Source organism: Pseudophryne corroboree, chromosome 8 (assembly GCF_028390025.1).
Source record: "Pseudophryne corroboree isolate aPseCor3 chromosome 8, aPseCor3.hap2, whole genome shotgun sequence".
In the NCBI taxonomy this organism is placed as follows: domain Eukaryota; kingdom Metazoa; phylum Chordata; class Amphibia; order Anura; family Myobatrachidae; genus Pseudophryne; species Pseudophryne corroboree.
In genome coordinates, this window is record NC_086451.1 from 160683250 (window position 1) to 160750543 (window position 67294).

The following is a 67294-nucleotide window of genomic DNA, read 5'->3' on the forward strand; positions in this document are numbered from 1 at the left end:
TCTTTATGTCAATAAAGACTGCTTTTTCAATCCAATATCTGAAAACAATCAATGTTTATCTTTGATGGCAATAGAAGTGGTATGATATTTGCTGCTTTTGAAAGGCAATATCTGATATGTCCCCTATCTGGGAACCATATATTAAATGGCTTTTCAGAAAAGGGAGATGGTAGAAGAGCTTTCAGTACTGGTAGGACCGATGCACATTTCCTATTCTAGCCTCCAAAAACAGATTCAGTTGCATTTTCCAGCGTGTTTTGGATGCGCCTTTGCAAATGTCTTACATCGACAAACTTATTTAGTACTATTTTGCAAATAGGGTTACATTGTTGCAACATTGTGTTCCCTAATTGCTTGATTTTTTAAATGCAACAATTGATAAAGACACCTGATAACTGCTCTGTGGAGTCTTATTTTGTGTCTACTTTTTATCTACATTTAATTCTCTACCTCTAATCAAGGCATTTTTAAGTGCTGGGAACTGCCAGGACGTGAGGCCTACCTAGACTTTAGATCTGAATTTGAATGTACTTGTGAACTAACTTAATTTCCTACTTCTAAATTCATTCCTAAATTCACTACTTACATGAATCCTGTAGTTGGGCATTTTGGGACTTCGATTGTGGGCATTGTTTTGTGTCCAGACCAGCAGCAGGTGGTGTGCATTTGCTGGAAAGGCATCGAAGACCTCCGATATGCTGCATCTCCTGATGTGTGTCTCCCTCAAGTGGCTGTCAGCAAATGCCTGCTAGACACCCCATTCCAAGCTGATTGTGACATCACGGTACATGCATCATAGAACAGGCATGCTAGAACATGGGTCTTCAACCTGCGACCCTCCAGCTGCTGTGGAACTACACATCCCAGCATGCCCTGCCTCAGTTTTAGCATACCTTAATAGCAAAACTGTGGCAGGGCATGCTGGGATGTGTAGTTTCACAGCAGCTGGAGGGCCACAGGATGAAGACCCATGTGCTAGAGCCAAGCCGCAGGTACATTGAATGCTAGCAAGCTGAATATTTAAATCCTTTTTGTTCCGCAGCATTCCAATGTGGAAGATTCCATGGAACCAGAGATCCTTCCATTGAGAAGGACATGCTGCCTGGATGACTACACTGTGCAAATTAAATCACGGAGCTAGTTGGTTTGTGGGTGGCTCTGGTGACTGGGTGGTTGGGTGGGTGGTGTGTCGGAGGTGGAGCACATGCAAATGATTGTGTATCATCCAGCTAGTGAGAGAGAAAACTCATGCAGGAGTGTGCCTGCTTGTCAGTGGGTTATGCACCTTGCCAGACGTCAAATCTACATAGAGCAGCTGGAGGGGACAAGAGCAGGTTTGCAAAATATAGATAGAAGAGCATATATGCTGGCACATTCTCCATGATTGTGTCAGCTTATGTTTTGGTGCACTGCACTTTCCTCCACTAAGTTTTAGCCATTTTTGTTAAGCTCAAGTGTAGTTGCTTCTCGGCCTTTTGGCTGTGATCTTGTATCGTGGTTGAAGGGTCTGCTGGAGGGAGGGATTGTTTTCTTCATTGGCGAAAGACCAAAGATATTCCAGGATGGAAGGCTTGGGAACACTATCCGTTTTTCAGTTGTGGAAGAGCACAGAGGTCGGATTGGACTACATTCTATAGTAAAGGATACCTTTCTATTTATTGCCCCTCCCCTTATATGTGTCTGTGTTACAATAAAGCTTCGGTCTTGTGATTCCCTCACCCTCTTACACTCCACACCCATAGCCTTATTAACTGTTGTATTATTGTATTGTTTAAATGTATAGTGCAGTTCATGATTTATAGTGTAGGCTGGCCTGTGCTGTAGTTCTTGAACTGTACTATACCGACAGCATTTGTATTGTGTTTTATCTGTGCTGCAACACAGTACTTATGTGTGTAATGTTTATGTATGTTTTTTTGCTTCTTTATGTCAATAAAGACTGCTTTTTCAATCCAATATCTGAAAACAATCAATGTTTATCTTTGATGGCAATAGAAGTGGTATGATATTTGCTGCTTTTGAAAGGCAATATCTGATATGTCCCCTATCTGGGAACCATATATTAAATGGCTTTTCAGAAAAGGAAGATGGTAGAAGAGCTTTCAGTACTTGTTTGACCGATGCACATTTCCTATTCTAGCCTCCAAAAACAGATTCAGTTGCATTTTCCAGTGTGTTTTAAATGCGCCTTTGCAAATGTCTTACATCGACAAACTTATTTAGTACTATTTTGCAAATAGGGTTACATTGTTGCAACATTGTGTTCCCTAATTGCTTGATTTTTTAAATGCAACAATTGATAAAGACACCTGATAACTGCTCTGTGGAGTCTTATTTTGCGTCTACTTCTTATCTACATTTAATTCCCTACCTCTAATCAAGGCATTTTTAAATGCTGGGGGCTGCCAGGACGTGAGGCCTACCTAGACTTTAGATCTGAATTTGAATGCACTTGTGAACTAACTTAATTTCCTACTTCTAAATTCATTCCTAAATTCACTACTTACATGAATCCTGTAGTTGGGCATTTTGGGACTTCGATTGTGGGCATTGTTTTGTGTCCAGACCAGCAGCAGGTGGTGTGCATTTGCTGGAAAGGCATCGAAGACCTCCGATATGCTGCATCTCCTGATGTGTGTCTACCTCAAGTGGCTGTCAGCAAATGCCTGCTAGATACCCCATTCCAAGCTGATTGTGACATCACGGAACATGCATCATAGAACAGGCATGCTAGAACATGGGTCTTCAACCTGCGACCCTCCAGCTGCTGTGGAACTACACATCCCAGCATGCCCTGCCTCAGTTTTAGCATACCTTAATAGCAAAACTGTGGCAGGGCATGCTGGGATGTGTAGTTTCACAGCAGCTGGAGGGCCACAGGATGAAGACCCATGTGCTAGAGCCAAGCCGCAGGTACATTGAATGCTAGCAAGCTGAATGTTTAAATCCTTTTTGTTCCGCAGCATTCCAATGCGGAAGATTCCATGGAACCAGAGATTATTCCATTGAGAAGGACATGCTGCCTGGATGACTGCACTGTGCAAATTAAGTCACGGAGCCAGTTGGCTTGTGGGTGGCTCTGGTGACTGGGTGGTTGGGTGGGCGGTGTGTCGGAGGTGGAGCACATGCAAATGAATGTGTATCATCCAGCTAGTGAGAGTGAAAACTCATGCAGGAGTGTGCCTGCTTGTCAGTGGGTTATGCACCTTGCCAGACGTCAAATCTACATGGAGCAGCTGGAGGGGACAAGAGCAGGTTTGCAAAATATAGATAGAAGAGCATATATGCTGGCGCATTCTCCATGATTGTGTCAGCTTATGTTTTGGTGCACTGCACTTTCCTCCATTAAGTTTTAGCTATTTTGGTTAAACGCAAGTGTAGTTGCTTCTCGCCCTTTTGGCTGTGATCTTGTATCGTGGTTAAAGAGTCTGCTGGAGGGATTGTTTTCTTCATTGGCGAGAGACTGAAGATATTCCAGGATGGAAGGCTTGGGAACACTATCCGTTTTTAAGTTGTGGAAGAGTTGAAAGACCGGATTGGACTACATTCTATAGTAAAGGATATCTTTGTATTTATTAATCCTCCCTTTATATGTGTCTGTCTTTCAATAAAGCTTCGGGCTTGTGATTCCCTCACCCTCTTACACTCCACACCCATAGCCTTATTAACTGTTGTATTATTGTATTGTTTAAATGTATAGTGCAGTTCATGATTTATAGTGTAGGCTGGCCTGTGCTGTAGTTCTTGAACTGTACTATACCGACAGCATTTGTATTGTGTTTTATCTGTGCTGCAACACAGTACTTATGTGTGTAATGTTTATGTATGTTTTTTTGCTTCTTTATGTCAATAAAGACTGCTTTTTCAATCCAATATCTGAAAACAATCAATGTTTATCTTTGATGGCAATAGAAGTGGTATGATATTTGCTGCTTTTGAAAGGCAATATCTGATATGTCCCCTATCTGGGAACCATATATTAAATGGCTTTTCAGAAAAGGGAGATGGTAGAAGAGCTTTCAGTACTGGTAGGACCGATGCACATTTCCTATTCTAGCCTCCAAAAACAGATTCAGTTGCATTTTCCAGCGTGTTTTGGATGCGCCTTTGCAAATGTCTTACATCGACAAACTTATTTAGTACTATTTTGCAAATAGGGTTACATTGTTGCAACATTGTGTTCCCTAATTGCTTGATTTTTTAAATGCAACAATTGATAAAGACACCTGATAACTGCTCTGTGGAGTCTTATTTTGTGTCTACTTTTTATCTACATTTAATTCTCTACCTCTAATCAAGGCATTTTTAAGTGCTGGGAACTGCCAGGACGTGAGGCCTACCTAGACTTTAGATCTGAATTTGAATGTACTTGTGAACTAACTTAATTTCCTACTTCTAAATTCATTCCTAAATTCACTACTTACATGAATCCTGTAGTTGGGCATTTTGGGACTTCGATTGTGGGCATTGTTTTGTGTCCAGACCAGCAGCAGGTGGTGTGCATTTGCTGGAAAGGCATCGAAGACCTCCGATATGCTGCATCTCCTGATGTGTGTCTCCCTCAAGTGGCTGTCAGCAAATGCCTGCTAGACACCCCATTCCAAGCTGATTGTGACATCACGGTACATGCATCATAGAACAGGCATGCTAGAACATGGGTCTTCAACCTGCGACCCTCCAGCTGCTGTGGAACTACACATCCCAGCATGCCCTGCCTCAGTTTTAGCATACCTTAATAGCAAAACTGTGGCAGGGCATGCTGGGATGTGTAGTTTCACAGCAGCTGGAGGGCCACAGGATGAAGACCCATGTGCTAGAGCCAAGCCGCAGGTACATTGAATGCTAGCAAGCTGAATATTTAAATCCTTTTTGTTCCGCAGCATTCCAATGTGGAAGATTCCATGGAACCAGAGATCCTTCCATTGAGAAGGACATGCTGCCTGGATGACTACACTGTGCAAATTAAATCACGGAGCTAGTTGGTTTGTGGGTGGCTCTGGTGACTGGGTGGTTGGGTGGGTGGTGTGTCGGAGGTGGAGCACATGCAAATGATTGTGTATCATCCAGCTAGTGAGAGAGAAAACTCATGCAGGAGTGTGCCTGCTTGTCAGTGGGTTATGCACCTTGCCAGACGTCAAATCTACATAGAGCAGCTGGAGGGGACAAGAGCAGGTTTGCAAAATATAGATAGAAGAGCATATATGCTGGCACATTCTCCATGATTGTGTCAGCTTATGTTTTGGTGCACTGCACTTTCCTCCACTAAGTTTTAGCCATTTTTGTTAAGCTCAAGTGTAGTTGCTTCTCGGCCTTTTGGCTGTGATCTTGTATCGTGGTTGAAGGGTCTGCTGGAGGGAGGGATTGTTTTCTTCATTGGCGAAAGACCAAAGATATTCCAGGATGGAAGGCTTGGGAACACTATCCGTTTTTCAGTTGTGGAAGAGCACAGAGGTCGGATTGGACTACATTCTATAGTAAAGGATACCTTTCTATTTATTGCCCCTCCCCTTATATGTGTCTGTGTTACAATAAAGCTTCGGTCTTGTGATTCCCTCACCCTCTTACACTCCACACCCATAGCCTTATTAACTGTTGTATTATTGTATTGTTTAAATGTATAGTGCAGTTCATGATTTATAGTGTAGGCTGGCCTGTGCTGTAGTTCTTGAACTGTACTATACCGACAGCATTTGTATTGTGTTTTATCTGTGCTGCAACACAGTACTTATGTGTGTAATGTTTATGTATGTTTTTTTGCTTCTTTATGTCAATAAAGACTGCTTTTTCAATCCAATATCTGAAAACAATCAATGTTTATCTTTGATGGCAATAGAAGTGGTATGATATTTGCTGCTTTTGAAAGGCAATATCTGATATGTCCCCTATCTGGGAACCATATATTAAATGGCTTTTCAGAAAAGGAAGATGGTAGAAGAGCTTTCAGTACTTGTTTGACCGATGCACATTTCCTATTCTAGCCTCCAAAAACAGATTCAGTTGCATTTTCCAGTGTGTTTTAAATGCGCCTTTGCAAATGTCTTACATCGACAAACTTATTTAGTACTATTTTGCAAATAGGGTTACATTGTTGCAACATTGTGTTCCCTAATTGCTTGATTTTTTAAATGCAACAATTGATAAAGACACCTGATAACTGCTCTGTGGAGTCTTATTTTGCGTCTACTTCTTATCTACATTTAATTCCCTACCTCTAATCAAGGCATTTTTAAATGCTGGGGGCTGCCAGGACGTGAGGCCTACCTAGACTTTAGATCTGAATTTGAATGCACTTGTGAACTAACTTAATTTCCTACTTCTAAATTCATTCCTAAATTCACTACTTACATGAATCCTGTAGTTGGGCATTTTGGGACTTCGATTGTGGGCATTGTTTTGTGTCCAGACCAGCAGCAGGTGGTGTGCATTTGCTGGAAAGGCATCGAAGACCTCCGATATGCTGCATCTCCTGATGTGTGTCTACCTCAAGTGGCTGTCAGCAAATGCCTGCTAGATACCCCATTCCAAGCTGATTGTGACATCACGGAACATGCATCATAGAACAGGCATGCTAGAACATGGGTCTTCAACCTGCGACCCTCCAGCTGCTGTGGAACTACACATCCCAGCATGCCCTGCCTCAGTTTTAGCATACCTTAATAGCAAAACTGTGGCAGGGCATGCTGGGATGTGTAGTTTCACAGCAGCTGGAGGGCCACAGGATGAAGACCCATGTGCTAGAGCCAAGCCGCAGGTACATTGAATGCTAGCAAGCTGAATGTTTAAATCCTTTTTGTTCCGCAGCATTCCAATGCGGAAGATTCCATGGAACCAGAGATTATTCCATTGAGAAGGACATGCTGCCTGGATGACTGCACTGTGCAAATTAAGTCACGGAGCCAGTTGGCTTGTGGGTGGCTCTGGTGACTGGGTGGTTGGGTGGGCGGTGTGTCGGAGGTGGAGCACATGCAAATGAATGTGTATCATCCAGCTAGTGAGAGTGAAAACTCATGCAGGAGTGTGCCTGCTTGTCAGTGGGTTATGCACCTTGCCAGACGTCAAATCTACATGGAGCAGCTGGAGGGGACAAGAGCAGGTTTGCAAAATATAGATAGAAGAGCATATATGCTGGCGCATTCTCCATGATTGTGTCAGCTTATGTTTTGGTGCACTGCACTTTCCTCCATTAAGTTTTAGCTATTTTGGTTAAACGCAAGTGTAGTTGCTTCTCGCCCTTTTGGCTGTGATCTTGTATCGTGGTTAAAGAGTCTGCTGGAGGGATTGTTTTCTTCATTGGCGAGAGACTGAAGATATTCCAGGATGGAAGGCTTGGGAACACTATCCGTTTTTAAGTTGTGGAAGAGTTGAAAGACCGGATTGGACTACATTCTATAGTAAAGGATATCTTTGTATTTATTAATCCTCCCTTTATATGTGTCTGTCTTTCAATAAAGCTTCGGGCTTGTGATTCCCTCACCCTCTTACACTCCACACCCATAGCCTTATTAACTGTTGTATTATTGTATTGTTTAAATGTATAGTGCAGTTCATGATTTATAGTGTAGGCTGGCCTGTGCTGTAGTTCTTGAACTGTACTATACCGACAGCATTTGTATTGTGTTTTATCTGTGCTGCAACACAGTACTTATGTGTGTAATGTTTATGTATGTTTTTTTGCTTCTTTATGTCAATAAAGACTGCTTTTTCAATCCAATATCTGAAAACAATCAATGTTTATCTTTGATGGCAATAGAAGTGGTATGATATTTGCTGCTTTTGAAAGGCAATATCTGATATGTCCCCTATCTGGGAACCATATATTAAATGGCTTTTCAGAAAAGGGAGATGGTAGAAGAGCTTTCAGTACTGGTAGGACCGATGCACATTTCCTATTCTAGCCTCCAAAAACAGATTCAGTTGCATTTTCCAGCGTGTTTTGGATGCGCCTTTGCAAATGTCTTACATCGACAAACTTATTTAGTACTATTTTGCAAATAGGGTTACATTGTTGCAACATTGTGTTCCCTAATTGCTTGATTTTTTAAATGCAACAATTGATAAAGACACCTGATAACTGCTCTGTGGAGTCTTATTTTGTGTCTACTTTTTATCTACATTTAATTCTCTACCTCTAATCAAGGCATTTTTAAGTGCTGGGAACTGCCAGGACGTGAGGCCTACCTAGACTTTAGATCTGAATTTGAATGTACTTGTGAACTAACTTAATTTCCTACTTCTAAATTCATTCCTAAATTCACTACTTACATGAATCCTGTAGTTGGGCATTTTGGGACTTCGATTGTGGGCATTGTTTTGTGTCCAGACCAGCAGCAGGTGGTGTGCATTTGCTGGAAAGGCATCGAAGACCTCCGATATGCTGCATCTCCTGATGTGTGTCTCCCTCAAGTGGCTGTCAGCAAATGCCTGCTAGACACCCCATTCCAAGCTGATTGTGACATCACGGTACATGCATCATAGAACAGGCATGCTAGAACATGGGTCTTCAACCTGCGACCCTCCAGCTGCTGTGGAACTACACATCCCAGCATGCCCTGCCTCAGTTTTAGCATACCTTAATAGCAAAACTGTGGCAGGGCATGCTGGGATGTGTAGTTTCACAGCAGCTGGAGGGCCACAGGATGAAAACCCATGTGCTAGAGCCAAGCCGCAGGTACATTGAATGCTAGCAAGCTGAATATTTAAATCCTTTTTGTTCCGCAGCATTCCAATGTGGAAGATTCCATGGAACCAGAGATCCTTCCATTGAGAAGGACATGCTGCCTGGATGACTACACTGTGCAAATTAAATCACGGAGCTAGTTGGTTTGTGGGTGGCTCTGGTGACTGGGTGGTTGGGTGGGTGGTGTGTCGGAGGTGGAGCACATGCAAATGATTGTGTATCATCCAGCTAGTGAGAGAGAAAACTCATGCAGGAGTGTGCCTGCTTGTCAGTGGGTTATGCACCTTGCCAGACGTCAAATCTACATAGAGCAGCTGGAGGGGACAAGAGCAGGTTTGCAAAATATAGATAGAAGAGCATATATGCTGGCACATTCTCCATGATTGTGTCAGCTTATGTTTTGGTGCACTGCACTTTCCTCCACTAAGTTTTAGCCATTTTTGTTAAGCTCAAGTGTAGTTGCTTCTCTGCCTTTTGGCTGTGATCTTGTATCGTGGTTGAAGGGTCTGCTGGAGGGAGGGATTGTTTTCTTCATTGGCGAAAGACCAAAGATATTCCAGGATGGAAGGCTTGGGAACACTATCCGTTTTTCAGTTGTGGAAGAGCACAGAGGTCGGATTGGACTACATTCTATAGTAAAGGATACCTTTCTATTTATTGCCCCTCCCCTTATATGTGTCTGTGTTACAATAAAGCTTCGGTCTTGTGATTCCCTCACCCTCTTACACTCCACACCCATAGCCTTATTAACTGTTGTATTATTGTATTGTTTAAATGTATAGTGCAGTTCATGATTTATAGTGTAGGCTGGCCTGTGCTGTAGTTCTTGAACTGTACTATACCGACAGCATTTGTATTGTGTTTTATCTGTGCTGCAACACAGTACTTATGTGTGTAATGTTTATGTATGTTTTTTTGCTTCTTTATGTCAATAAAGACTGCTTTTTCAATCCAATATCTGAAAACAATCAATGTTTATCTTTGATGGCAATAGAAGTGGTATGATATTTGCTGCTTTTGAAAGGCAATATCTGATATGTCCCCTAAATGGCTTTTCAGAAAAGGAAGATGGTAGAAGAGCTTTCAGTACTTGTTTGACCGATGCACATTTCCTATTCTAGCCTCCAAAAACAGATTCAGTTGCATTTTCCAGTGTGTTTTAAATGCGCCTTTGCAAATGTCTTACATCGACAAACTTATTTAGTACTATTTTGCAAATAGGGTTACATTGTTGCAACATTGTGTTCCCTAATTGCTTGATTTTTTAAATGCAACAATTGATAAAGACACCTGATAACTGCTCTGTGGAGTCTTATTTTGCGTCTACTTCTTATCTACATTTAATTCCCTACCTCTAATCAAGGCATTTTTAAATGCTGGGGGCTGCCAGGACGTGAGGCCTACCTAGACTTTAGATCTGAATTTGAATGCACTTGTGAACTAACTTAATTTCCTACTTCTAAATTCATTCCTAAATTCACTACTTACATGAATCCTGTAGTTGGGCATTTTGGGACTTCGATTGTGGGCATTGTTTTGTGTCCAGACCAGCAGCAGGTGGTGTGCATTTGCTGGAAAGGCATCGAAGACCTCCGATATGCTGCATCTCCTGATGTGTGTCTACCTCAAGTGGCTGTCAGCAAATGCCTGCTAGATACCCCATTCCAAGCTGATTGTGACATCACGGAACATGCATCATAGAACAGGCATGCTAGAACATGGGTCTTCAACCTGCGACCCTCCAGCTGCTGTGGAACTACACATCCCAGCATGCCCTGCCTCAGTTTTAGCATACCTTAATAGCAAAACTGTGGCAGGGCATGCTGGGATGTGTAGTTTCACAGCAGCTGGAGGGCCACAGGATGAAGACCCATGTGCTAGAGCCAAGCCGCAGGTACATTGAATGCTAGCAAGCTGAATGTTTAAATCCTTTTTGTTCCGCAGCATTCCAATGCGGAAGATTCCATTGAACCAGAGATTATTCCATTGAGAAGGACATGCTGCCTGGATGACTGCACTGTGCAAATTAAGTCACGGAGCCAGTTGGCTTGTGGGTGGCTCTGGTGACTGGGTGGTTGGGTGGGCGGTGTGTCGGAGGTGGAGCACATGCAAATGAATGTGTATCATCCAGCTAGTGAGAGTGAAAACTCATGCAGGAGTGTGCCTGCTTGTCAGTGGGTTATGCACCTTGCCAGACGTCAAATCTACATGGAGCAGCTGGAGGGGACAAGAGCAGGTTTGCAAAATATAGATAGAAGAGCATATATGCTGGCGCATTCTCCATGATTGTGTCAGCTTATGTTTTGGTGCACTGCACTTTCCTCCACTAAGTTTTAGCTATTTTGGTTAAACACAAGTGTAGTTGCTTCTCGCCCTTTTGGCTGTGATCTTGTATCGTGGTTAAAGAGTCTGCTGGAGGGATTGTTTTCTTCATTGGCGAGAGACTGAAGATATTCCAGGATGGAAGGCTTGGGAACACTATCCGTTTTTAAGTTGTGGAAGAGTTGAAAGACCGGATTGGTCTACATTCTATAGTAAAGGATATCTTTGTATTTATTAATCCTCCCTTTATATGTGTCTGTCTTTCAATAAAGCTTCGGGCTTGTGATTCCCTCACCCTCTTACACTCCACACCCATAGCCTTATTAACTGTTGTATTATTGTATTGTTTAAATGTATAGTGCAGTTCATGATTTATAGTGTAGGCTGGCCTGTGCTGTAGTTCTTGAACTGTACTATACCGACAGCATTTGTATTGTGTTTTATCTGTGCTGCAACACAGTACTTATGTGTGTAATGTTTATGTATGTTTTTTTGCTTCTTTATGTCAATAAAGACTGCTTTTTCAATCCAATATCTGAAAACAATCAATGTTTATCTTTGATGGCAATAGAAGTGGTATGATATTTGCTGCTTTTGAAAGGCAATATCTGATATGTCCCCTATCTGGGAACCATATATTAAATGGCTTTTCAGAAAAGGGAGATGGTAGAAGAGCTTTCAGTACTGGTAGGACCGATGCACATTTCCTATTCTAGCCTCCAAAAACAGATTCAGTTGCATTTTCCAGCGTGTTTTGGATGCGCCTTTGCAAATGTCTTACATCGACAAACTTATTTAGTACTATTTTGCAAATAGGGTTACATTGTTGCAACATTGTGTTCCCTAATTGCTTGATTTTTTAAATGCAACAATTGATAAAGACACCTGATAACTGCTCTGTGGAGTCTTATTTTGTGTCTACTTTTTATCTACATTTAATTCTCTACCTCTAATCAAGGCATTTTTAAGTGCTGGGGGCTGCCAGGACGTGAGGCCTACCTAGACTTTAGATCTGAATTTGAATGTACTTGTGAACTAACTTAATTTCCTACTTCTAAATTCATTCCTAAATTCACTACTTACATGAATCCTGTAGTTGGGCATTTTGGGACTTCGATTGTGGGCATTGTTTTGTGTCCAGACCAGCAGCAGGTGGTGTGCATTTGCTGGAAAGGCATCGAAGACCTCCGATATGCTGCATCTCCTGATGTGTGTCTCCCTCAAGTGTCTGTCAGCAAATGCCTGCTAGACACCCCATTCCAAGCTGATTGTGACATCACGGTACATGCATCATAGAACAGGCATGCTAGAACATGGGTCTTCAACCTGCGACCCTCCAGATGCTGTGGAACTACACATCCCAGCATGCCCTGCCTCAGTTTTAGCATACCTTAATAGCAAAACTGTGGCAGGGCATGCTGGGATGTGTAGTTTCACAGCAGCTGGAGGGCCACAGGATGAAGACCCATGTGCTAAAGCCAAGCCGCAGGTACATTGAATGCTAGCAAGCTGAATATTTAAATCCTTTTTATTCCGCAGCATTCCAATGTGGAAGATTCCATGGAACCAGAGATCCTTCCATTGAGAAGGACATGCTGCCTGGATGACTACACTGTGCAAATTAAATCACGGAGCCAGTTGGCTTGTGGGTGGCTCTGGTCACTGGGTGGTTGGGTGGGTGGTGTGTCGGAGGTGGAGCACATGCAAATGATTGTGTATCATCCAGCTAGTGAGAGAGAAAACTCATGCAGGAGTGTGCCTGCTTGTCAGTGGGTTATGCACCTTTCCAGACGTCAAATCTACATGGAGCAGCTGGAGAGGACAAGAGCAGGTTTGCAAAATATAGACAGAAGAGCTCTCCAGCCTAGTTTGCTGTCTGTTTCCACTTCTCTTTTCTTGAGCCGCTCCCTTCTATGCCCTTGCGCACTATCCTGACTTCTCCCATCTGCTTACTTTGTGCCTTCCAACGCACAATGCGAACTACAGGTAGTGCTGCAGGGCCCACACCCTTTTACTTGCCATACAGAGCAGCTCTGGAGCTGTTACAGTGCCCAGCTTCTGCAAGAAATCAGCTTGAATGCTTCAGGGGCTGGGGCATAGCCAACATGAGCCCCACACCGAAGGAGCGTGGAGGTGTTTAATGCGAACTAGGGGTCATCCAAGCGCTGCAAAAGGCCGACATGCCCTGCACGCCCATTTTCTCTATTCATATGCAGACGAGGGTTGAAGCCAACTTTGACCCACTGCTTGGATGACATCACCATATGCAAATCCATCTGCTGCAGGCCTTCCTCCAGGAATGCTTGCACTAGTTGTTGCATTTGGTTTGTTGTTTGGGGGTGCTTCAGTATTAGGCAGCCTTCTGCCCTCCCATGTTCATCTGAAAATATGTGTTCTCCCTGCAGTTGTTGTCCCCAGATGAGAGTTCCCTTGTGCTGCCTCAGTTGAATCTTCTTTACTTGACAGAGATGTGCCTGAGCAGCGGCCCTCCCCAGCCCTATCCCAAATCATACTTATTTTGCATAGGAGATACCATGGTCATGAAGATTGTTCTCCCAGGGTGAGGTTCATTCATTGCATTCTGGGTATGCTGACCTTTGTGATTTCCCCAAATGTGGGAAACTTGACTGCATTATTTGTGGTAGTGGGGGACTGTGTTTGTGCTTTCCTCTGGTCAGCTCTGGTAAAAGTCAGATTTCTTTGTCTCAGATCTTCCTCTAGCCTTGTTCTTCTTTCGAGAGTTCCCTTGTGCTGCCTCAGTTGGATCTCCTTTACTTGACAGGGGGGTGCCCAAGCAGCGACCCTCCCCAGCTCTAGCCCAACTCCTACTTACCTGCCAGGTGAGATACTATGATCATGAAGGTGCTTCTCCCAGGACAAGGCTCACCCATTGCACTCTGGGTGTGCTGCCCCTGTGATTTCCCCAAATGTGGGAAACTTGACTGCATAATTTGTGTTTCCACTGGTCGGCTTTCATATAATTCAGATCTCTTTGTCTCAGGTCTCTCTCCAGCCTAGTTTGCAGTCTGTTTCCACTTCTTTTTTTTTGAGCCCCTCCCTTCTATACCCTTGTGCACTATCCTGACTTCTCCTCCTGTCTGCTTACTTTGTGCCTTCCAATGCACAATGCAAACTACAGGTAGTGCTGCAGGGCCCACAGACTTTTACTTGCATTACAGAGCAGCTCTGGAGCTGTTACAGTGCCCAGCTGCTGCAAGAAATCAGCTTGAATGCTTCAGGGGCTGGGGCATTGCCAACATGAGCCCCACACCGAAGGAGGGTGGGGGTGTTTAATGCGAACTAAGGGTCATACAAGCGCCGCAAAAGGCCGCCATTCCCTGCATACCCCTTTTCTCTTTTCATATGCAGATGAGGGTTCCAGCCAACCGTGCCCACTGCTTGGATGACATCACTGTATGCAAATCCGTCTTCTGCAGACCTTCCCCCAGGAATGCTTGTACTAGTTGTTGCATTTGGTTTGTTGTTTGGGGGTGCTTCAGTATTAGGCAGCCTTCTGCCCTCCCATGTTCATCTGAAAATATGTGTTCTCCCTGCAGTTGTTGTCCCCAGATGAGAGTTCCCTTGTGCTGCCTCAGTTGAATCTCCTTTACTTGACAGAGATGTGCCTGAGCAGCGGCCCTCCCCAGCCCTATCCCAAATCATATTTATTTTGCATAGGAGATATCATGGTAATGAAGACTGTTATCCCAGGGTGAGGTTCATTCATTGCATTCTGGGTATGCTGACCCCTGTGATTTCCCCAAATGTGGGAAACTCGACTTCATTATTTGTGGTAGTGGGGGACTGTGTTTGTGCTTTCCTCTGGTCAGCTCTGGTAAAAGTCAGATTTATTTGCCTCAGATCTTCCTCTAGCCTTGTTCTTCTTTCGAGAGTTCCCTTGTGCTGACTCAGTTGGATCTCCTTCACTTGACAGGGAAGTGCCCGAGCAGCGACCTTCCCCAGCTCTAGCCCAACTCCTACTTACCTGCCAGGTGAGATACTATGATCATGTAGGTGCTTCTCCCAGGGCAAGGCTCACCCATTGCACTCTTGGTGTGCTGCCCCTGTGATTTCCCAAAATGTTGGAAACTTGACTGCATAATTTGTGTTTCCCCTGGTCGGCTCTCGTATAATTCAGATCTCTTTGTCTCAGGTTTCTTTCCAGCCTAGTTTGCTGTCTGTTTCCACTTCTCTTTTCTTGAGCCGCTCCCTTCTATGCCCTTGCGCACTATTCTGACCTCTCCTGTCTGCTTACTTTGTGCCTTCCAACGCACAATGCAAACTACAGGTAGTGCTGCAGGGCCCACACCCTTTTACATGCTTTACAGAGCAGCTCTGGAGCTGTTACAGTGCCCAGCTGCTGCAAGAAATCAGCTTGAATGCTTCAGGGGCTGGGGCATAACCAACATGAGCCCCACACCGAAGGAGGGTGGAGATGTTTAATGCGAATTAGGGGTCATCCAAGCGCCGCAAAAGGCCGCCATTCCCTGCACATCCCTTTTTTCTTTTCATATGCAGACGAGGGTTGAAGCCAACTTTGACCCACTGCTTGGATGACATCACCATATGCAAATCCATCTGCTGCAGGCCTTCCCCAGGAATGCTTGCACTAGTTGTTGCATTTGGTTTGTTGTTTGGGGGTGCTTCAGTATTAGGCAGCCTTCTGCCCTCCCATGTTCATCTGAAAATATGTGTTCTCCCTGCAGTTGTTGTCCCAAGATGAGAGTTCCCTTGTGCTGCCTCAGTTGAATCGCCTTTACTTGACAGAGATGTGCCTGAGCAGCGGCCCTCCCCATCCCTGTCCCAAATCATACTTATTTTGCATAGGAGATACCATGGTCATGAAGATTGTTCTCCCAGGGTGAGGTTCATTCATTGCATTCTGGGTATGCTGACCCCTGTGATTTCCCCAAATGTTGGAAACTCGACTGCATTATTTGTGGTAGTGGGGGGCTGTGTTTGTGCTTTCCTCTGGTCAGCTCTGGTAAAAGTCAGATTTCTTTGTCTCAGATCTTCCTCTAGCCTTGTTCTTCTTTCGAGAGTTCCCTTGTGCTGCCTCAGTTGGATCTCCTTCACTTGACAGGGGGGTGCCCGAGCAGCGACCCTCCCCAGCTCTAGCCTAACTCCTACTTACCTGCCAGGTGAGATACTATGATCATGTAGGTGCTTCTCCCAGGGCAAGGCTCACCCATCGCACTCTTGGTGTGCTGCCCCTGTGATTTCCCCAAATGTGGGAAACTTGACTGCATAATTTGTGTTTCCCCTGGTCGGCTCTCGTATAATTCAGATGTCTTTGTCTCAGGTCTCTCTCCAGCCTAGTTTGCTGTCTGTTTCCACTTCTCTTTTCTTGAGCCGCTCCCTTCTATGCCCTTGCGCACTATCCTGACTTCTCCCGTCTGCTTACTTTGTGCCTTCCAACGCACAATGCGAACTACAGGTAGTGCTGCAGGGCCCACACCCTTTTACTTGCCTTACAGAGCAGCTCTGGAGCTGTTACAGTGCCCAGCTGCTGTAAGAAATCAGCTTGAATGCTTCAGGGGCTGGGGCATAGCCAACATGAGCCCCACACCGAAGGAGGGTGGAGGTGTTTAATGCGAACTAGGGGTCATCCAAGCGCCGCAAAAGGCCGCCATGCCCTGCATGCCCCTCTTCTCTATTCATATGCAGATGAGTGTTGAAGCCAACTTTGACCCACTGCTTGGATGACATCACCATATGCAAATCCATCTGCTGCAGGCCTTCCCCCAGGAATGCTTGCACTAGTTGTTGCATTTGGTTTGTTGTTTGGGGGTGCTTCAGTATTAGGCAGCCTTCTGCCCTCCCATGTTCATCTGAAAATTTGTGTTCTCCCTGCAGTTGTTGTCCCCCGATGAGAGTTCCCTTGTGCTGCCTCAGTTGAATCTCCTTTACTTGACAGAGATGTGCCTGAGCAGCGGCCCTCCCCAGCTCTATCCCAAATCATACTTATTTTGCATAGGAGATACCATGGTCATGAAGATTGTTTTCCCAGGGTGAGGTTCATTCATTGCATTCTGGGTATGCTGACCCCTGTGATTTCCCCAAATGTGGGAAACTGGACTGCATTATTTGTGGTAGTGAGGGACTGTGTTTGTGCTTTCCTCTGGTCAGCTCTGGTAAAAGTCAGATTTCTTTGTCTCAGATCTTCCTCTAGCCTTGTTCTTCTTTCAAAGGGGCAAATACTATCTGCGCAACCCCTTTTGGTATGATGTTAAAAGGATGGGGGAATTAGAAGGTGTGAAAAATCAGAGAAGGAGATATGAATAGTATAGGGTGTAGTTAGTGAAGAATGGTGCCGCCAGTAGGTAAACTAGTACCCTTACTAGTGTGGATTATTTATATAGGAAAAAACCTTGGCGCACCAGGGGTGAAGAAAGGAAAGCCTAGAAGGAGTGGTCAGATGAATTCTAAATTTATTTGTACACTTTAAAACATATATTAAAATTTCATTTAAAAAATATGACACATTTTAGTTTGACATAAAAAAATATATAATAACAAAAAATATATAAATTGATATAACAATAATCTATTATTTTCCACAAATGTCAATACTTATGAATAAGAATAAAATTAAATGCTCGCTCCAAGAAGCATGAGAAATAAAGTCCCGAGACCTGTTTATCCCACGTGGATAGTATTTACTGTCTTTTAGAAAAAGGCAGTTTTTTATTTATGTTTATCAGGGTCTTCCTGTATAATGATACTGCCGTGTATCACCCAATTCCACCAGGCTAGGTTAAGTGGCTGATGGTGTTTTTATAGGATCACGGTCTGTTGCACCCTTCACCCACTGTGGCTGTTAGTGTTGTAGTGATGGTTTCCAGGACTTTCCCTTTTTGTACGAAACACATATAAAAATGATGTATATCTGGTAACAGTACCTGTAGACCGTAAGTGTGGTGAGTCCTCCGCTACCTCCTTTCCCACGGGTCCGCAACTGCAGGACCTCTGGTGGGGCCGGGCAGCCGATTCCCAGAGCTCCGATACAGCACGTATCGCCTGGCCCGCAAGTGTGGAACGCAGGCCAGTCGCTTCCGGTTTCGCGGCTTCCGGCTTCCGGGAGTTACGTGTCGTCAGCAAAACAGTGGTGATTCGAGTTGAGCTCCGGCTTCATACAGCAATCCAACGCGTTTCTCCCATCTAGGGCTTCCTCAGGGATTGGTATCATGCAGAAACAGGTTCCTTATATACCTGGCACTTTCTAATGATTGGACTTTTCTGCAGTAGTCCCATAATGTGTTCATTAACTCCTTCTTTACTGGAGCAGAATTCATCATTATGCAGAAAAGTTAAAACAGGCTCATTAAATCTATATATTTAAAAAAAATCTTAATTATTTAGTGCAACTATCATAATTAAATCAAGATTTATTGTTTTTTATTTTATTTTCCAAACTTTTTATTTTTATTTTTTTTTTTTTATATTTTTTTTAAAAACTTCTGACCAATGAAAAGTAGGGTGAACAAAAGGATAGAGATGAAAGAGAGAAGGAAGGAGGGGGGGGGGGGTTCTAAGGAAGGGAAGGTGGATAAGTCTTCCCTATATTTGATACAGGAGGGAACCATATCAATTTGAGATGAAAATGCGATTTGGGTTAATCATCTGGACAAGCTATCATTCCAGAAAGCTTGCTAAATCAAAATCGATGTTTAGACCTTTTGGAGTGATGGTATCCATTTGGTAGATCCATTTCGCTTCTTCCTTTGATATTTGGGCCACTGTGTCTCCACCTCTCCAGTTGTTTTTTATTTTCTTTATACCCAAGAACTTTAGACATGTGGGATCACTGTTGTGATGGTGTGCAAAGTGTATTGGGATGCTGTGGGTTTCCATTTTATTCCTGATGTTCCTAATATGTTCTGAAATGCGATTTTTTAAGGGTCTGATGGTTCGCCCCACATACTGTAATCCACATGGGCATTCTAAGAGATACACTACTCCTTTTGTATCACATGTTATCTCTTCTTCTATTTTAAATTCTTTCCTATTGGACTTGGAGCAAAAGGTTTGAATATTCTTGGTGCTAGTGTAGTTGGTACTCTTACAGTTCTGACATCTTAAACAATGGTAGAACCCCTTTGTTCTTTTGCCTTTTTGCAACCAAGTAAGGTTGGCACTTTCTTCTGTCTTTACTTCCAATGGGAGGGCACTTTTCACTAGTGATGATTTGATGTTCCTCGCTTTCTTAAAGATCACCTTCGGTTTCCTTGGAAGAATTTCACACAATTTTTCATCCTTTAATAGAATGGGCCAATATTTATTTAAAATCCCCTCGATTTTGTTCGATTGTGAACTGTACTGGGTAATGAAAGTTGTCTCATTCTTCATTTTCTCTATATTCCCCTTCTTGGATTTTTTTGGGATCATAAGAGTGTTCCGTTCCAGGTTTCGAACTTCTTCAAAATCATTCCTAAGGCTTATTTCATCGTAGCCTTTTTCAGTGAACCTGTTCTTCATTTCCTGTGCTTGCTTCTCGTACTCTTCTATTTTTGAGCAGTTTCTTTTCAGCCGCTTGAATTGTCCTTTTGGGATGTTCCGAAGCCAGTTTGGGTGGTGGGCGCTTGTTTTTTCGATATAGGTGTTACAGTCCACCTCTTTGATGTGTGTTCGTGTTTCAAGAGTATTGTCCTCCACATAGATCTCCAGATCCAAAAAGACAATTTTCTCCTTACTGTAATTTACAGTGAAGTACAGGTTAAGATCATTCTGGTTCATATACTCAATGAAGTTGCCTAACTCCTCTTCGCTGCCGGACCAGATGAATAGAACGTCGTCTATGAATCTTTTCCATAATCCTATTTTTTCTAGCATGGGATTTGAGTTCCATATATTCCGGTTCTCCCACTCCGCTACGAACAAATTCGCATACCCCGGTGCGAATTTAGTGCCCATAGCGGTTCCACGGACTTGTCTATAATACTCTCCTTCGAACCAGAAGTAATTATGGTTTAGTATGAACTGTATTGCTGCCATCAGAAAATTTATTTGGCGGTGGTGTATATCACTGTCCTCACATAAGATTTTTTCCACATATTCACATCCTGCTGCATGTCCGATCACACTGTAGAGGGAGGTGATATCACAAGTCACCAAAATGTACCCTTCTTTCCATTCAAAATCATTCAAGATGCGTAAAACATCCATTGAATCTCTCAAGTAGCTCTTTTGTTTGGCAACTATTGGTTGAAGGAATCCATCAATATATTCTGACAAATTACATGTTAAAGAATTTATTCCTGCCACTATTGGCCTACCTGGTGGATTCGCTTTATTTTTATGTATTTTCGGCAAGATGTAAAATACCGGTAGTGTTGGGTATTCCATGTTTATGTAGTCGAACTCTTTTTTGTCCAGGATTCCTATAATGAGTGCCTCTTTTAGCAACTCCTCCATTTCCAACTTATACTCTTTTACGGGGTCTCCAGCCAATCGTTCGTAGGTAGTGGTATCTTGTAGTATTCTGGTTGCTTCCCTCACATACTGTTGCCTGTCCATCACCACAAGGGCTCCTCCTTTGTCGGCTGGCTTAATGCAGATCTCTTTGTTAGCTTCCAGTTCTTTCAATGCTTCGGATTCCTTCTTGGACAGGTTATGCTGTGGGTTTTTGGTACTCATCTCCTCTATTTCTTTTTCCACCATTCGTTGAAATGTTTCCACAAAGGGGCCTTTTTGATGGCTTGGATAGAACTTTGATTTTTTCTTTAGGCTTGTGTGTTGATATATTGACTCATTTATCTCTTTGTCCTTAGTTGTTTTTGTTCCCAAGTAGTGTTTTTTCAGAGTTAGTTTCCTTATAAATTTGTGAAGGCTTATATACGTTTCAAATTTGTTAAGATTTTTTCTTGGGGCATATTTCAGCCCTTTACTTAGAACTCTTTCTTGTTCCTTTGTTAGTATCACTTTACTGATGTTATGTATTCCTTCTGTTTTTACTTTCGTATTTTTGGTCTTGCTCCTTGAGAGAATTCCTCCTCTTCTTCCTCGTTTTGTCTTGCTTTTCTTTTTTGCGTTGGATTCATTCTCCAATCCAATTTCTTTAAGGAGATGTCCTGTTGTGCAAGTCCTAAAAAATGATCCATATGTTCATCTGCACTTCCATATCCATCTTGTTCTTCTCTTCTTATTTTGGCCTCACTATCTTTTTCTTTTCCTTTAGTGTATCTTTCTATATTCAAAAGGAGTTCCTTCCTTGTAACTGCACTTTCTTTTTTTGCGTCATTCACTCCTTTCCTATAGCCTTCTAGTGCTCTATTGAGATGTTGTTGATAATTAGTTCTTTCTTCCTGATTGTTCCTCTGGACTTTGTAACCTGATCTTGTTCTATCCCTTCTATATCCACCTCTGTTTTCCCATTCGTTCCAATATTGACGCCCTCTCGTTCTTGAGTGTTGTCTATTCCACTTCTCCTCGTAATTATTTCCATTTCTGTTCCAACTCCTCTCGAATCTTCTGGGGGCATTTCTTGAGTAGGAGTTCATCCTTTCTCTTCCCTCATTTTGGACTCTTTGGTTATACCGTCCTCTTTGTATGATGTTTCTGTTCTCCATATGCGCCCTTCCTGAATTCCATGTTCCTAACGTAGGGGAGTTCCTCCGTTTTAATGCTTTTTCTGTGGACCTGTATCCTTCCTTGCGGTCCTGAACATCTCTTCTATACTTTTTCTGTTTAATTTGTATAACCTCATCCTCTATAGTGTTCAGATGCTTTTGTGTTAATTCTTCCAGGTTCTTGTACTCCTCTAAATGTTGAATCGGTAGTAATTTATCCTGTACTTCTTTGATCTCTTTTTCAATTTTCTTTATAGTCCTATGTCTGTCTTTTATAATTAACTCCATTAATTTGTAGGAGCAATTATCCAGTACTTGGTTCCATTGTGTTTCAAATGAGTCATCATCTGTAATGAATGATGCCTCCTTTTTTATCCGTAAGCCTCTTGGGATTAGTTTTGTTTCCAGATATTTGGTCAATGTGGTGGCGTCCCACCATTGTTTTATCTCAGATATGAGTAATTTCTCATATCTGAGAAAAAGTGAACACACATTGTCCATTTGAATAGTAGGTTCCATTGATTTTAGTGGTTGTTCTTCTTCACTAAAAATATCCTTTAATTTGCCCATCCTTTCTTCTCTTAGAATGAGCATTTTTCCTGTAATATGGTATTTTTTCTTTTCTTCTATTTTGGGTGCAGCTGATAGATTGTAGGGTATAGCAATAAATTTAAAAGGGCAAATACTATCTGCGCAACCCCTTTTGGTATGATGTTAAAAGGATGGGGGAATTAGAAGGTGTGAAAAATCAGAGAAGGAGATATGAATAGTATAGGGTGTAGTTAGTGAAGAATGGTGCCGCCTACTGGCGGCACCATTCTTCACTAACTACACCCTATACTATTCATATCTCCTTCTCTGATTTTTCACACCTTCTAATTCCCCCATCCTTTTAACATCATACCAAAAGGGGTTGCGCAGATAGTATTTGCCCTTTTAAATTTATTGCTATACCCTACAATCTATCAGCTGCACCCAAAATAGAAGAAAAGAAAAAATACCATATTACAGGAAAAATGCTCATTCTAAGAGAAGAAAGGATGGGCAAATTAAAGGATATTTTTAGTGAAGAAGAACAACCACTAAAATCAATGGAACCTACTATTCAAATGGACAATGTGTGTTCACTTTTTCTCAGATATGAGAAATTACTCATATCTGAGATAAAACAATGGTGGGACGCCACCACATTGACCAAATATCTGGAAACAAAACTAATCCCAAGAGGCTTACGGATAAAAAAGGAGGCATCATTCATTACAGATGATGACTCATTTGAAACACAATGGAACCAAGTACTGGATAATTGCTCCTACAAATTAATGGAGTTAATTATAAAAGACAGACATAGGACTATAAAGAAAATTGAAAAAGAGATCAAAGAAGTACAGGATAAATTACTACCGATTCAACATTTAGAGGAGTACAAGAACCTGGAAGAATTAACACAAAAGCATCTGAACACTATAGAGGATGAGGTTATACAAATTAAACAGAAAAAGTATAGAAGAGATGTTCAGGACCGCAAGGAAGGATACAGGTCCACAGAAAAAGCATTAAAACGGAGGAACTCCCCTACGTTAGGAACATGGAATTCAGGAAGGGCGCATATGGAGAACAGAAACATCATACAAAGAGGACGGTATAACCAAAGAGTCCAAAATGAGGGAAGAGAAAGGATGAACTCCTACTCAAGAAATGCCCCCAGAAGATTCGAGAGGAGTTGGAACAGAAATGGAAATAATTACGAGGAGAAGTGGAATAGACAACACTCAAGAACGAGAGGGCGTCAATATTGGAACGAATGGGAAAACAGAGGTGGATATAGAAGGGATAGAACAAGATCAGGTTACAAAGTCCAGAGGAACAATCAGGAAGAAAGAACTAATTATCAACAACATCTCAATAGAGCACTAGAAGGCTATAGGAAAGGAGTGAATGACGCAAAAAAAGAAAGTGCAGTTACAAGGAAGGAACTCCTTTTGAATATAGAAAGATACACTAAAGGAAAAGAAAAAGATAGTGAGGCCAAAATAAGAAGAGAAGAACAAGATGGATATGGAAGTGCAGATGAACATATGGATCATTTTTTAGGACTTGCACAACAGGACATCTCCTTAAAGAAATTGGATTGGAGAATGAATCCAACGCAAAAAAGAAAAGCAAGACAAAACGAGGAAGAAGAGGAGGAATTCTCTCAAGGAGCAAGACCAAAAATACGAAAGTAAAAACAGAAGGAATACATAACATCAGTAAAGTGATACTAACAAAGGAACAAGAAAGAGTTCTAAGTAAAGGGCTGAAATATGCCCCAAGAAAAAATCTTAACAAATTTGAAACGTATATAAGCCTTCACAAATTTATAAGGAAACTAACTCTGAAAAAACACTACTTGGGAACAAAAACAACTAAGGACAAAGAGATAAATGAGTCAATATATCAACACACAAGCCTAAAGAAAAAATCAAAGTTCTATCCAAGCCATCAAAAAGGCCCCTTTGTGGAAACATTTCAACGAATGGTGGAAAAAGAAATAGAGGAGATGAGTACCAAAAACCCACAGCATAACCTGTCCAAGAAGGAATCCGAAGCATTGAAAGAACTGGAAGCTAACAAAGAGATCTGCATTAAGCCAGCCGACAAAGGAGGAGCCCTTGTGGTGATGGACAGGCAACAGTATGTGAGGGAAGCAACCAGAATACTACAAGATACCACTACCTACGAACGATTGGCTGGAGACCCCGTAAAAGAGTATAAGTTGGAAATGGAGGAGTTGCTAAAAGAGGCACTCATTATAGGAATCCTGGACAAAAAAGAGTTCGACTACATAAACATGGAATACCCAACACTACCGGTATTTTACATCTTGCCGAAAATACATAAAAATAAAGCGAATCCACCAGGTAGGCCAATAGTGGCAGGAATAAATTCTTTAACATGTAATTTGTCAGAATATATTGATGGATTCCTTCAACCAATAGTTGCCAAACAAAAGAGCTACTTGAGAGATTCAATGGATGTTTTACGCATCTTGAATGATTTTGAATGGAAAGAAGGGTACATTTTGGTGACTTGTGATATCACCTCCCTCTACAGTGTGATCGGACATGCAGCAGGATGTGAATATGTGGAAAAAATCTTATGTGAGGACAGTGATATACACCACCGCCAAATAAATTTTCTGATGGCAGCAATACAGTTCATACTAAACCATAATTACTTCTGGTTCGAAGGAGAGTATTATAGACAAGTCCGTGGAACCGCTATGGGCACTAAATTCGCACCGGGGTATGCGAATTTGTTCGTAGCGGAGTGGGAGAACCGGAATATATGGAACTCAAATCCCATGCTAGAAAAAATAGGATTATGGAAAAGATTCATAGACGACGTTCTATTCATCTGGTCCGGCAGCGAAGAGGAGTTAGGCAACTTCATTGAGTATATGAACCAGAATGATCTTAACCTGTACTTCACTGTAAATTACAGTAAGGAGAAAATTGTCTTTTTGGATCTGGAGATCTATGTGGAGGACAATACTCTTGAAACACGAACACACATCAAAGAGGTGGACTGTAACACCTATATCGAAAAAACAAGCGCCCACCACCCAAACTGGCTTCGGAACATCCCAAAAGGACAATTCAAGCGGCTGAAAAGAAACTGCTCAAAAATAGAAGAGTACGAGAAGCAAGCACAGGAAATGAAGAACAGGTTCACTGAAAAAGGCTACGATGAAATAAGCCTTAGGAATGATTTTGAAGAAGTTCGAAACCTGGAACGGAACACTCTTATGATCCCAAAAAAATCCAAGAAGGGGAATATAGAGAAAATGAAGAATGAGACAACTTTCATTACCCAGTACAGTTCACAATCGAACAAAATCGAGGGGATTTTAAATAAATATTGGCCCATTCTATTAAAGGATGAAAAATTGTGTGAAATTCTTCCAAGGAAACCGAAGGTGATCTTTAAGAAAGCGAGGAACATCAAATCATCACTAGTGAAAAGTGCCCTCCCATTGGAAGTAAAGACAGAAGAAAGTGCCAACCTTACTTGGTTGCAAAAAGGCAAAAGAACAAAGGGGTTCTACCATTGTTTAAGATGTCAGAACTGTAAGAGTACCAACTACACTAGCACCAAGAATATTCAAACCTTTTGCTCCAAGTCCAATAGGAAAGAATTTAAAATAGAAGAAGAGATAACATGTGATACAAAAGGAGTAGTGTATCTCTTAGAATGCCCATGTGGATTACAGTATGTGGGGCGAACCATCAGACCCTTAAAAAATCGCATTTCAGAACATATTAGGAACATCAGGAATAAAATGGAAACCCACAGCATCCCAATACACTTTGCACACCATCACAACAGTGATCCCACATGTCTAAAGTTCTTGGGTATAAAGAAAATAAAAAACAACTGGAGAGGTGGAGACACAGTGGCCCAAATATCAAAGGAAGAAGCGAAATGGATCTACCAAATGGATACCATCACTCCAAAAGGTCTAAACATCGATTTTGATTTAGCAAGCTTTCTGGAATGATAGCTTGTCCAGATGATTAACCCAAATCGCATTTTCATCTCAAATTGATATGGTTCCCTCCTGTATCAAATATAGGGAAGACTTATCCACCTTCCCTTCCTTAGAACCCCCCCCCCCCTCCTTCCTTCTCTCTTTCATCTCTATCCTTTTGTTCACCCTACTTTTCATTGGTCAGAAGTTTTTAAAAAAAATATAAAAAAAAAAAAATAAAAATAAAAAGTTTGGAAAATAAAATAAAAAACAATAAATCTTGATTTAATTATGATAGTTGCACTAAATAATTAAGATTTTTTTTAAATATATAGATTTAATGAGCCTGTTTTAACTTTTCTGCATAATGATGAATTCTGCTCCAGTAAAGAAGGAGTTAATGAACACATTATGGGACTACTGCAGAAAAGTCCAATCATTAGAAAGTGCCAGGTATATAAGGAACCTGTTTCTGCATGATACCAATCCCTGAGGAAGCCCTAGATGGGAGAAACGCGTTGGATTGCTGTATGAAGCCGGAGCTCAACTCGAATCACCACTGTTTTGCTGACGACACGTAACTCCCGGAAGCCGGAAGCCGCGAAACCGGAAGCGACTGGCCTGCGTTCCACACTTGCGGGCCAGGCGATACGTGCTGTATCGGAGCTCTGGGAATCGGCTGCCCGGCCCCACCAGAGGTCCTGCAGTTGCGGACCCGTGGGAAAGGAGGTAGCGGAGGACTCACCACACTTACGGTCTACAGGTACTGTTACCAGATATACATCATTTTTATATGTGTTTCGTACAAAAAGGGAAAGTCCTGGAAACCATCACTACAACACTAACAGCCACAGTGGGTGAAGGGTGCAACAGACCGTGATCCTATAAAAACACCATCAGCCACTTAACCTAGCCTGGTGGAATTGGGTGATACACGGCAGTATCATTATACAGGAAGACCCTGATAAACATAAATAAAAAACTGCCTTTTTCTAAAAGACAGTAAATACTATCCACGTGGGATAAACAGGTCTCGGGACTTTATTTCTCATGCTTCTTGGAGCGAGCATTTAATTTTATTCTTATTCATAAGTATTGACATTTGTGGAAAATAATAGATTATTGTTATATCAATTTATATATTTTTTGTTATATATTTTTTTATGTCAAACTAAAATGTGTCATATTTTTTAAATGAAATTTTAATATATGTTTTAAAGTGTACAAATAAATTTAGAATTCATCTGACCACTCCTTCTAGGCTTTCCTTTCTTCACCCCTGGTGCGCCAAGGTTTTTTCCTATATAAATAATCCACACTTGTTCTTCTTTCGAGAGTTCCCTTGTGCTGCCTCAGTTGGATCTCCTTCACTTGACAGGGGGGTGCCCGAGCAGCGACCCTCCCCAGCTCTAGCCCAGCTCCTACTTACCTGCCAGGTGAGATACTATGATCATGAAGGTGCTTCTCCCAGGGCAAGGCTCACCCATTGCACTCTGGGTGTGCTACTCCTGCGGTTTCCCCAAATGTTGGACACTTGACTGCATAATTTGTGTTTCACCTGGTCGGCTCTCGTATAATTCAGATCTCTTTGTCTCAGGTCTCTCTCCAGCCTAATTTGCAGTCTGTTTCCACTTCTCTTTTCTTGAGTTGCTCCCTTCTATGCCCTTGCGCACTGTCCTGACTTCTCCCGTCTGCTTACTTTGTGCCTTCCAACGCACAATGCAAACTACAGGTAGTGCTGCAGGGCCCACACCCTTTTACTTGCCTTACAGAGCAGCTCTGGAGCTGTTACAGTGCCCAGCTGCTGCAAGAAATCAGCTTGAATGCTTCAGGGGCTGGGGCATAGCCATCATGAGCCCCACACCGAAGGAGGGTGGAGGTGTTTAATGCGAACTAGGGGTCATCCAAGCACCGCAAAAGGCCGCCATGCCCTGCATGCCAATTTTATCTTTTCATATGCAGACGAGGGTTGAAGCCAACTTTGACCCACTGCTTGGATGACATCACCATATGCAAATCCATCTGCTGCAGGCCTTCCCCCAGGAATGCTTGCACTAGTTGTTGCATTTGGTTTGTTGTTTGGGGGTGCTTCAGTATTAGGCAGCCTTCTGCCCTCCCATGTTCATCTGAAAATATGTGTACCTCCTGCAGTTGTTGTCCCCAGATGAGAGTTCCCTTGTGCTGCCTCAGTTGAATCTCCTTTACTTGACAGAGATGTGCCTGAGCAGCGGCCCTCTCCAGCCCTATCCCAAATCATACTTATTTTGCATAGGAGATATTATGGTCATGAAGATTGTTCTCCCAGGGTGAGGTTCATTCATTGCATTCTGGGTATGCTGACCCCTGTTATTTCCCCAAATGTGGTAAACTTGACAGCATTATTTGTGGTAGTGGGGGACTGTGTTTGTGCTTTCCTCTGGTCAGCTCTGGTAAAAGTCAGATTTCTTTGTCTCAGATCTTCCTCTAGCCTTGTTCTTCTTTCGAGAGTTCCCTTGTGCTGCCTTAGTTGGATCTCCTTCACTTGACAGGGGGGTGCCCGAGCAGTGACCCTCCCCAGCTCTAGCCCAACTCCTACTTACCTGCTAGGTGAGATACTATGATCATGAAGGTGCTTCTCCCAGGGCAAGGCTCACCAATTGCACTCTGGGTGTGCTGCTCCTGCGATATCCTCAAATGTGGGAAACTTGACTGCATAATTTGTGTTTCCCCTGGTCGGCTCTCGTATAATTCAGATCTCTTTGTCTCATGTCTCTCTCCAGCCTAGTTTGCTGTCTGTTTACACTTCTCTTTTCTTGAGCCACTCCCTTCTATGCCCTTGCGCACTATCTTGACTTCTACCGTCTGCTTACTTTGTGCCGTCCAACGCGCAATGCGAACTACAGGTAGTGCTGCAGGGCCCACACCCTTTTAGTTGCCTTACAGAGCAGCTCTGGAGCTATTACAGTGCCCAGCTGCTGCAAGTAATCAGCTTGAATGCTTCAGGGGCTGGGGCATAGCCAACATGAGCCCCACACCGAAGTAGGGTGGAGGTGTTTAATGCGAACTAGGGGTCATCCAAGCGCCGCAAAAGGCCGCCATGCCCTGCACGCCCCTTTTCTCTTTTCATATGCAGACGAGGGTTGAAGCCAACTTTGACCCACTGCTTGGATGACATCACCATATGCAAATCCATCTGCTGCAGGCCTTCCCCCAGGAATGCTTGTACTAGTTGTTGCGTTTGGTTTGTTGTTTGGGGGTGCTTCAGTATTAGGCAGCCTTCTGCCCTCCCATGTTCATCTGAAAATATGTGTTCTCCCTGCAGTTGTTGTCCCCAGATGAGAGTTCCCTTGTGCTGCCTCAGTTGAATCTCCTTTACTTGACAAGGGAGGCATTTTGGATTTTTTCTTTGGGTACCCATACACCTGATGGTCTGAATGAGAGCATCGAACTGAACAACATTGGCAGTCTCTGAAGATTTTATCTATTGATTTACCTAATACATTATTTATTGAATATCCATTTATTGTATGTTTAATAAATAAAAAAATTATTAGAAGTAGCTATTTTGGAAACAGCTTTCCTCTTAGGATGAAACTGTATAATCCTGTTGTGTGTGTTCCTTTAAAGTTCTTTAGTAAAATCCACTAGTAATGATGAACATCAGATTTCTTCCTCCATCCTCTTTTTACACTTTCTCTTGGTTCTATATATATTTTTTTTTCTATTTTTATTTTTTTCCCCTCCTTCTCCCAAAAGGCCCCCCTCCCTCCCCCCCCTCCCTGTTTTACATTTTAAAATCTTTAAATATTTAAATCTTCGAATCCTTAAATTGTCTGTTTAATATTTATTTTTTCTTCAATTCTTTTTGTTGTTTAAACAGCAATGTAGTTATTCCAGGGGTTAAAATAATGAAATATAGAAATAATATTAACAAAAATTAAAGGTAAAAATGAATTGATAGAATGATCCCATTAAAAGTAAATAAATAATATGGATGTTAAGCTGAGCAGGTTGGATTCGAACATGGGACTAGCTGCATAGAGTGCATTTGATGTTTCCCCTGCGCCACAAGAACTGCTTTAGTAATGGCATGGATTTATGTTACCCTAAAAGGTTTTATATAAGTAAATGGGGATCCTTAGTGCTGAGTCTCTGAATTATGTATATGTGATTATAGATATGAGGTATTGATTGAAAGATTATAGGTTAATCTGTATATAGATTATATATTTTCTGTTATTTTTTAAACCACCTTGTTGCTTATTTTATTATTATTTTTAATCACCATGTTGCTTATTTTTATATTATGAAATGCCTTTATATGTGCAATTGCAATTAGAAAGTTGTTCCATATGTGAGTCATTACATGTATGCATCCAATTAGTACATGTATGTATCCAATCAACTAATTAGTAATGCTATTGGTCCGGTGCATTTTAAAAAGAGCCTGCTAGGCTGCTGATGTATCCTCTGACGAAACCGCTCTTGGATAACAGCGGAAAAACGCGTAAGGAAGGTGATTACCGGACACTCTGATTGCTGAGATATAAGCCCGTTCATGAACGAGCTACATCACGGCGGACGTCTGATGTAAAGACAGCGGTGAAGGGGAAAAAGCAATTTGAGACCGAGCAAAAGGAGGTCTCTACCCCACGGCAGGGAGAAATATCCCGACCGCGAGTGCCAATAAGATCCAGCCACGGTTAACGGGGGTCGTAGCATACCGCTGTGTTTCACCAACCATCACAGCGCTCTCCCCCTGTTTTCTTTCATTACTCACGTGAGTTACATATGAACTTTAACTGCAGTAAATAAGAGGCGTTGGTTACAACTGTTGCTGTTCATCCACAAGAAGGAATTTAATGTATCAATTACAATTGGAAAGTAATGATTAAATTACAACAGCTGTATCCAGGAGGATTTTTTGGACACTTTAATAAACATTCCGTTGTCATCAAGGGCAATATGAAATAGATCCTGATTACATTTAGATATGGATAGTGGTGCCTATATATGTTGACTCCATTGTATTTTATTGAATGTGGGTTTCTTCTGTCTATATATATTTTTTAAAAATAAAGAGCTTGTATATTTTATTTTTTGCGCTCCCTTAATAACAAGTGTGATTATCTTTAAAATTTGGTTTATTATTGGTAGAACAGTACTACCTATGGGAGCAGCATTTTATAATATATGGTGAAAATTAATAGATGTATAAAGATTAAATAAGCAACAAATTGGTGAAATAGATAAGTTTTGATAGAATCGCTGGGTTCTATATATATATATTGACATTTGGTTATATATATGTATAGACTTTATAAATTCTTGACAGAGATGTGCCTGAGCAGCGGCCCTCCCCAGCCCTATCCCAAATCATAATTATTTTGCATAGGAGATACCATGGTCATGAAGATTGTTCTCCCAGGGTGAGGTTCATTCATTGCATTCTGGGTATGCTGACCCCTGTGATTTCCCCAAATGTGGGAAACTCGACTGCATTATTTGTGGTAGTGGGGGACTGTGTTTGTGCTTTCCTCTGGTCAGCTCTGGTAAAAGTCAGATTTATTTGTCTCAGATCTTCCTCTAGCCTTGTTCTTCTTTCGAGAGTTTCCATGTGCTGCCTCAGTTGGATCTCCTTCACTTGACAGGGGGGTGCCCAAGCAGTGACCCTCCCCAGCTCTAGCCCAACTCCTACTTACCTGCCAGGTGAGATACTATGATCATGAAGGTGCTTCTCCCAGGGCAAGGCTCACCCATTGCACTCTGGGTGTGCTGCTCCTGCGGTTTCCCCAAATGTTGGACACTTGACTGCATAATTTGTGTTTCCCCTGGTCGGCTCTCGTATAATTCAGATCTCTTTGTCTCAGGTCTCTCTCCAGCCTAGTTTGCTGTCTGTTTCCACTTCTCTTTTCTTGAGTTGCTCCCTTCTATGCCCTTGCGCACTATCCTGACTTCTCCCGTCTGCTTACTTTGTGCCTTCCAACGCACAATGCAAACCACAGGTAGTGCTGCAGGGCCCACACCCTTTTACTTGCCTTACAGAGCAGCTCTGGAGCTGTTACAGTGCCCAGCTGCTGCAAGAAATCAGCTTGAATGCTTCAGGGGCTGGGGCATAGCCCCACACCGAAGGAGGGTGGAGGTGTTTAATGCAAACTAGGGGTCATCCAAGCGCCGCAAAAGGCCGCCATGCCCTGCACGCCCCTTTTCTCTTTTCATATGCAGACGAGGGTTGAAGCCAACTTTGACCCACTGCTTGGATGACATCACCATATGCAAATCCATCTGCTGCAGGCCTTCCCCCAGGAATGCTTGCACTAGTTGTTGCATTTGGTTTGTTGTTTGGGGGTGCTTCAGTATTAGGCAGCCTTCTGCCCTCCCATGTTCATCTGAAAATATGTGTTCTCCCTGCAGTTGTTGTCCCCAGATGAGAGTTCCCTTGTGCTGCCTCAGTTGAATCTCCTTTACTTGACAGAGATGTGCCTGAGCAGCGGCCCTCCCCAGCCCTATCCCAAGTCATACTTATTTTGCATAGGAGATACCATGGTCATGAAGATTGTTCTCCCAGGGTGAGGTTCATTCATTGCATTCTGGGTATGCTGACCCCTATGATTTCCCCAAATGTGGGAAACTCGACTGCATTATTTGTGGTAGTGGGGGACTGTGTTTGTTCTTTCCTCTGGTCAGCTCTGGTAAAAGTCAGATTTATTTGTCTCAGATCTTCCTCTAGCCTTGTTCTTCTATCGAGAGTTTCCTTGTGCTGCCTCAGTTGGATCTACTTCACTTGACAGGGGGGTGCCCGAGCAGCGACCCTCCCCAGCTCTATCCCAAATCCTACTTACCTGCCAGGTGAGATACTATGATCATGAAGGTGCTTCTCCCAGGGCAAGTCTCACCCATTGCACTCTGGGTGTGCTGCTCCTGCGATTTCCCCAAATGTGGGAAACTTGACTGCATAATTTGTGTTTCCCCTGGTCGGCTCTCGTATAATTCAGATCTCTTTGTCTCAGGTCTCTCTCCAGCCTAGTTTGCTGTCTATTTCCACTTCTTTTTTCTTGAGCCGCTCCCTTCTATGCCCTTGCGCACTATCCTGACTTCTCCCGTCTGCTTAATTTGTGCCTTCCAACGCACAATGCGAACTAAAGGTAGTGCTGCAGGGCCCACGCCCTTTTACTTGCCTTACAGAGCAGCTCTGGAGCTGTTACAGTGCCTAGCTGCTGCAAGAAATCAGCTTGAATGCTTCAGGGGCTGGGGCATAGCCAACATGAGCCCCACACCGAAGGAGGGTGGAGGTGTTTAATGCGAACTAGGGGTCATCCAATCGCCGCAAAAGGCCGCCATGCCCTGCACGCCCCTTTTCTCTTTTCATATGCAGACGAGGGTTGAAGCCAACTTTGACCCACTGCTTGGATGACATCACCATATGCAAATCCATCTGCTGCAGCCTTCCCCCAGGAATGCTTGCACTAGTTGTTGCATTTGGTTTGTTGTTTGGGGGTGCTTCAGTATTAGGCAGCCTTCTGCCCTCCCATGTTCATCTGAAAATATGTGTTCTCCCTGCAGTTGTTGTCCCCAGATGAGAGTTCCCTTGTGCTGCCTCAGTTGAATCTTCTTTACTTGACAGAGATGTGCCTGAGCAGCGGCCCTCCCCAGCCCTATCCCAAATCATACTTATTTTGCATAGGAGATACCATGGTCATGAAGATTGTTCTCCCAGGGTGAGGTTCATTCATTGCATTCTGGGTATGCTGACCCCTGTGATTTCCTTAAATGTGGGAAACTCGACTGCATTATTTGTGGTAGTGGGGGACTGTGTTTGTGCTTTCCTCTGGTCAGCTCTGGTAAAAGTCAGATTTCTTTGTCTCAGATTTTCCTCTAGCCTTGTTCTTCTTTCGAGAGTTCCCTTGTGCTGCCTCAGTTGGATCTCCTTCACTTGACAGGGGGGTGCCCGAGCAGCGACCCTCCCCAGCTCTAGCCCAACTCCTACTTACCTGCCAGGTGAGATACTATGATCATGAAGTTGCTTCTCCCTGGGCAAGGATCACCCATTGCACTCTGGGTGTGCTGCCCCTGTGATTTCCCCAAATGTGGGAAACTTGACTGCGTAATTTGTGTTTCCCCTGGTCGGCTCTCATATAATTCAGATCTCTTTGTCTCAGGTCTCTCTCCAGCCTAGTTTGCTGTCTGTTTCCACTTCTTTTTTCTTGAGCCCCTCCCTTCTATACCCTTGTGCACTATCCTGACTTCTCCTCCTGTCTGCTTACTTTGTGCCTTACAATGCACAATGCAAACTACAGGTAGTGCTGCAGGGCCCACACCCTTTTACTTGCCTTACAGAGCAGCTCTGGAGCTGTTACAGTGCCCAGCTGCTGCAAGAAATCAGCTTGAATGCTTCAGGGGCTGGGGCATGGCCAACATGAGCCCCACACCGAAGGAGGGTGAAGGTGTTTAATGCGAGCTAGGGGTCATCCAAGCGCCGCAAAAGGCTGCCATGCCCTGCACGCCCCTTTTCTCTTTTCATATGCAGACGAGGGTTGAAGCCAACTTTGACCCACTGCTTGGATGACATCACCATATGCAAATCCATCTGCTGCAGGCCTTCCCCCAGGAATGCCTGCACTAGTTGTTGCATTTTGTTTGTTGTTTTGGGGTGCTTCAGTATTAGGTAGCCTTCTGCCCTCCCATGTTCATCTGAAAATATGTGTTCTCCCTGCAGTTGTTGTCCCCAGATGAGAGTTCCCTTGTGCTGCCTCAGTTGAATCTCCTTTACTTGACAGAGATGTGCCTGAGCAGCGGCCCTCCCCAGCCCTATCCCAAATCATACTTATTTTGCATATGAGATACCTTGGTCATGAAGATTGTTCTCCCAGGGTGAGGTTCATTCATTGCATTCTGGGTATACTGACCCCTGTGATTTCCACAAATGTGGGAAACTCGACTGCATTATTTGTGGTAGTGGGGGACTGTGTTTGTGCTTTCCTCTGGTCAGCTCTGGTAAAAGTCAGATTTCTTTGTCTCAGATTTTCCTCTAGCCTTGTTCTTCTTTCGAGAGTTCCCTTGTGCTGCCTCAGTTGGATCTCCTTCACTTGACAGGGGGCTGCCCGAGCAGCGACCCTCCCCAGCTCTAGCCCAACTCCTACTTACCTGCCAGGTGAGATACTATGATCATGAAGTTGCTTCTCCCATGGCAAGGATCACCCATTGCACTCTGGGTGTGCTGCCCCTGTGATTTCCCCAAATGTGGGAAACTTGACTGCGTAATTTGTGTTTCCCCTGGTCGGCTCTCATATAATTCAGATCTCTTTGTCTCAGGTCTCTCTCCAGCCTAGTTTGCTGTCTGTTTCCACTTCTTTTTTCTTGAGCCCCTCCCTTCTATACCCTTGTGCACTATCCTGACTTCTCCTCCCGTCTGCTTACTTTGTGCCTTACAATGCACAATGCAAACTACAGGTAGTGCTGCAGGGCCCACACACTTTTACTTGCCTTACAGAGCAGCTCTGGAGCTGTTACAGTGCCCAGCTGCTGCAAGAAATCAGCTTGAATGCTTCAGGGACTGGGGCATGGCCAACATGAGCCCCACACAGAAGGAGGGTGGGGGTATTTAATGCGAACTAGGGGTCATCCAAGCGCCGCAAAAGGCCGCCATGCCCTGCATACCCCTTTTCTCTTTTCATATGCAGATGAGGGTTCCAGCCAACTTTGGCCCACTGCTTGGATGACATCACCGTATGCAAATCCGTCTTCTGCAGACCTTCCCCCAGGAATGCTTGTACTAGTTGTTGCATTTGGTTTGTTGTTTGGGGGTGCTTCAGTATTAGGCAGCCTTCTGCCCTCCCATGTTCATCTGAAAATATGTGTTCTCCCTGCAGTTGTTGTCCCCAGATGAGAGTTCCCTTGTGCTGCCTCAGTTGAATCTCCTTTACTTGACAGAGATGTGCCTGAGCAGCGGCCCTCCCCAGCCCTATCCCAAATCATACTTATTTTGCATAGGAGATACCATGGTCATGAAGATTGTTCTCCCAGGGTGAGGTTCATTCATTGCATTCTGGGTATGCTGACCCCTGTGATTTCCCCAAATGTGGGAAACTTGACTGCATTATTTGTGGTAGTGAGTGACTGTGTTTGTGCTTTCCTCTGGTCAGCTCTTGTAAAAGTCAGATTTCTTTGTCTCAGATCTTCCTCTAGCCTTGTTCTTCTTTCGAGAGTTTCCTTGTGCTGCTTCAGTTGGATCTCCTTCACTTGACAGGGGGGTGCCCGAGCAGCGACCCTCCCCAGCTCTAGCCCTACTCCTACTTACCTGCCAGGTGAGATACTATGATCATGAAGGTGCTTCTCCCAGGGCAAGGCTCACCCATTGCACTCTGGGTGTGCTGCTCCTGCGATTTCCCCAAATGTGGGAAACTTGACTGCATAATTTGTGTTTCCCCTGGTCGGCTCTCGTATAATTCAGATCTCTTTGTCTCAGGTCTCTCTCCAGCCTAGTTTGCTGTCTGTTTCCACTTCTCTTTTCTTGAGCCGCTCCCTTCTATGCCCTTGCGCACTATCCCAGGATAATTATTGTAGCTGGTCTGCGGGTAACAGCTCTCAGATCCACTTCTAGAAAAAATGCAACAATGTAATTTGAGTGACAAACTGCAGAGATGAACCCTTTCTGTGACTGCTGCACAGGGATCACACAAACTCTATTCATAGGGCTGACTTCACTTAGGGGAGATGTTCTCGCCCCGCAAAGAAGTGCGAGTATATACCGCACTTACGGTACCATTGGATTTACAGATATTTTCTTGCAATACACTATGGGGGTCATTCTGAGTTGATTGCTCGCTAGCAGTTTTTAGCAGCCTTAAAACGGTGGAGTTAACATATCTCACGTGGAAGGTGGTCATGTTATTAGCCTTGGCTTTGGCTAGGCGAGTGTCGGAATTAGCGGCTTTGTCACATAAAAGCCCATATTTGGTGTTCTATGTGGATAGAGCGGAATTGCGGACCCATCCTCAATTCCTACCAAAAGTGGTCTCATCTTTTCATATGAACCAATCTATTGTGGTGCCTTTGGCTACGCGTGACTTGGAGGATTCCGAGTTACTTGATGTGGTCAGGGCTTTGAAAATTTATGTGGCCAGGACGGCTAGAGTCAGGAAAACTGAAGCGCTGTTTGTCCTGTATGCAACCAACAAGATTGGTGCCCCTGCTTCAAAGCAGGCTATTGCTCGCTGGATTTGTAACACGATTCAGCAAGCGCATTCTATGGCTGGATTGCAGTTACCGAAATCGGTCTAGGCCCATTCCACGAGGAAAGTGGGCTCTTCTTGGGCGGCTGCCCGAGGGGTCTCGGCACTACAGCTGTGTCGAGCTGCTACTTGGTCAGGTTCAAACACCTTTTCAAAATACTATAAGTTTGATACCCTGGCTGAGGAGGAACTCATGTTTGCTCAATCGGTGCTGCAGAGTCATCCGCACTCTCCCGCCCGTTTTGGAGCTTTGGTATAATCCCCATGGTCCTTATGGAGTCCCCAGCATCCTCTAGGACGTTAGAGAAAATAAGATTTTAAACCTACCGGTAAATCTTTTTCTCGTAGTCCGTAGAGGATGCTGGGCGCCCGTCCCAAGTGCGGACTACTTCTGCAATACTTGTATATAGTTATTGCTTCAATAAGGGTTATGTTATAGTTGCATCGGTCCTGCACTGATGCTACAGTATGTTGTTTTTTCGTACTCATAACTGGGTAGTTTATCACAAGTTATACAGTGTGATTGGTGTGGCTGGTATGAATCTTGCCCTGGATTAACAAAATCCTTTCCTCATACTGTCAGTCTCCTCTGGGCACAGTTTCTCTAACTGTGGCATAGAGGCGCATAGAGGGAGGAGCCAGTGCACACCCAGAACTAAAGTCTTTCTTAAAGTGCCCATGTCTCCTGCGGAGCCCGTCTATCCCCATGGTCCTTACGGAGTCCCCAGCACCCTCTACGGACTACGAGAAAAAGATTTACCGGTAGGTTTAAAATCTTATTTTCTACTTTATTCTTTTCTATCCTAGTTTATTACGACCAACTCTCATCCAAGGAGTTTGATATTCTACTACCTGCATGCAATTTAAATTGCTTAAATTGTTTATATGGTTGATTTGTCCTTCACAACCCATAATCTGCAACTTGGATGTACTTGTGTCATTGAAAATCTTATAATAAAAATGTTTATATATTGAAAAAAAAAGTTATAAGACATATGCATTCAATATTTGAAGAAACAAAATAAAATAAAGCTATGTATTGGGTTTCACTAACAAGCACATTGGAAGACTTGACTACTGTTAAAAGACATGCATTACATGGTATAGAGCCACAAACCACAATGTAGTAAAATAAAAACAAACTTACATGTGCTAGAGCTGGGGAGGGTCGCTGCTCGGGCAGCCCCCTGTCAAGTGAAGGAGATCCAACTGAGGCAGCACAAGGGAACTCTCGAAAGAAGAACAAGGCTAGAGGAAAATCTGAGACAAAGAAATCTGACTTTTACCAGAGCTGACCAGAGGAAAGCACAAACACTGTCCCCCACTACCACAAATAATGCAGTCGAGTTTCCCACATTTGTGGAAATCACAGGGGTCAGCATACCCAGAATGCAATGAATGAACCTCACCCTGGGAGAACAATCTTCATGACCATGGTATCTCCTATGCAAAATAAGTATGATTTGGGATAGGGCTGGGGAGGGCCGCTGCTCAGGCACATCTCTGTCAAGTAAAGGAGATTCAACTGAGGCAGCACAAGGGAACTCTCATCTGGGGACAACAACTGCAGGGAGAACACATATTTTCAGATGAACATGGGAGGGCAGAAGGCTACCTAATACTGAAGCACCCCCAAACAACAAACAAAATGCAACAACTAGTGCAAGCATTCCTGGGGGAAGGCCTGCAGCAGATGGATTTGCATATGGTGATGTCATCCAAGCAGTGGGTCAAAGTTGGCTTCAACCCTCGTCTGCATATGAAAAGAGAAAAGGGGCGTGCAGGGCATGGCAGCCTTTTGCGGCGCTTGGATGACCCCTAGCTCGCATTAAACACCTCCACCCTCCTTCGGTGTGGGGCTCATGTTGGCTATGCCCCAGCCCCTGAAGCATTCAAGCTGATTTCTTGCAGCAGTTGGCACTGTAACAGCTCCAGAGCTGCTCTGTAAGGCAAATAAAAGGGTGTGGGACCTGCAGCACTACCTGTAGTTCGCATTGTGCGTTGGAAGGCAAAAAGTAAGCAGACGGGAGAAGACAGGATAGTGCGCAAGGGCATAGAAGGGAGCGGCTCAAGAAAAGAGAAGTGGAAACAGACAGCAAACTAGGCTGGAGAGAGACCTGAGACAAAGAGATCTGAATTATACGAGAGCCGACCAGGGGAAACACAAATTATGCAGTCAAGTTTCCCACATTTGGGGAAATCGCAGGAGCAGCACACCCAGAGTGCAATGGGTGAGCCTTGCCCTGGGAGAAGCACCTTCATGATCATAGTATCTCACCTGGCAGGTAAGTAGGAGTTGGGCTAGAGCTGGGGAGGGTCGCTGCTCGGGCACCCCCCTGTCAAGTGAAGGAGATCCAACTGAGGCAGCACAAGGAAACTCTCGAAAGAAGAACAAGGCTAGAGGAAGATCTGAGACAAAGAAATCTGACTTTTACCAGAGCTGACCAGAGGAAAGCACAAACACAGTCACTCACTACCACAAATAATGCAGTCAAGTTTCCCACATTTGGGGAAATCACAGGGGTCAGCATACCCAGAATGCAATGAATGAACCTCACCCTGGGAGAACAATCTTCATGACCATGGTATCTCCTATGCAAAATAAGTATGATTTGGGATAGGGATGGGGAGGGCCGCTGCTCAGGCACATCTCTGTCAAGTAAAGGAGATTCAACTGAGGCAGCACAAGGGAACTCTCATCTGGGGACAACAACTGCAGGGAGAACACATATTTTCAGATGAACATGGGAGGGCAGAAGGCTGCCTAATACTGAAGCACCCCCAAACAACAAACCAAATGCAACAACTAGTACAAGCATTCCTGGGGGAAGGTCTGCAGAAGACGGATTTGCATACGGTGATGTCATCCAAGCAGTGGGCCAAAGTTGGCTGGAACCCTCATCTGCATATGAAAAGAGAAAAGGGGTATGCAGGGCATGGCGGCCTTTTGCGGCGCTTGGATGACCCCTAGTTCGCATTAAATACCCCCACCCTCCTTCTCTGTGGGGCTCATGTTGGCCATGCCCCAGCCCCTGAAGCATTCAAGCTGATTTCTTGCAGCAGCTGGGCACTGTAACAACTCCAGAGCTGCTCTGTAAGGAAAGTAAAAGGGTGTGGGCCCTGCAGCACTACCTGTAGTTTGCATTGTGCGTTGGAAGGCACAAAGTAAGCAGACGGGAGAAGTCAGGATAGTGAGCAAGGGCATAGAAGGGAGCAACTCAAGAAAAGAGAAGTGGAAACAGACAGCAAACTAGGCTGGAGAGAGACCTGAGACAAAGAGATCTGAATTATACGAGAGCCGACCAGGGGAAACACAAATTATGCAGTCAAGTGTCCAACATTTGGGGAAACCGCAGGAGCAGCACACCCAGAGTGCAATGGGTGAGCCTTGCCCTGGGAGAAGCACCTTCATGATCATAGTATCTCACCTGGCAGGTAAGTAGGAGTTGGGCTAGAGCTGGGGAGGCTCGCTGCTCGGGCACCCCCCTGTCAAGTGAAGGAGATCCAACTGAGGCAGCACATGGAAACTCTCGAAAGAAGAACAAGGCTAGAGGAAGATCTGAGACAAATAAATCTGACTTTTACCAGAGCTGACCAGAGGAAAGCACAAACACAGTCCCCCACTACCACAAATAATGCAGTTGAGTTTCCCACATTTGGGGAAATCACAGGGGTCAGCATACCCAGAATGCAATGAATGAACCTCACCCTGGGAGAACAATCTTCATGACCATGGTATCTCCTATGCAAAATAAGTATGATTTGGGATAGGGCTGGGGAGGGCTCAGGCACATCTCTGTCAAGAATTTATAAAGTCTATACATATATATAACCAAATGTCAATAAATATATATAGAACCCAGTGCTCCTATCAAAACTTATCTATTTCACCAATTTGTTGCTTATTTAATCTTTATACATCTATTAATTTTCACCATATATTATAAAATGGTGCTCCCATAGGTAGTACTGTTCTACCAATAATAAACCAAATTTTAAAGATAATCACACTTGTTATCAAGGGAGCGCAAAAAATAAAATATACAAGCTCTTTATTTTAAAAAAAATATATATAGACAGAAGAAACCCACATTCAATAAAATACAATGGAGTCAACATATATAGGCACCACTATCCATATCTAAATGTAATCAGGATCTATTTCATATTGCCCTTGATGACAACGGAATGTTTATTAAAGTGTCCAAAAAATCCTCCTGGATACAGCTGTTGTAATTTAATCGTTACTTTCCAATTGTAATTGATACATTAAATTCCTTCTTGTGGATGAACAGCAACAGTTGTAACCAACGCCTCTTATTTACTGCAGTTAAAGTTCATATGTAACTCACGTGAGTAATGAAAGAAAACAGGGGGAGAGCGCTGTGATGGTTGGTGAAACACAGCGGTATGCTACGACCCCCGTTAACCGTGGCTGGATCTTATTGGCACTCGCGGTCGGGATATTTCTCCCTGCCGTGGGGTAGAGACCTCCTTTTGCTCGGTCTCAAATTGCTTTTTCCCCTTCACCGCTGTCTTTACATCAGACGTCCGCCGTGATGTAGCTCGTTCATGAACGGGCTTATATCTCAGCAATCAGAGTGTCCGGTAATCACCTTCCTTACGTGTTTCTCCGCTGTTATCCAAGAGCGGTTTCGTCAGAGGATACATCAGCAGCCTAGCAGGCTCTTTTTAAAATGCACCGGACCAATAGTATTACTAATTAGTTGATTGGATACATACATGTACTAATTGGATGCATACATGTAATGACTCACATATGGAACAACTTTCTAATTGCAATTGCACATATAAAGGCATTTCATAATATAAAAATAAGCAACATGGTGATTAAAAATAATAATAAAATAAGCAACAAGGTGGTTTAAAAAATAACAGAAAATATATAATCTATATACAGATTAACCTATAATCTTTCAATCAATACCTCATATCTATAATCACATATACATAATTCAGAGACTCAGCACTAAGGATCCCCATTTACTTATATAAAACCTTTTAGGGTAACATAAATCCATGCCACTACTAAAGCAGTTCTTGTGGCGCAGGGGAAACATCAAATGCACTCTATGCAGCTAGTCCCATGTTCGAATCCAACCTGCTCAGCTTAACATCCATATTATTTATTTACTTTTAATGGGATCATTCTATCAATTCATTTTTACCTTTAATTTTTGTTAATATTATTTCTATATTTCATTATTTTAACCCCTGGAATAATTACATTGCTGTTTAAACAACAAAAAGAATTGAAGAAAAAATAAATATTAAACAGACAATTTAAGGATTCGAAGATTTAAATATTTAAAGATTTTAAAATTTAAAACAGGGAGGGGGGGAGAGGGAGGGGGGCCTTTTGGGAGAAGGAGGGGAAAAAAATAAAAATAGAAAAAATATATATATATATAGAACCAAGAGAAAGTGTAAAAAGAGGATGGAGGAAGAAATCTGATGTTCATCATTACTAGTGGATTTTACTAAGGAACATTAAAGGAATACACACAACAGGATTATACAGTTTCATCCTAAGAGGAAAGCTGTTTCCAAAATAGCTACTTCTAATAATTTTGTTTATTTATTAAACATACAATAAATGGATATTCAATAAATAATATATTAGGTAAATCAATAGATAAAATCTTCAGAGACTGCCAATGTTGTTCAGTTCGATGCTCTCATTCAGACCATCAGGTGTAAGGGTACCCAAAGAAAAAATCCAAAATGCCTCCCTTGTCAAGTAAAGGAGATTCAACTGAGGCAGCACAAGGGAACTCTCATCTGGGGACAACAACTGCAGGGAGAACACATATTTTCAGATGAACATGGGAGGGCAGAAGGCTGCCTAATACTGAAGCACCCCCAAACAACAAACCAAATGCAACAACTAGTACAAGCATTCCTGGGGGAAGGCCTGCAGCAGATGGATTTGCATATGGTGATGTCATCCAAGCAGTGGGTCAAAGTTGGCTTCAACCCTCGTCTGCATATGAAAAGACAAAAGGGGCGTGCAGGGCATGGCGGCCTTTTGCGGCGCTTGGATGACCCCTAGTTCGCATTAAACACCTCCACCCTACTTCGGTGTGGGGCTCATGTTGGCTATGCCCCAGCCCCTGAAGCAATCAAGCTGATTACTTGCAGCAGCTGGGCACTGTAATAGCTCCAGAGCTGCTCTGTAAGGCAACTAAAAGGGTGTGGGCCCTGCAGCACTACCTGTAGTTCGCATTGTGCGTTGGAAGGCACAAAGTAAGCAGACGGGAGAAGTCAAGATAGTGCGCAAGGCATAGAAGGGAGTGGCTCAAGAAAAGAGAAGTGTAAACAGACAGCAAACTAGGCTGGAGAGAGACATGAGACAAAGAGATCTGAATTATACGAGAGCCGACCAGGGGAAACACAAATTATGCAGTCAAGTTTCCCACATTTGAGGATATCGCAGGAGCAGCACACCCAGAGTGCAATTGGTGAGCCTTGCCCTGGGAGAAGCACCTTCATGATCATAGTATCTCACCTAGCAGGTAAGTAGGAGTTGGGCTAGAGCTGGGGAGGGTCGCTGCTCGGGCACCCCCCTGTCAAGTGAAGGAGATCCAACTGAGGCAGCACAAGGGAACTCTCGAAAGAAGAACAAGGCTAGAGGAAGATCTGAGACAAAGAAATCTGACTTTTACCAGAGCTGACCAGAGGAAAGCACAAACACAGTCCCCCACTACCACAAATAATGCTGTCAAGTTTACCACATTTGGGGAAATAACAGGGGTCAGCATACCCAGAATGCAATGAATGAACCTCACCCTGGAAGAACAATCTTCATGACCATGGTATCTCCTATGCAAAATAAGTATGATTTGGGATAGGGCTGGGGAGGGCCGCTGCTCAGGCACATCTCTGTCAAGTAAAGGAGATTCAACTGAGGCAGCACAAGGGAACTCTCATCTGGGGACAACAACTGCAGGAGGTACACATATTTTCAGATGAACATGGGAGGGCAGACGGCTGCCTAATACTGAAGCACCCCCAAACAACAAACCAAATGCAACAACTAGTGCAAGCATTCCTGGGGGAAGGCCTGCAGCAGATGGATTTGCATATGGTGATGTCATCCAAGCAGTGGGTCAAAGTTGGCTTCAACCCTCGTCTGCATATGAAAAGAGAAAATTGGCATGCAGGGCATGGCGGCCTTTTGCGGTGCTTGGATGACCCCTAGTTCGCATTAAACACCTCCACCCTCCTTCGGTGTGGGGCTCATGATGGCTATGCCCCAGCCCCTGAAGCATTCAAGCTGATTTCTTGCAGCAGCTGGGCACTGTAACAGCTCCAGAGCTGCTCTGTAAGGCAAGTAAAAGGGTGTGGGCCCTGCAGCACTACCTGTAGTTTGCATTGTGCGTTGGAAGGCACAAAGTAAGCAGACGGGAGAAGTCAGGATAGTGCGCAAGGGCATAGAAGGGAGCAACTCAAGAAAAGAGAAGTGGAAACAGACTGCAAATTAGGCTGGAGAGAGACCTGAGACAAAGAGATCTGAATTATACGAGAGCCGACCAGGTGAAACACAAATTATGCAGTCAAGTGTCCAACATTTGGGGAAACCGCAGGAGTTGCACACCCAGAGTGCAATGGGTGAGCCTTGCCCTGGGAGAAGCACCTTCATGATCATAGTATCTCACCTGGCAGGTAAGTAGGAGCTGGGCTAGAGCTGGGGAGGGTCGCTGCTCGGGCACCCCCCTGTCAAGTGAAGGAGATCCAACTGAGGCAGCACAAGGGAACTCTCGAAAGAAGAACAAGGCTAGAGGAAGATTTGAGACAAAGAAATCTGACTTTTACCAGAGCTGACCAGAGGAAAGCACAAACACAGTCCCTCACTACCACAAATAATGCAGTCCAGTTTCCCACATTTGGGGAAATCACAGGGGTCAGCATACCCAGAATGCAATGAATGAACCTCACCCTGGGAAAACAATCTTCATGACCATGGTATCTCCTATGCAAAATAAGTATGATTTGGGATAGAGCTGGGGAGGGCCGCTGCTCAGGCACATCTCTGTCAAGTAAAGGAGATTCAACTGAGGCAGCACAAGCGAACTCTCATCTGGGGACAACAACTGCAGGGAGAACACATATTTTCAGATGAACATGGGAGGGCAGAAGGCTGCCTAATACTGAAGCACCCCCAAACAACAAACCAAATGCAACAACTAGTGCAAGCATTCCTGGGGGAAGGCCTGCAGCAGATGGATTTGCATATGGTGATGTCATCCAAGCAGTGGGTCAAAGTTGGCTTCAACCCTCATCTGCATATGAATAGAGAAGAGGGGCGTGCAGGGCATGGCGGCCTTTTGCGGCGCTTGGATGACCCCTAGTTCGCATTAAACACTTCCACCCTCCTTCGGTGTGGGGCTCATGTTGGCTATGCCCCAGCCCCTGAAGCATTCAAGCTGATTTCTTGCAGCAGCTGGGCACTGTAACAGCTCCAGAGCTGCTCTGTAAGGCAAGTAAAAGGGTGTGGGCCCTGCAGCACTACCTGTAGTTCGCATTGTGCGTTGGAAGGCAAAAAGTAAGCAGACGGGAGAAGTCAGGATAGTGCGCAAGGGCATAGAAGGGAGCGGCTCAAGAAAAGAGAAGTGGAAACAGACAGCAAACTAGGCTGGAGAGAGACCTGAGACAAAGACATCTGAATTATACGAGAGCCGACCAGGGGAAACACAAATTATGCAGTCAAGTTTCCCGCATTTGGGGAAATCACAGGGGCAGCACACCCAGAGTGCGATGGGTGAGCCTTGCCCTGGGAGAAGCACCTACATGATCATAGTATCTCACCTGGCAGGTAAGTAGGAGTTGGGCTAGAGCTGGGGAGGGTCGCTGCTCGGGCACCCCCCTGTCAAGTGAAGGAGATCCAACTGAGGCAGCACAAGGGAACTCTCGAAAGAAGAACAAGGCTAGAGGAAGATCTGAGACAAAGAAATCTGTCTTTTACCAGAGCTGACCAGAGGAAAGCACAAACACAGTCCCCCACTACCACAAATAATGCAGTCGAGTTTCCAACATTTGGGGAAATCACAGGGGTCAGCATACCCAGAATGCAATGAATGAACCTCACCCTGGGAGAACAATCTTCATGACCATGGTATCTCCTATGCAAAATAAGTATGATTTGGGATAGGGCTGGGGAGGGCCGCTGCTCAGGCACATCTCTGTCAAGTAAAGGCGATTCAACTGAGGCAGCACAAGGGAACTCTCATCTGGGGACAACAACTGCAGGGAGAACACATATTTTCAGATGAACATGGGAGGGCAGAAGGCTGCCTAATACTGAAGCACCCCCAAACAACAAACCAAATGCAACAACTAGTGCAAGCATTCCTGGGGAAGGCCTGCAGCAGATGGATTTGCATATGGTGATGTCATCCAAGCAGTGGGTCAAAGTTGGCTTCAACCCTCGTCTGCATATGAAAAGAAAAAAGGGATGTGCAGGGCATGGCGGCCTTTTGCGGCGCTTGGATGACCCCTAATTCGCATTAAACATCTCCACCCTCCTTCGGTGTGGGGCTCATGTTGGCTATGCCCCAGCCCCTGAAGCATTCAAGCTGATTTCTTGCAGCAGCTGGGCACTGTAACAGCTCCAGAGCTGCTCTGTAAAGCATGTAAAAGGGTGTGGGCCCTGCAGCACTACCTGTAGTTTGCATTGTGCGTTGGAAGGCACAAAGTAAGCAGACAGGAGAGGTCAGAATAGTGCGCAAGGGCATAGAAGGGAGCGGCTCACGAAAAGAGAAGTGGAAACAGACAGCAAACTAGGCTGGAGAGAGACCTGAGACAAAGAGATCTGAATTATACGAGAGCCGACCAGGGGAAACACAAATTATGCAGTCAAGTTTCCCACATTTGGGGAAATCACAGGGGCAGCACACCCAGAGTGCAATGGGTGAGCCTTGCCCTGGGAGAAGCACCTACATGATCATAGTATCTCACCTGGCAGGTAAGTAGGAGTTGGGCTAGAGCTGGGGAGGGTCGCTGCTCGGGCACCCCCCTGTCAAGTGAAGGAGATCCAACTGAGGCAGCACAAGGGAACTCTCGAAAGAAGAACAAGGCTAGAGGAAGATCTGAGACAAAGAAATCTGACTTTTACCAGAGCTGACCAGAGGAAAGCACAAACACAGTCCCCCACTACCACAAATAATGCTGTCAAGTTTACCACATTTGGGGAAATAACAGGGGTCAGCATACCCAGAATGCAATGAATGAACCTCACCCTGGAAGAACAATCTTCATGACCATGGTATCTCCTATGCAAAATAAGTATGATTTGGGATAGGGCTGGGGAGGGCCGCTGCTCAGGCACATCTCTGTCAAGTAAAGGAGATTCAACTGAGGCAGCACAAGGGAACTCTCATCTGGGGACAACAACTGCAGGAGGTACACATATTTTCAGATGAACATGGGAGGGCAGACGGCTGCCTAATACTGAAGCACCCCCAAACAACAAACCAAATGCAACAACTAGTGCAAGCATTCCTGGGGGAAGGCCTGCAGCAGATGGATTTGCATATGGTGATGTCATCCAAGCAGTGGGTCAAAGTTGGCTTCAACCCTCGTCTGCATATGAAAAGAGAAAATTGGCATGCAGGGCATGGCGGCCTTTTGCGGTGCTTGGATGACCCCTAGTTCGCATTAAACACCTCCACCCTCCTTCGGTGTGGGGCTCATGATGGCTATGCCCCAGCCCCTGAAGCATTCAAGCTGATTTCTTGCAGCAGCTGGGCACTGTAACAGCTCCAGAGCTGCTCTGTAAGGCAAGTAAAAGGGTGTGGGCCCTGCAGCACTACCTGTAGTTTGCATTGTGCGTTGGAAGGCACAAAGTAAGCAGACGGGAGAAGTCAGGATAGTGCGCAAGGGCATAGAAGGGAGCAACTCAAGAAAAGAGAAGTGGAAACAGACTGCAAATTAGGCTGGAGAGAGACCTGAGACAAAGAGATCTGAATTATACGAGAGCCGACCAGGTGAAACACAAATTATGCAGTCAAGTGTCCAACATTTGGGGAAACCGCAGGAGTTGCACACCCAGAGTGCAATGGGTGAGCCTTGCCCTGGGAGAAGCACCTTCATGATCATAGTATCTCACCTGGCAGGTAAGTAGGAGCTGGGCTAGAGCTGGGGAGGGTCGCTGCTCGGGCACCCCCCTGTCAAGTGAAGGAGATCCAACTGAGGCAGCACAAGGGAACTCTCGAAAGAAGAACAAGGCTAGAGGAAGATTTGAGACAAAGAAATCTGACTTTTACCAGAGCTGACCAGAGGAAAGCACAAACACAGTCCCTCACTACCACAAATAATGCAGTCCAGTTTCCCACATTTGGGGAAATCACAGGGGTCAGCATACCCAGAATGCAATGAATGAACCTCACCCTGGGAAAACAATCTTCATGACCATGGTATCTCCTATGCAAAATAAGTATGATTTGGGATAGAGCTGGGGAGGGCCGCTGCTCAGGCACATCTCTGTCAAGTAAAGGAGATTCAACTGAGGCAGCACAAGCGAACTCTCATCTGGGGACAACAACTGCAGGGAGAACACATATTTTCAGATGAACATGGGAGGGCAGAAGGCTGCCTAATACTGAAGCACCCCCAAACAACAAACCAAATGCAACAACTAGTGCAAGCATTCCTGGGGGAAGGCCTGCAGCAGATGGATTTGCATATGGTGATGTCATCCAAGCAGTGGGTCAAAGTTGGCTTCAACCCTCATCTGCATATGAATAGAGAAGAGGGGCGTGCAGGGCATGGCGGCCTTTTGCGGCGCTTGGATGACCCCTAGTTCGCATTAAACACTTCCACCCTCCTTCGGTGTGGGGCTCATGTTGGCTATGCCCCAGCCCCTGAAGCATTCAAGCTGATTTCTTGCAGCAGCTGGGCACTGTAACAGCTCCAGAGCTGCTCTGTAAGGCAAGTAAAAGGGTGTGGGCCCTGCAGCACTACCTGTAGTTCGCATTGTGCGTTGGAAGGCAAAAAGTAAGCAGACGGGAGAAGTCAGGATAGTGCGCAAGGGCATAGAAGGGAGCGGCTCAAGAAAAGAGAAGTGGAAACAGACAGCAAACTAGGCTGGAGAGAGACCTGAGACAAAGAGATCTGAATTATACGAGAGCCGACCAGGGGAAACACAAATTATGCAGTCAAGTTTCCCACATTTGGGGAAATCACAGGGGCAGCACACCCAGAGTGCAATGGGTGAGCCTTGCCCTGGGAGAAGCACCTACATGATCATAGTATCTCACCTGGCAGGTAAGTAGGAGTTGGGCTAGAGCTGGGGAGGGTCGCTGCTCGGGCACCCCCCTGTCAAGTGAAGGAGATCCAACTGAGGCAGCACAAGGGAACTCTCGAAAGAAGAACAAGGCTAGAGGAAGATCTGAGACAAAGAAATCTGACTTTTACCAGAGCTGACCAGAGGAAAGCACAAACACAGTCCCCCACTACCACAAATAATGCAGTCAAGTTTCCCACATTTGGGGAAATCACAGGGGTCAGCATACCCAGAATGCAATGAATGAACCTCACCCTGGGAGAACAATCTTCATGACCATGGTATCTCCTATGCAAAATAAGTATGATTTGGGATAGGGCTGGGGAGGGCCGCTGCTCAGGCACATCTCTGTCAAGTAAAGGCGATTCAACTGAGGCAGCACAAGGGAACTCTCATCTGGGGACAACAACTGCAGGGAGAACACATATTTTCAGATGAACATGGGAGGGCAGAAGGCTGCCTAATACTGAAGCACCCCCAAACAACAAACCAAATGCAACAACTAGTGCAAGCATTCCTGGGGAAGGCCTGCAGCAGATGGATTTGCATATGGTGATGTCATCCAAGCAGTGGGTCAAAGTTGGCTTCAACCCTCGTCTGCATATGAAAAGAAAAAAGGGATGTGCAGGGCATGGCGGCCTTTTGCGGCGCTTGGATGACCCCTAATTCGCATTAAACATCTCCACCCTCCTTCGGTGTGGGGCTCATGTTGGCTATGCCCCAGCCCCTGAAGCATTCAAGCTGATTTCTTGCAGCAGCTGGGCACTGTAACAGCTCCAGAGCTGCTCTGTAAGGCAAGTAAAAGGGTGTGGGCCCTGCAGCACTACCTGTAGTTTGCATTGTGCGTTGGAAGGCACAAAGTAAGCAGACAGGAGAGGTCAGAATAGTGCGCAAGGGCATAGAAGGGAGCGGCTCAAGAAAAGAGAAGTGGAAACAGACAGCAAACTAGGCTGGAGAGAGACCTGAGACAAAGAGATCTGAATTATACGAGAGCCGACCAGGGGAAACACAAATTATGCAGTCAAGTGTCCCACATTTGGGGAAATCGCAGGAGCAGCACACCCAGAGTGCAATGGGTGAGCCTTGCCCTGGGAGAAGCACCTACATGATCATAGTATCTCACCTGGCAGGTAAGTAGGAGTTGGGCTAGAGCTGGGGAGGGTCGCTGCTCGGGCACCCCCCTGTCAAGTGAAGGAGATCCAACTGAGGCAGCACAAGGGAACTCTCGAAAGAAGAACAAGGCTAGAGGAAGAAATGAGACAAAGAAATCTGACTTTTACCAGAGCTGACCAGAGGAAAGCACAAACACAGTCCCCCACTACTACAAATAATGCAGTCAAGTTTCCCACATTTGGGGAAATCACAGGGGTCAGCATACCCAGAATGCAATGAATGAACCTCACCCTGGGAAAACAATCTTCATGACCATGGTATCTCCTATGCAAGATAAGTATGATTTGGGATAGGGCTGGAGAGGGCCGCTGCTCAGGCACATCTCTGTCAAGTAAAGGAGATTCAACTGAGGCAGCACAAGGGAACTCTCATCTGGGGACAACAACTGCAGGGAGAACACATATTTTCAGATGAACATTGGAGGGCAGAAGGCTGCCTAATACTGAAGCACCCCCAAACAACAAACCAAATGCAACAACTAGTGCAAGCATTCCTGGGGGAAGGCCTGCAGCAGATTGATTTGCATATGGTAATGCCATCCAAGCAGTGGGTCAAAGTTGGCTTTAACCCTCGTCTGCATATGAAAAGAGAAAAGGGGCGTGCAGGGCATGGCGGCCTTTTGCGGCGCTTGGATGACCTCTAGTTCGCATTAAACACCTCCACCCTCCTTCGGTGTGGGGCTCATGTTGGCTATGCCCCAGCCCCTGAAGCATTCAAGCTGATTTCTTGCAGCAGCTGGGCACTGTAACAGCTCCAGAGCTGCTCTGTAAGGCAAGTAAAAGGGTGTGGGCCCTGCAGCACTACCTGTAGTTTGCATTGTGCATTGGAAGGCACAAAGTAAGCAGACGGGAGAAGTCAGGATAGTGCGCAAGGGCATAGAAGGGAGCGGCTCAAGAAAAGAAAAGTGGAAACAGACAGCAAACTAGGCTGGAGAGCTCTTCTGTCTATATTTTGCAAACCTGCTCTTGTCCTCTCCAGCTGCTCCATGTAGATTTGACGTCTGGAAAGGTGCATAACCCACTGACAAGCAGGCACACTCCTGCATGAGTTTTCTCTCTCACTAGCTGGATGATACACAATCATTTGCATGTGCTCCACCTCCGACACACCACCCACCCAACCACAAAGTGACCAGAGCCACCCACAAGCCAACTGGCTCCGTGATTTAATTTGCACAGTGTAGTCATCCAGGCAGCATGTCCTTCTCAATGGAAGGATCTCTGGTTCCATGGAATCTTCCACATTGGAATGCTGCGGAACAAAAATGATTTAAATATTCAGCTTGCTAGCATTCAATGTACCTGCGGCTTGGCTCTAGCACATGGGTCTTCATCCTGTGGCCCTCCAGCTGCTGTGAAACTACACATCCCAGCATGCCCTGCCACAGTTTTGCTATTAAGGTATGCTAAAACTGAGGCAGGGCATGCTGGGATGTGTAGTTCCACAGCAGCTGGAGGGTCGCAGGTTGAAGACCCATGTTCTAGCATGCCTGTTCTATGATGCATGTACCGTGATGTCACAATCAGCTTGGAATGGGGTGTCTAGCAGGCATTTGCTGACAGCCACTTGAGGGAGACACACATCAGGAGATGCAGCATATCGGAGGTCTTCGATGCCTTTCCAGCAAATGCACACCACCTGCTGCTGGTCTGGACACAAAACAATGCCCACAATCGAAGTCCCAAAATGCCCAACTACAGGATTCATGTAAGTAGTGAATTTAGGAATGAATTTAGAAGTAGGAAATTAAGTTAGTTCACAAGTACATTCAAATTCAGATCTAAAGTCTAGGTAGGCCTCACGTCCTGGCAGCCCCCAGCACTTAAAAATGCCTTGATTAGAGGTAGGGAATTAAATGGAGATAAGAAGTAGACGCAAAATAAGACTCCACAGAGCAGTTATCAGGTGTCTTTATCAATTGTTGCATTTAAAAAATCAAGCAATTAGGGAACACAATGTTGCAACAATGTAACCCTATTTGCAAAATAGTACTAAATAAGTTTGTCGATGTAAGACATTTGCAAAGGCGCATTTAAAACACGCTGGAAAATGCAACTGAATCTGTTTTTGGAGGCTAGAATAGGAAATGTGCATCGGTCCAACAAGAACTGAAAGCTCTTCTACCATCTTCCTTTTCTGAAAAGCCATTTAATATATGGTTCCCAGATAGGGGACATATCAGATATTGCCTTTCAAAAGCAGCAAATATCATACCACTTCTATTGCCATCAAAGATAAACATTGATTGTTTTCAGATATTGGATTGAAAAAGCAGTCTTTATTGACATAAAGAAGCAAAAAAACATACATAAACATTACACACATAAGTACTGTGTTGCAGCACAGATAAAACACAATACAAATGCTGTCGGTATAGTACAGTTCAAGAACTACAGCACAGGCCAGCCTACACTATAAATCATGAACTGCACTATACATTTAAACTATACAATAATACAACAGTTAATAAGGCTATGTGTGTGGAGTGTAAGAGGGTGAGGGAATCACAAGCCCGAAGCTTTATTGAAAGACAGACACATATAAATGGAGGATTAATAAATACAAAGATATCCTTTACTATAGAATGTAGTCCAATCCGGTCTTTCAACTCTTCCACAACTGAAAAACGGATAGTGTTCCCAAGCCTTCCATCCTGGAATATCTTCAGTCTCTCGCCAATGAAGAAAACAATCCCTCCAGCAGACTCTTCAACCACGATACAAGATCACAGCCAAAAGTGCGAGAAGCAACTACACTTGCGTTTAACCAAAATGGCTAAAACTTAGTGAAGGAAAGTGCAGTGCACCAAAACATAAGCTGACACAATCATGGAGAATGCGCCAGCATATATGCTCTTCTATCTATATTTTGCAAACCTGCTCTTGTCCCCTCCAGCTGCTCCATGTAGATTTGACGCCTCTCAAGGTGCATAACCCACTGACAAGCAGGCACACTCCTGCATGAGTTTTCACTCTCACTAGCTGGATGATACACATTCATTTGCATGTGCTCCACCTCCGACACACCGCCCACCCAACCACCCAGTCACCAGAGCCACCCACAAGCCAACTGGCTCCGTGATTTAATTTGCACAGTGCAGTCATCCAGGCAGCATGTCCTTCTCAATGGAATAATCTCTGGTTCCATGGAATCTTCCGCATTGGAATGCTGCGGAACAAAAAGGATTTAAACATTCAGCTTGCTAGCATTCAATGTACCTGCGGCTTGGCTCTAGCACATGGGTCTTCATCCTGTGGCCCTCCAGCTGCTGTGAAACTACACATCCCAGCATGCCCTGCCACAGTTTTGCTATTAAGGTATGCTAAAACTGAGGCAGGGCATGCTGGTATATGTAGTTCCACAGCAGCTGGAGGGTCGCAGGTTGAAGACCCATATTCTAGCATGCCTGTTCTATGATGCATGTTCCGTGATGTCACAATCAGCTTGGAATGGGGTGTCTAGCATGCATTTGCTGACAGCCACTTGAGGGAGACACACATCAGGAGATGCAGCATATCGGAGGTCTTCGATGCCTTTCCAGCAAATGCACACCACCAGCTGCTGGTCTGGACACAAAACAATGCCCACAATTGAAGGCTCAAAATGCCCAACTACAGGATTCATGTAAGTAGTGAATTTAGGAATGAATTTAGAAGTAGGAAATTAAGTTAGTTCACAAGTACTTTCAAATTCAGATCTAAAGTCTAGGTAGGCCTCACGTCCTGGCAGCCCCCAGCATTTAAAAATGCCTTGATTAGAGGTAGGGAATTAAATGTAGATAAGAAGTAGACACAAAATAAGACTCCACAGAGCAATTATCAGGTGTCTTTATCAATTGTTGCATTTAAAAAAATCAAGCAATTAGGGAACACAATGTTGCGACAATGTAACCCTATTTGCAAAATAGTACTAAATAAGTTTGTCGATGTAAGACATTTGCAAAGGCGCAAACAAAACACGCTGGAAAATGCAACTGAATCTGTTTTTGGAGGTTAGAATAGATGCAGGATCAAGTAGCTCAATGGGTAGGGTATTTGATTAGAATTCAACAGGTTATAGGTTTGAATCCTGGGTATGATAGTTTGAGGTGTTATTTAATAAAGTATGTTTATATATTAGTCACACATGGCTTACTTGTACAAATGGCATGTCACCAGTTAGTGCTGACTGCTGATATGCCATTTGCACAAACACGCCATGTGTGACTGTATATGCATTTAAGGAGGGCACCCCGGCAATACCACAAACCATTGAGTGTCAAGTATACTAGATATATCTTCATATCTCATGTGCTTTCTCTGAGACCAATCTTGTTATGCCCCTTCCCCACAAGGCATGCGCCTTTTGTCCATATTGCAAAAATAGTGGAGGGGGGGGGCGCATATAATTATCTGTCACAGGGCACCAAAAAGTCTAGTTATGGCTCTGGTATGCATTATGTAATCTGGCAGACCATATCTCCAACACTGGCTGGTTGGAATAGAAATCCGGTTATCTATGTGAGCAAATGACCATCAACGATTTACTCTCAAACACTAGAAAATGGACAAAAATGGTCCCCTAAACAAATTGGTTAAATTTTGGGTTTAACCAATTTGTGTAATGACCATTTTTGACCACTTTTCTAGTGTTTGGGAGCAAATGGTTAATTGACATTTGCTCCTATACATTACCAGATTTTCATTCCATCCATCCAGACTGGATAGATAGCCTGACAGATAATTGTGTAGTGTACGCCCAGGATAACTGTCAGTTGTGCTTTCTTTTATGACGGCACATAAATGGGTGGGCAGATCCAGAGCAAGCACTGCCCACTCATGCATAGTTGTCAACTGATGTGAAGTTCCAGGGGGCAATCTCAGTTATAAAGAAAAGTATCTGGAAATTGTCCCTAGTTTAAAAAAAAAATAAAAAAAATTGATCAACTCCATTTATTTAGTATGATATCCCAGGTGATAGGATGCCGGCAGTCAGAACAACTATACCATACCCAGGATTCAAACCTATAACTACCATACCCAGGATTCAAACCTATAACCTGTTGAATTCTAATCAAACACCCTACCTATTGAGCTATTTGATCCTGCATAAAAATTGTGAACATTATATGAAGCTATTGGTACTTTGAAAAAAAAAGTATCAGCATTACAACGCAGCAGATCCATGCAGTTTGCAGCCACACACTACATGTATCTGCTCAGCCACAATGCTGATTATTTCTTCACAAAGTACAAGGTGAGCTCCAAACAGAATTCTCTAGCTTAGAATTATGCCAAACCTAGAAGTCGGGCCCCCCACCCTGGGATCCCCCAGAGGGAGGCCTGCACCGTCATGCGGCAGGCTTGTCCGTTTTGGAAGCAGGCTGATGGGCAGCCCAGGCTTGCTTCAGTCTGGGCTTGTCAGGTCTGGAAGCATGAGCTTGCTTTGGGTATGCCTGACCTTGGGTACGCTTTACCTTGAGGATGAAAGGGCCAAGGGAAAGTACTTTTAGCCTTCTGCGTGGTAGGAGTCATACAAGGTAGGCAAGCTGTTTTAGCAGTAGCCAGATCAGCTACAATCTTATTGAGGTCTTCTCCAAAGAGAGTGTCTCCCTTGAAAGGAAGCACCTCCAGGGTTTTCTTGAAATCCATATCCACCGACCAGGATCTCAACCAGCTGTATAAAGTATTACCTTGGAACTGGCTCTCCACTCCCCATTATCTGGTTATCATGGCTTCCTCCGCCAGTGTCCAGACTCGCTTGCTGAAGCTCGGCCACTTCTTCCTAGCAGCAGGCTCCTGGATCACTGGGCAGCAGAGGTGCTTGGGAGCCGGAAGGGGGCGGAGCAATCAGGCAGGCAGTTGCAGTGCTGCCCAGCTATCTGTGGTGTGAGAAGAAGCAGGGGCACCCCACCGCTGGCAGTGCTGCAGCTAGCGGTGGTGGCAGCGGCGAGGCTGCTGGGCTGGGTCTTTAAAAAGGTGGAAAGAAGGGTGTTACGGCATGGAATGTACAAACTGCGAGACCCTGCTGGTAGCGCCTTTGTCTATTTAGTAGGAAGGGCACGTAACAGCCGGAGGGCAATGGAGGAAGCCCCTTTAGGGCTGGAGCCCGGCGGCAACTGACTCCGTTGTCTCTGGCAGTTCCGCCCCTGCACTAGAGGAATGGTCAAGAACATGGCAACATTTAATGCCAAAAAATGCAAAATCATACACGTCTCAAAAATACAAAGGCTAACTATAATATTAAGGGCATTATAATGGCAAGAGGAAAGCTATCTAAGTATTACTATTTCAGGTGAGCAATGTAACAAAGCAATAGGAAAGGCAAGTCAGATGCTTGTTTGCATAGGTAAAGAACCAGTAGCAGAAAAAAGTAATACAGGTTGAGTATCCCATATCCAAATATTCCGAAATACGGAATATTCCGAAATACGGACTTTTTTGAGTGAGACTGAGATAGTGAAACCTTTGTTTTTTGATGGCTCAGTGTACACAAACTTTGTTTAATACTCAAAGTTATTAAAAATATTGTATTAAATGAACTTCAGACTGTGTGTATAAGGTGTATATGACACATAAATGAATTCTGTGAATGTACACACACTTTGTTTAATGCACAAAGTTATAAAAAATATTGGCTAAAATGACCTTCAGGCTGTGTGTATATGGTATATATGAAACATAAATGCATTCTGTGCTTAGATTTAGGTCCCATCACCATAATATCTCGTTATGATATGCAATTATTCCAAAATACAGAAAAATCCGATATTCAAAATTCCTCTGGTCCCAAGCATTTTGGATAAGGGATACTCAACCTGTAATGCCACTGTATAGGGCCTTGGTACAGCCACATTTAGAATCCTGTGTTCAGTTCCAGAAGCCATATCTCAAGCGCCTTGAGTCCTGTTGGAGAAAGAGCACTATATAAATAAATAGTATCAAAATTTGTTTCACGGCACCCCTAGGCCAAAGTTTTCTTTATTGAGAAATTCAGAAAAAAATATAAAATTAAGTAAATTGTGTTTATAGCATGTCATCCTCAGGTTCAGTTATGTTGTGAGGGAATGGTTTTGCCAATTTAATAAAGTATAAATAATTTTAATTGGTCCTGGACCACCAAACTATGCTACCAGTGCAAGAACCCCAGTTTGGAAACTACTGCCATAAAATAAACCTTTTTTGTTTTTTTTAAACTACATGTAATACACCTTAGATCTCAGTTCCTAAAAGGTTTTAAACCCTTGCATACAGTAAACTACACATATTTAAAAATCCTACACCGGGCACAAGTGCTCACTGGCCAATTTCATGGCAGTCTCGGATAGGAGGGCATTGTGGATTCACCAAGGGAATGCTGATGCTGACTCCAAGAAGCCTCTTCAAGATCGCAGGAGCAGAGTCCTCTGCTTCTGCCAAATCCACTGCATGACGCTGGGGCTCTCTTGCAGGAGCCCACACCAGTGGGGGGCACCAGGGGCGGAACTACTGGCAGGGCAGGCAGTGCATTGCACTGGGGCCCCGCCGCACTCAAGGGCCCACAGCCGCCGGCATTACAATGAGTCACAATGACTCATTGTATCATGCCGCAGCCGCACACCAGCGCTCCCGTCGGGTCTGCGTCCTGCGACTCCCGCCGCCCGCCCGTCGTAACGAACAGATCAGGCCAGGGCACTACGGGCAGCAGCCGCAGCACCAGACACGCTGCCGCCTCTGTAACACACGAAGAGGGAGGAGGGTCGCTTGGAGATGAGAGGAGCAGCGGCACGGGGGGGAGGAGGAGGAGGAGGGAGGTGAAGGAAGGAGCCGCAGCAGCGCTTTGTTACTGGTGGAGGCGCTGCTGCTGCTGCCCCTCTGCTTCACTATAGGCTGTCTTCCGAGAACAGCCTATAGTGAAGCAGAGGGGCAGCAGCAGCAGCGCCTCCACCAATAACACAGCGCTGCTGCGGCTTCCTCCTCCACCTCCCTTCTCCTCCTTCTCTACTGCCCGGGAATCGTCAAGCTGCACGAGGAGCCTGAGCCAGCGGAGAGGGTAAGTATAATTCTTCTTTCTTTCTTTCTTTCTTTCTTTCTTTCTTTCTTTCTTTCTTTCTTTCTTTCTTTCTTTCTTTCTTTCTTTCTTTCTTCTCTTTCTTTGTTGGGACTGCCTGCCGCTATGTGTAAAAAGGGGGAATCTGCCTGCCGCTATGTGTAAAAAGGGGGAATCTGCCTGCCGCTATGTGTAAAAAGGGGGAATCTGCCTGCCGCTTTTTGTGTAAAAAGGGGGAATCTGCCTGCAGCTATGTGTAAAAGGGGGGAATCTGCCTGCAGCTATGTGTTAAAAGGGGGAATCTGCCTGCAGCTATGTGTAAAAAGGGGGACTGCCTGCCGCAATGTGTAAAAAGGGGGAATCTGCCTGCCGCTATGTGTAAAAAGGGGGAATCTGCCTGCAGCTATGTGTAAAAAGGGGGACTGCCTGCCGCAATGTGTAAAAAGGGGGAATCTGCCTGCCGCAATGTGTAAAAAGGGGGAAGCTGCTTGCCGCAATGTGTAAAAAGGGGGAATCTGCTTGCCGCAATGTGTAACAAGGGGGAATCTGCCTGCCGTAATGTGTAACAAGGGAGATGCTGTCTGCCGTAATGTGTAACAAGGGCACGCTGTCTGCCATAATGTGTAACAAGGGCAAGCTGTCTGCTGTAATGTGTAACAAGGGCAAGCTGTCTGCTGTAATGTGTAAAAAGTGTACGATGTCTGCCATTATGTGTAACAAGGGCAGGCTGACTGCTGTTATGTGAAAAAAGTGTACGCTGTCTGCCGCTATGTTTAACAAGGGCAGGCTGTCTGCCGTTATGTGAAAAAAATGTACGCTGTCTGCCGCTATGTGTAACAAGGGCACGCTGTCTGCCGTTGTGTAAAAAAGGGGGATGCTGTCTGCCGTAATGTGTAAAAAGGGGACGCTGTCTGCTGTAATGTGTAAAAAGAGGACGCTGTCTGCTGTAATGTGTAAAAAGAGGAATCTGTCCGCCGTAAGGTGTAAAAGGGTCTCTACCTGGTGTAGTGGTGCTACTGTGCGGCGTAATTTGAATAATGGAGACTACTGTGCACCGTTTTATGAATTGGTATTATTTTGTGGCCACACCCCTTAACCACGAAGCCACGCCACTATGTTTTTTTGCTGCCCCTGTTTTGCATGCAGGGGTGGGGCTCCAATGCCGTTTCTTGCACACACTGCTAAAATGTCTAGTTACGGCACTGTTGCTAGGTATCCACTTCCCTGCGCAGGCCCCCCTCACCAGATCCTCTCCAGGGGTGAGGGGGTGGACTTGGATGGGATGGGATGGGGGGGGGGGGGGCCCAAGCCATTTTGTCGCACATGGGCCCACTGCTCGCTAGTTCCGCCACTGGGGGGCACGTCTAAAACTCTTCAGTCAGTTCTGGATTCATTCGGACCTGGACTCGTGGGTTTTACAAATAGTGTCCCAAGGGTACAAACTGGGGTTTCAAGAAGTTCCCCCTCACCAATTGTTCAAATCAGCCTTAGTCAGCAGGGAGAAGGTTTTTATTCAAGCCTCTTCGTGGTCCCGAAGCCGGACGGCTCAGTCAGACCAGTCTTAAATCTGAAATCCCTTAATTTCTACCTAAAGAAATTCAATTTCAAGATGGAATCTCTCAGGGTAGTGATCTCCAGTCCGGGGGATAAAGGAGATTTCATGGTTTTGGTAGACATAAAGGATGCCTACTTACATGTTCCCATTTAGCCACTGCATCAAGCTACCTGAGGTTTGCAATTCAGGATTGTCATTACCAATTTCAGACGTTGCCGTTTGGTCTTTCCACGGCTCCGAGGATTTTCACCAGGGTGATGGCGGAAATGATGGTTCTCCTTCGCAAGCAAGGAGTCACAATTATCCCGTACTTGGATGATCTCCTGATAAAGGACGCGATCCCGGTACCAGTTGGTGCAAAACATCTACTCTCCCTGACAGTTCTTTAACAACATGGTTGGCTCCTAAACTTGCCAAAATCGCAGTTGGTCCTAATGACGCGGTTGTTGTTTTTGGGAGTGATACTGGACACAGAAGAGGTTTTCTTCTAGTGGAATGGCTCTGGAGATCCAGAGTCTGGTCAAACAAATTCTGAAACCAGCAAGAGTGTTAATCCATCAATGCATTCTGTTGCTGGGGAAGATGGTTGCGGCCTATGATGCCATTCAGTTTGGCAGGCTCCATGCCAGAGTGTTCCAGTGGGACCTGTTGGACAAGTGGTCCGGATCCCACCTACACATGCACCGGAGGATAATCCTGTCTTCCAAGACCAGAATCTCACTCCATTGGTGGCTGCACAGTTCTCACCACCTAGAGGGGCGATGGTTTGGGATCCAGGACGGGATCCTAGGGACCACGGATGCAACCCTCCGAGGCTGGGGAGCAGTCACACAGGGGGAAAACATCCAAGGAAGATGGTCAAGTCAGGAAAGTTGTCTCCACATAAATGTTCTGGAGTTAAGGGCCATTTAATAACTGCAGACACAGTACGCACTGGGACGGGTGCCCAGCATCCTCTACGGAATAAGAGAAAAGGATTTACCAGTAGGTATTAAAATCCTATTTTCTCTAACGTCCTAGAGGATGCTGGGGACTCCGTAAGGACCATGGGGATAGACGGGCTCCGCAGGAGACATGGGCACTTTAAGAAAGACTTTAGTTCTGGGTGTGCACTGGCTCCTCCCTCTATGCCCCTCCTCCAGACCTCAGTTTGATACTGTGCCCAGTGGAGACTGGGTGCTTTTCAGGAGCTCTCCTGAGCTTTCTGACAGAAAGTATTTTGTTAGGTTTTTAATTTTCAGGGAGCACTGCTGGCAACAGACTCCCTCATCGAGGGACTGAGGGGAGAGAAGCAGCCCTACTCTCTGAGTTGCAAGGTCCTGCTTCTTAGGCTACTGGACACCATTAGCTCCAAAGGGATTAGCTCCAAAGGGATTGGTACGCAGGATCTCACCCTCGCCGTCCGTCCCAGAGCCACGCCGCCGTCCCCCTCGCAGAGCCGGAAGATAGAAGCCGGGTGAGTATGAGAAGAAAAGAAGACTTCAGAGGCGGCAGAAGACTTCATGATCTTCACTGAGGTAACGCACAGCACTGCAGCTGTGTGCCTTTGCTCCCATACACCTCACATACTCCGGTCACTGTAAGGGTGCAGGGCGCAGGGGGGGCGCCCTGGGCAGCAATATAAACCTCTTTCGCAAAAATATAACATATATACAGCTGGGCACTGTATAAATGTATGAGCCCCCACCAATTTTACAGTTTAAGCGGGACAGAAGCCCACCTCCGAGGGGGCGGGGCTTCTCCCTCAGCACTCACCAGCGCCATTTTTTCTCCACAGCACCGCTGAGAGGAAGCTCCCCGGACTCTACCCTGCTTATACCACGTTAGACAAGAGGGTTGAAAAGAGGGGGGGGGGGGGGCACATAATTCGCAAATTACATACAGCAGCACTACTGGGCAAACATTAAGTTACTGTTTTATTCCTGGGTTATATAGCGCTGGGGTGTGTGCTGGCATACTCCCTCTCTGTCTCTCCAAAGGGCCTTGTGGGGAAACTGTCTTCAGAAAAAGCATTCCCTGTGTGTGTGGTGTGTCGGTACACGTGTGTCGACATGTCTGAGGAAGAAGGCTATATTAGAGAGGAGCGGGAGCAAATGAATGTGGTTTCTCTGCCGACAGCTGATTGGATGGATATGTGGAATGTTTTAAATGCTAGTGTAAACTCATTGCACAAAAGATTAGACAAGGCAGAAGCTTTGGGACAGTCAGGGTCTCAACCCATGCCTGATCCTATGTTGCAGGGACTGTCAGGGTCTCATAAGCGCCCACTATCCCAGTTTGTTGACACAGATACCGACACGGATTCTGACTCCAGTGTCGATTACGATGATGCAAAGTTACAGCCAAAATTGGCAAAATCCATTCGATTTATGATTATGGCAATAAAAGATGTTTTGCACATCACAGAGTAACCCCCTGTCGCTGACAAGAGGGTACATATGTACAAGGGAAAGAAGCCTGAGGTAACCTTTCCCCCCTCACACGAGCTAAACGAGTTATGTAAAAAAGCTTGGAAATCTCCAGATAAAAGACTGCAGATATCCAAAAGGAATCTTATGGCGTATCCTTTCCCATCAACGGATAGGTTACGATGGGAATCCTCCCCTAGGGTGGACAAAGCATTAACACGCTTATCCAAGAAGGTAGCCCTCCCGTCCCAGGATACGGCTACCCTCAAAGAGTGTGCTGACCGCAAACAGGAGATTACCCTGAAGTCCATTTATACACATTCAGGTACCTTACTCAGACCGGCAATTGCGTCGACCTGGGTGTGTAGTGCTGTAGCGGCATGGACAAATGCCTTATCTGAGGGGATGGATAGCCTAGACAAGGATACTATTTTATTGACCCTGGGGCATATAAGAGATGCTGTCCTATATATGTGTGTATGCAAACTACCGGTGGTGCTGCAGGGCCCACACCCTTTTACTTGTCTTGTAGAGCCCAGCTGCTGCAAGAAATCAGCTTGAATGCTTCAGGGGCTTGGGCATGGCCAACATGAGCCCCACACCGAAGGAGGGTGGGGGTGTTTAATGCAAACTTGGGGTTATCCAAGCGCCGCAAAAGACCGCCATGCCCCGCATGCCCCTTTTCTCTTTTCATATACAGATGAGGGTTCCAGCCAACTTTGGCCCACTGCTTGGATGACATCACTGAATGCAAATCCGTCTGCTGCAGACCTTCCCCCAGGAATGCTTGCAATAGTTGTTGCATATGGTTTAATGTCTGAGGGTGCTTCAGTATTAGGCAGCCTTCCGCCCTCCCATGTTCATCAGAAAAGATGTGGTCTCCCTGCAGTTGTTGTCCCCAGACGAGAGTTCCCTTGTGCTTCCTCAGTTAAATCTCCTTAACTTGACGAGGGTGTGCCCGAGCAGCCGCCCTCCCCAGCCCTTTCCCAACACATACTTATCTTGCATATGAGATCTCTTGATCATGAAGATAGTTCTCACAGGTTGAGGTTCATCCTGGCCCCGCTCCCCGCTGGAGAGCGCTGATGGGGACAGCAACGGGGCTTCAGCAGCAGGGTGAGTATGTGTGGCCAGAGACCTCCCTTCCCATGTGCAGGCCTGCAGAGTGTGCCGCGCAGGATGGGGCATGTGACACTCTCCCTCCCTGGGGCTCTTCCAGATGTAGCTCCTCAGCAGTATTTTTCCCGGGCTGCGCGGCGCTCTCCCCGACTGGCATCCGCCCTGGATCACTGCCTTCCTCAACGCAACATCAGCAGGGGGCCCGGGCCTCATCACCTTCCCAGGTCTTTCTCATGTATGTATCATGTATGTGAGTGTGATATATGTATGAATCATATATGTTTGTGATATATATATATATATATATATTCCATAGACAAAAAACCTTACGGTTTCACATGTCCCATTAAGGCTTCTTAGACATGATCGAAATTTCAGAAACCTGTTGTAACTCTTCCACTCAAACTCCAAAAAGCAATGAAATTCCGATCATTAAGGCTGACGCCTTAATGGACGTGTTCCTTGCGCAATACAGATATGGTATGCCATCACAGCCTGTGGGTAAGTGCAGATTCAGCACTCTCACAGAGTGAGATTGCTGTCACTCACACAATGGTGGAGCTGCTAATTCACAGATTTGTGTGCTCATTGGAATACACACATGCAGTCTATGCAACTGAAGGTCTGAGCGGAAGACAAAGCTGCTCAGATGAGGTAAGAGTGTTGTTGATTGGAGGGAGGAAATCGGTGTGGATGGGGGAACAGAAGTGTGTGGATAGAGGGAACACTAAGCAGCACTAATGGGGGGGACAAAGAAACACGGGGTAATTCAGACCGCAGCAGCAGCGATTGCAGTCTGAATTAGTTTGTGAGGTGCGCACGTGCAATGGCCGCACTGCGCGTGCGTACCCCAGGAGCCCAGTGAGATGCTATCACCCTGCCTGATTGATAGGCAGAGGTGGTTGCGGGGAAGGAAGGGGGCGAGCAAACAGCGTTAGAATGCCATTGGCAGGGCATGGTCTGCACAACGGAGGCGTTTCCGGACCACTGGGGGGTGGGCTGTGGCGGTTATCCCCCTGCCAAGAGCGCAGGATCCACTAAATTTACCTTCAGGATGTCAGCTACATGAATGGGGTAAGAGTGGTGTGGATAGGGGGTAGATTAAGCAGCAAGTATGGGAAGGGAGACAGAGCGGTGTAGATGGGGGAAATGGTGCAGATGGGTTGAAAACACTGGCATGGATGGGTAGAAAACTGGTGCAGATGGGAGAGAAGACAGTGTGCTATGTATTGGAGGAGGCAGAGTGACGTTGAAGAAGGAAACACTGAGCAGCACAGAGAAAAGGAAACGGTGGTACAGACAAGGCACAGGTGGGGAAAGATGGTACAGACTAGCACAGATGGGAGAACACAGCAGTAGGGATTGGGGAAGACAGGGCAGCATGGGGGTGTATAGGGGAAGTAAGTGTAGATGCATAGTCCGTAGATGGGGTATTATAGTTTAGCAAATAACCAAGATGTTTGAGGGAGCTAAATGTGTATACTAAGTGAGATGGATGTATGGAGTGAGAAGGATGTTGTAACAAGGTGGCATTGTTGTGGTGACTGAATGGGATGGTTGTGGGCACTGTGTGGGATGGGAGCACCACAAAACTGCACAGACCTTCAGTTGCATAGACTGCATGTGTGTATTCCAATGAGCACACAAATCTGTGAATTAGCAGCTCCACCATTGTGTGAGTGACAGCAATCTCACTCTGTGAGAGTGCTGAATCTGCACTTACCCACAGGCTGTGATGGCATACCATATCTGTATTGCGCAAGGAACACGTCCATTAAGGCGTCAGCCTTAATGATCGGAATTTCATTGCTTTTTGGAGTTTGAGTGGAAGAGTTACAACAGGTTTCTGAAATTTCGATCATGTCTAAGAAGCCTTAATGGGACATGTGAAACCGTAAGGTTTTTTGTCTATGGAATTTCATCGCTTTTTTTAAATTTATTTTTTTTATTCAGAAATGTAAAATTTCACTGTAAGAATAAACATTTGATTTTTTAAATGTTTAATGAAAATGTTCGTATAACATCACTGTTCTGTGCAAAATAATTTTATTTACCAAACCGAATTGTTTAAGGTCCGTACACACTTAACGATTTAATGAGCGACGTCGCTCATTTTCCCCCTCCTTGAGCGACATCGCTCGTTTTATCGTTAAGTGTATATGCCGCCAGCGAAGAAACAATGCGCGGCCCCGCGGGTCGGCAACAATCGTCGCTGTCGGTAGGGCATGCATGAAGGATGTGGACTGTCATCCACGACCTTCATACAGGGCTGGCGGGGGCGTGACGTCACTGAGCAATATGAGCGGTCATACCGCTCAGTGTGTACAGCCGGCCGCCGGCCCGGGAGGGGGAAACATTAGACAATGTCGCTCACAGAGCGACATCGTTTAATGTGTATGGGCCTTTAGACTTTGGTCAAAATATTTTGCAGCTGATGCAGGGAGGGGGGTAGGCGGCAGCAGCATGTAACTGAGGCTGGAGGTAGGCGTGAAATGCATTGCTTGTACGTGTGAGTGCGTGGTGTCAGGTGCTGCGCATGTATATGTGTGTGTGTCAGGTGCTGCCTGTGTATGTGTGTCAGGTCCTGTGTGTGTGTGTGTGTGTCAGGTGCTGCGTGTATATATGAGTGTGTCTGATGAAGCGTGTGTATGCGTCAGCTGCCGCACGTGTGTGTGTGTCAGGTGTTGCGGGTGTATATGTGTGCGAGTATCATGTGCTCCGCGTGTGTACAAGTGTATGTCTGGTGCTGCGCATGAATACGTATGTCTGTGTCAGGTGCTGCGCGTGTACATTAGTGTGCGTCAGGTGCTGCGCGTGTACATGAGTGTGTATTAGGTGCTGTGCATGTACATGAGTGTGCGTCAGGTGCTGCGTGTGTACATGAGTGTGCATTAGGTGCTGCGCGTGTACATGTGTGTGCGTCAGGTGCTGCACGTGTCTATGTGTGTGTCAGGTGCTGCATGTGTATATTAGTGTGTCTGATGGTGTGCGTGTATATGTATGTGTCAGGTGCTCCGTTTATATGTATGTGTCAGGTGCTGCGTGTATATGCATGTGTCAGGTGCTGCGTGTATATGTATGTGTCAGGTGCTGCGTGTATATGTATGTGTCAGGTGCTGCGTGTATATGTATGTGTCAGGTGCTGCGTGTACATGCATGTGTCAGGTGCTGCATGTTTATTTTATTGTGTCTGATGCTACGTGTGTGTGTCAGGTGCCGCATGTGTATATGTGTGTGTGTCAGGTGTTGCGCGTGTGTGTGTCAGGTGCTGCATGTATATTTTATTGTGTCTGATGCTACGTGTGTGTGTCAGGTGCCGCACGTGTATGTGTGTGTGTGTGTGTGTCAGGTGTTGCGCGTGTATGTGTATGTCAAGTGCCGTTCCCCTTCTTCCCATCCCAGCTCTCTCTATAGAATACAGCTCTGCACCCAGAGAGA

The 67294-nt window shown here is 45.0% G+C and overlaps 37 non-coding genes and 2 pseudogenes across 37 annotated transcripts; 20 read left to right on the forward strand and 19 right to left on the reverse strand.

Moving 5' to 3' along the window:
- Positions 1–13508: 13508 nt before the first annotated feature.
- LOC134951057 (U1 spliceosomal RNA) lies at positions 13509–13672 on the forward strand. Its single transcript, XR_010183866.1, has one exon. It is a non-coding gene; the product is annotated as a U1 spliceosomal RNA (small nuclear RNA).
- Positions 13673–13824: 152 nt separating this feature from the next.
- On the forward strand, positions 13825–13987 carry LOC134952658 (U1 spliceosomal RNA). Its single transcript, XR_010185135.1, has one exon. It is a non-coding gene; the product is annotated as a U1 spliceosomal RNA (small nuclear RNA).
- Positions 13988–14660: 673 nt separating this feature from the next.
- On the forward strand, positions 14661–14824 carry LOC134951933 (U1 spliceosomal RNA). The gene has a single exon (XR_010184575.1). It is a non-coding gene; the product is annotated as a U1 spliceosomal RNA (small nuclear RNA).
- Positions 14825–14976: 152 nt separating this feature from the next.
- LOC134953619 (U1 spliceosomal RNA) lies at positions 14977–15139 on the forward strand. Its single transcript, XR_010185686.1, has one exon. It is a non-coding gene; the product is annotated as a U1 spliceosomal RNA (small nuclear RNA).
- Positions 15140–15809: 670 nt separating this feature from the next.
- LOC134950915 (U1 spliceosomal RNA) lies at positions 15810–15973 on the forward strand. Its single transcript, XR_010183749.1, has one exon. It is a non-coding gene; the product is annotated as a U1 spliceosomal RNA (small nuclear RNA).
- A 152-nt stretch (positions 15974–16125) lies between these two features.
- LOC134953437 (U1 spliceosomal RNA) lies at positions 16126–16288 on the forward strand. The gene has a single exon (XR_010185576.1). It is a non-coding gene; the product is annotated as a U1 spliceosomal RNA (small nuclear RNA).
- Positions 16289–16959: 671 nt separating this feature from the next.
- LOC134951452 (U1 spliceosomal RNA) lies at positions 16960–17123 on the forward strand. The gene has a single exon (XR_010184190.1). It is a non-coding gene; the product is annotated as a U1 spliceosomal RNA (small nuclear RNA).
- Positions 17124–27501: 10378 nt separating this feature from the next.
- Positions 27502–27664, forward strand: LOC134952994 (U1 spliceosomal RNA). Its single transcript, XR_010185346.1, has one exon. It is a non-coding gene; the product is annotated as a U1 spliceosomal RNA (small nuclear RNA).
- A 671-nt stretch (positions 27665–28335) lies between these two features.
- LOC134951536 (U1 spliceosomal RNA) lies at positions 28336–28499 on the forward strand. The gene has a single exon (XR_010184258.1). It is a non-coding gene; the product is annotated as a U1 spliceosomal RNA (small nuclear RNA).
- Positions 28500–28651: 152 nt separating this feature from the next.
- On the forward strand, positions 28652–28814 carry LOC134953416 (U1 spliceosomal RNA). Its single transcript, XR_010185564.1, has one exon. It is a non-coding gene; the product is annotated as a U1 spliceosomal RNA (small nuclear RNA).
- A 2623-nt stretch (positions 28815–31437) lies between these two features.
- On the forward strand, positions 31438–31601 carry LOC134950442 (U1 spliceosomal RNA). Its single transcript, XR_010183361.1, has one exon. It is a non-coding gene; the product is annotated as a U1 spliceosomal RNA (small nuclear RNA).
- Positions 31602–31753: 152 nt separating this feature from the next.
- On the forward strand, positions 31754–31916 carry LOC134952856 (U1 spliceosomal RNA). Its single transcript, XR_010185242.1, has one exon. It is a non-coding gene; the product is annotated as a U1 spliceosomal RNA (small nuclear RNA).
- A 661-nt stretch (positions 31917–32577) lies between these two features.
- LOC134950625 (U1 spliceosomal RNA) lies at positions 32578–32741 on the forward strand. Its single transcript, XR_010183511.1, has one exon. It is a non-coding gene; the product is annotated as a U1 spliceosomal RNA (small nuclear RNA).
- Positions 32742–32893: 152 nt separating this feature from the next.
- Positions 32894–33056, forward strand: LOC134952413 (U1 spliceosomal RNA). Its single transcript, XR_010184940.1, has one exon. It is a non-coding gene; the product is annotated as a U1 spliceosomal RNA (small nuclear RNA).
- Positions 33057–33726: 670 nt separating this feature from the next.
- On the forward strand, positions 33727–33890 carry LOC134950664 (U1 spliceosomal RNA). The gene has a single exon (XR_010183544.1). It is a non-coding gene; the product is annotated as a U1 spliceosomal RNA (small nuclear RNA).
- A 152-nt stretch (positions 33891–34042) lies between these two features.
- Positions 34043–34184, forward strand: LOC134953281 (U1 spliceosomal RNA; annotated as a pseudogene).
- A 695-nt stretch (positions 34185–34879) lies between these two features.
- Positions 34880–35043, forward strand: LOC134951764 (U1 spliceosomal RNA). The gene has a single exon (XR_010184444.1). It is a non-coding gene; the product is annotated as a U1 spliceosomal RNA (small nuclear RNA).
- Positions 35044–35195: 152 nt separating this feature from the next.
- On the forward strand, positions 35196–35337 carry LOC134953461 (U1 spliceosomal RNA; annotated as a pseudogene).
- A 695-nt stretch (positions 35338–36032) lies between these two features.
- LOC134951349 (U1 spliceosomal RNA) lies at positions 36033–36196 on the forward strand. The gene has a single exon (XR_010184106.1). It is a non-coding gene; the product is annotated as a U1 spliceosomal RNA (small nuclear RNA).
- A 152-nt stretch (positions 36197–36348) lies between these two features.
- On the forward strand, positions 36349–36511 carry LOC134951986 (U1 spliceosomal RNA). Its single transcript, XR_010184616.1, has one exon. It is a non-coding gene; the product is annotated as a U1 spliceosomal RNA (small nuclear RNA).
- A 2075-nt stretch (positions 36512–38586) lies between these two features.
- Positions 38587–38750, reverse strand: LOC134950686 (U1 spliceosomal RNA). The gene has a single exon (XR_010183562.1). It is a non-coding gene; the product is annotated as a U1 spliceosomal RNA (small nuclear RNA).
- A 670-nt stretch (positions 38751–39420) lies between these two features.
- On the reverse strand, positions 39421–39583 carry LOC134951987 (U1 spliceosomal RNA). The gene has a single exon (XR_010184617.1). It is a non-coding gene; the product is annotated as a U1 spliceosomal RNA (small nuclear RNA).
- A 152-nt stretch (positions 39584–39735) lies between these two features.
- On the reverse strand, positions 39736–39899 carry LOC134951351 (U1 spliceosomal RNA). The gene has a single exon (XR_010184107.1). It is a non-coding gene; the product is annotated as a U1 spliceosomal RNA (small nuclear RNA).
- Positions 39900–40570: 671 nt separating this feature from the next.
- LOC134952857 (U1 spliceosomal RNA) lies at positions 40571–40733 on the reverse strand. The gene has a single exon (XR_010185243.1). It is a non-coding gene; the product is annotated as a U1 spliceosomal RNA (small nuclear RNA).
- A 152-nt stretch (positions 40734–40885) lies between these two features.
- Positions 40886–41049, reverse strand: LOC134950274 (U1 spliceosomal RNA). The gene has a single exon (XR_010183221.1). It is a non-coding gene; the product is annotated as a U1 spliceosomal RNA (small nuclear RNA).
- Positions 41050–43671: 2622 nt separating this feature from the next.
- LOC134953417 (U1 spliceosomal RNA) lies at positions 43672–43834 on the reverse strand. Its single transcript, XR_010185565.1, has one exon. It is a non-coding gene; the product is annotated as a U1 spliceosomal RNA (small nuclear RNA).
- A 152-nt stretch (positions 43835–43986) lies between these two features.
- Positions 43987–44150, reverse strand: LOC134951682 (U1 spliceosomal RNA). Its single transcript, XR_010184377.1, has one exon. It is a non-coding gene; the product is annotated as a U1 spliceosomal RNA (small nuclear RNA).
- A 671-nt stretch (positions 44151–44821) lies between these two features.
- Positions 44822–44984, reverse strand: LOC134953192 (U1 spliceosomal RNA). Its single transcript, XR_010185473.1, has one exon. It is a non-coding gene; the product is annotated as a U1 spliceosomal RNA (small nuclear RNA).
- A 152-nt stretch (positions 44985–45136) lies between these two features.
- LOC134951454 (U1 spliceosomal RNA) lies at positions 45137–45300 on the reverse strand. Its single transcript, XR_010184191.1, has one exon. It is a non-coding gene; the product is annotated as a U1 spliceosomal RNA (small nuclear RNA).
- Positions 45301–45971: 671 nt separating this feature from the next.
- LOC134952965 (U1 spliceosomal RNA) lies at positions 45972–46134 on the reverse strand. Its single transcript, XR_010185322.1, has one exon. It is a non-coding gene; the product is annotated as a U1 spliceosomal RNA (small nuclear RNA).
- Positions 46135–46286: 152 nt separating this feature from the next.
- LOC134950786 (U1 spliceosomal RNA) lies at positions 46287–46450 on the reverse strand. The gene has a single exon (XR_010183644.1). It is a non-coding gene; the product is annotated as a U1 spliceosomal RNA (small nuclear RNA).
- A 670-nt stretch (positions 46451–47120) lies between these two features.
- On the reverse strand, positions 47121–47283 carry LOC134952507 (U1 spliceosomal RNA). Its single transcript, XR_010185014.1, has one exon. It is a non-coding gene; the product is annotated as a U1 spliceosomal RNA (small nuclear RNA).
- A 152-nt stretch (positions 47284–47435) lies between these two features.
- Positions 47436–47599, reverse strand: LOC134951683 (U1 spliceosomal RNA). Its single transcript, XR_010184378.1, has one exon. It is a non-coding gene; the product is annotated as a U1 spliceosomal RNA (small nuclear RNA).
- Positions 47600–48270: 671 nt separating this feature from the next.
- LOC134953193 (U1 spliceosomal RNA) lies at positions 48271–48433 on the reverse strand. Its single transcript, XR_010185474.1, has one exon. It is a non-coding gene; the product is annotated as a U1 spliceosomal RNA (small nuclear RNA).
- Positions 48434–48585: 152 nt separating this feature from the next.
- Positions 48586–48749, reverse strand: LOC134951456 (U1 spliceosomal RNA). Its single transcript, XR_010184192.1, has one exon. It is a non-coding gene; the product is annotated as a U1 spliceosomal RNA (small nuclear RNA).
- A 671-nt stretch (positions 48750–49420) lies between these two features.
- LOC134952508 (U1 spliceosomal RNA) lies at positions 49421–49583 on the reverse strand. The gene has a single exon (XR_010185015.1). It is a non-coding gene; the product is annotated as a U1 spliceosomal RNA (small nuclear RNA).
- A 152-nt stretch (positions 49584–49735) lies between these two features.
- LOC134950474 (U1 spliceosomal RNA) lies at positions 49736–49899 on the reverse strand. Its single transcript, XR_010183388.1, has one exon. It is a non-coding gene; the product is annotated as a U1 spliceosomal RNA (small nuclear RNA).
- A 670-nt stretch (positions 49900–50569) lies between these two features.
- Positions 50570–50732, reverse strand: LOC134952577 (U1 spliceosomal RNA). The gene has a single exon (XR_010185071.1). It is a non-coding gene; the product is annotated as a U1 spliceosomal RNA (small nuclear RNA).
- A 152-nt stretch (positions 50733–50884) lies between these two features.
- LOC134950773 (U1 spliceosomal RNA) lies at positions 50885–51048 on the reverse strand. The gene has a single exon (XR_010183633.1). It is a non-coding gene; the product is annotated as a U1 spliceosomal RNA (small nuclear RNA).
- Positions 51049–67294: the final 16246 nt, after the last annotated feature.